The sequence below is a fragment of the Sebastes fasciatus genome, chromosome 16, assembly GCF_043250625.1.
Source record: "Sebastes fasciatus isolate fSebFas1 chromosome 16, fSebFas1.pri, whole genome shotgun sequence".
NCBI lineage: Eukaryota > Metazoa > Chordata > Actinopteri > Perciformes > Sebastidae > Sebastes > Sebastes fasciatus.
The window spans coordinates 10,040,977-10,112,843 of record NC_133810.1 but is presented as its reverse complement, the minus strand read 5'-3'; the positions used below and the strand labels follow the sequence as shown (position 1 = coordinate 10,112,843).

The 71,867-nt window shown below is 39.5% G+C and overlaps 7 protein-coding genes and 2 pseudogenes across 14 annotated transcripts in view; 7 read left to right on the top strand and 2 right to left on the bottom strand.

The window, feature by feature from the left end:
• The first annotated feature begins 3,608 nt into the window (after positions 1–3,608).
• Positions 3,609–5,273, top strand: LOC141752968 (tripartite motif-containing protein 16-like). Its single transcript, XM_074611262.1, has one exon. It carries the CDS (start codon positions 3,609–3,611, stop codon positions 5,271–5,273), a length of 1,665 nt encoding a protein of 554 aa, XP_074467363.1.
• A 7,397-nt stretch (positions 5,274–12,670) lies between these two features.
• Positions 12,671–14,335, top strand: LOC141752581 (tripartite motif-containing protein 16-like). Its single transcript, XM_074610615.1, has one exon. The coding sequence runs from the start codon at positions 12,671–12,673 to the stop codon at positions 14,333–14,335; it is 1,665 nt and encodes a 554-aa protein (XP_074466716.1).
• Positions 14,336–22,046: 7,711 nt separating this feature from the next.
• On the top strand, positions 22,047–23,714 carry LOC141752580 (tripartite motif-containing protein 16-like). The gene has a single exon (XM_074610614.1). It carries the CDS (start codon positions 22,047–22,049, stop codon positions 23,712–23,714), a length of 1,668 nt encoding a protein of 555 aa, XP_074466715.1.
• Positions 23,715–33,768: 10,054 nt separating this feature from the next.
• LOC141752964 (tripartite motif-containing protein 16-like) lies at positions 33,769–35,769 on the top strand. Of its 8 annotated transcripts, none has more exons than XM_074611258.1 (2): positions 33,769–34,858; positions 35,198–35,769. In XM_074611258.1, the coding sequence occupies exons 1-2, from the start codon at positions 33,769–33,771 to the stop codon at positions 35,767–35,769; spliced, it is 1,662 nt and encodes a 553-aa protein (XP_074467359.1). The 8 variants fall into 8 exon arrangements, with proteins under 8 accessions (XP_074467359.1, XP_074467360.1, XP_074467357.1 ...); XM_074611259.1 differs by having other exon boundaries at positions 33,769–34,860; positions 35,212–35,769; XM_074611256.1 differs by having other exon boundaries at positions 33,769–34,861; positions 35,192–35,769.
• Positions 35,770–41,966: 6,197 nt separating this feature from the next.
• LOC141752970 (uncharacterized) lies at positions 41,967–44,761 on the bottom strand. Its single transcript, XM_074611264.1, has 2 exons — positions 44,236–44,761; positions 41,967–44,174 (listed from the first exon to the last, which is right to left on the bottom strand). Exons 1-2 carry the CDS (start codon positions 44,658–44,660, stop codon positions 43,394–43,396), a joined length of 1,206 nt encoding a protein of 401 aa, XP_074467365.1. The 5' UTR covers positions 44,661–44,761; the 3' UTR covers positions 41,967–43,393.
• A 7,394-nt stretch (positions 44,762–52,155) lies between these two features.
• On the top strand, positions 52,156–54,289 carry LOC141752967 (tripartite motif-containing protein 16-like; annotated as a pseudogene).
• Positions 54,290–56,150: 1,861 nt separating this feature from the next.
• Positions 56,151–59,654, bottom strand: LOC141752578 (uncharacterized; annotated as a pseudogene).
• Positions 59,655–62,282: 2,628 nt separating this feature from the next.
• On the top strand, positions 62,283–64,015 carry LOC141752966 (tripartite motif-containing protein 16-like). The gene has a single exon (XM_074611260.1). The coding sequence runs from the start codon at positions 62,283–62,285 to the stop codon at positions 63,948–63,950; it is 1,668 nt and encodes a 555-aa protein (XP_074467361.1). The 3' UTR covers positions 63,951–64,015.
• Positions 64,016–70,420: 6,405 nt separating this feature from the next.
• The window catches only part of LOC141752969 (tripartite motif-containing protein 16-like), a 6,926-nt gene continuing 5,479 nt past the window's right edge, over positions 70,421–71,867 (top strand). The window contains exon 1 of the mRNA XM_074611263.1: positions 70,421–71,792. Coding sequence (XP_074467364.1) covers positions 70,421–71,792 — 1,372 coding nt within the window. The remainder of the gene's footprint in view (positions 71,793–71,867) is intronic.

Genomic DNA, 71,867 nt, shown 5'->3' with positions numbered 1-71,867 from the left:
GGTTTTATTGAGGTCGGTGTACCACGCAGTCTTTACTGGAAGGACTGCTGCAGTTTTCAGTCAGCGCTGCTGCCCAGCGGCTGGCTGGTTGGTTATCAAGAAGAAAATCAGCTTTTTTCTTTGCACATTGAGGATTTTTTTGCTTCCTCATTTTAACATTGAGAACTGAATTAACATTTCAGACAATAAAGCAGTGTAATCTGAAAACACTCACAACCTGCAGCAACTACAGAGTTAAAGCTTTGAGTTGACAAGTTTAATAGCTCAGACTTTCCGTTCTGTTATGAAGATGTGAAACAAGATAAGAACTCTGACTATAAATATGTTACCACAGAAGCTACACTGGGCTGGTTTTCGTGTCGTTAGGGGGATGTGAGATTTATGCTTAAAAAGCATCAGGATGTGGTTCTGTAACACTGATAAAGCTGCCAGACAGTCAGTAGCTGTCAGAGTTTCTCAGAGAAGATAAACAATAATTAATGTTTGAGTTCAGAGGAACATGAGGACAGCTTATTTATTTTTTACCCTTAATTTAACCAGGCAAGACAATTAACGACCAATTCTTATTTACAAAGTCTCTCGAGGGAGAAGGGTAGGGGGTAAAAAGAAATATTAAAAATTAAAAAGACAGCACTGGCATTCATTACAAACATTACATAAAGGAAATGCAGACAGGCACACATATCTAAAATTAAATTTCGACTAGTCAAAATGACGTTGTAGATATCTCTACCTGGAGTTACAGATAGTCAGAATCAGTGGCGGCCGGCCAATAGAGGGCCACGGGGCCTGGCCCCACCCACCTTGAGCCACCAAAAAAAAAAAAAAAAAATTATAAAATTATTAATTATAAAAATTCTAAAAATTCTAAAAATTGTCAATATGTGTGTTTTTGACCTATGGAATATACCCGTAATATTTGTAAAATAGGATAACTGCGCCAAATATCTGCTTTCCTCCTTGAACTCTCTGCTAGTGCACCTCTCAGCTGCTCTGCTGCACGTGCACTTTCTGGGGCCAAATGGATTTGGCCCAAGGAAGGCGGGTCTAATAAGCAGTACAGCCAATCACTGATTAAAGATATATGATTACAAGCATGAATGACATACAATGTCTGATTAGCTATCTTCTTTGATGTGGAAAAAGCATATGATATGCTCTGGAAAGAAGGGTTACTCATTAAATTGAATTCATTGGGAATTGGTGGTAGAGCATATAATTGGGTGAAGGACTTTTTATTTGACAGGAAAATACAGGTAAGAGTAGATGCAGAATATTCAAATGTATATACAGTAGATAATGGAACTCCACAAGGTAGTGTATGTAGTCCGTTATTATTCAATATAATGATCAATGATATATTTTCTCAGGTTGAGCAAAATATAGGAAAGTCTATGTACGCGGATGACGGAGCTCTTTGGATAAGAGGCCGCAATGTATCATTTGTTAATAAGAAAATGCAAGCTGCAATAGCTGAGGTGGAGAAATGGGCAAACAAATGGGGATTCAAGTTATCAGTAGCAAAAACACAAGTTATTTGTTTCTTAAAACGGCGTAAAATCGCACCCATTTCCCTAAAACTGTATGATCAACCTCTGGAGCAAGTCAAAGCTGTTTGATTTCTGGGGATTTGGTTTGATGAAAAGCTCACATGGAACATTCATTTAGATAAAATCAGGAGCAAATGTAAAAAAGTCATCAATATACTGCGTTGTTTGACAGGACAGGAGTGGGGAGCAAGTAGAGCATCTTTACAACATATATACTGGGCTCTCATGAGATCTGTCCTTGACTATGGGTGTGTAGCTTTCATGTCAGCAGCAGAATCAAACCTCAAGAAATTAGATGTACTGCAAGCTCAGGCTTTGAGAATCATTAGTGGATCATTCAGAACATCTCCGGTATCAGCAATGCAAGTGGAAGTGGGAGAAATGCCCCTACGGATTAGAAGAATAAAATTAATGCTGGCATACTGGGTTAATCTTCAGGGGCATTATGAAACTCACCCTACCAAAAGTGTTTTGATAGACTGCTGGGAACATAATGAAACAAACTTCATAAGCTTTGGGTGGGTAGGTGATGCAAAGGCAGAAAACATAGGGTTATGTCAATTCCAATATTGCTCTACAGTTTCAGTTTCCTCCATTCCTCCCTGGTTATTCCCATTACCAAATGTTGACCTCAATATACAGCAGGAATTGAAGGAGAAGTCAAAGAAAATTCCAGCATGGCGCATAGTCCAGAATTATTTGGATCAGCACTTCTCAGACTCCGTGTTCTTATTTACAGACGGTTCCAAAGATCCTGAGACAGGGTGTGCAGGTGCAGCAGTTTATATCCCGGTGAGTGAGACATACATCAAGAAACGAGTATCAAATTACGTGTCAGTATATACTACAGAAATATTGGCAATATTATTGGCCCTGCAGTGGATAGAGGAGAGGGAAATAAAAAACACCGTTATTGCATCTGACAGTTTTTCAGCACTCACAAGCATAGGATCTGGTAGATCATCAGTCAGAACGGATTTAATTAATGAAATATTTCTCATTATGTATAGGATGGAAATAAAAGGCACAGGTACACGATTCATATGGGTTCCTGCTCATGTTGGTGTGGAAGGAAATGAGCAGGTAGACATTCTGGCCAAACAAACACTAAGAATTAAGAATATAGAATTACAAATTCCATGAAGTAAAGCTGAGGCTAAACCATTCATCAAGAACTATGCACAAAAAGTATGGCAGGAGTATTGGGATGATCAGGAAACTGGAAGGCATATGTACAATATACAGAAACATGTTGGAGCAGGGAGAAAGGTGGGCTGGAAAAGAAGGGAAGAAAATATCATCACTCGACTAAGAATCGGACATACAGGTCTTAATCAAACATTATATATCAAATAGGCAAACACCCAACTGGGAAATGTACACACTGTAACCAGCCAGAAACTGTTGAACACGTACTGATACACTGCAGTAATTACACTATCCAGAGGAATCACCTTTTTCAGACACTAAGGAAGGCAAAACATCACGACTTTTCAGTGTCAGGTCTATTGGGGAATAAAGCAGATAATATATACAGTGAAATTATTCAGTTTTTGAGAAAAACTGATTTAGTTAAAAGAATCTAGAGTTTTCATTATCATTTTTTTATTTATTTAATTTTTTGTTTTTAGTTCTATTTTGTTTCTGCACAATCTTCTGTTCCACACTCCAGTCCAGATGGTGACGGTAATGCACCTCTAAGATGGTTTGCCAACCGCCAATAAACACCAAAGAAGAAGAAGAAGAAGAAGAACAGCAACTCTCAAACCGCTCCACTTCCTGAAATGAAGCACAACTTTTACAAACCCCACCCAGACTTTATTTACTGGCAAGGCGAGGCTCAACACGCTCAAAGTCTATTCAGTTCAGACTTGTCGTTCCCTCCCCTTTCACAGATCTGCCCGTTTACAGATGGGTGCAAACACCATGTGATCAAATGTAAGAGCTGGAACGCTCATACACTGCAGATCAGTGGACAAACATTGAGGAAATGAGCACAGCATTTATCTGGAAACAGAGAGTGAAACTTACAGACATTCACTGTCGTCTAGAGGAGAAATGGCACAGCAAGTGATTCTGGATCGAGACAAACTGAGCTGTTCAATCTGTCTGGATCTTCTAAAGGATCCGGTGACTATTCCCTGTGGGCACAGCTACTGCATGAGCTGTATTAAAGACTGCTGGGGTGAGGAGCATGAGACGGAGACACACAGCTGCCCTCAGTGCAGGCAGAGCTTCACACCGAGGCCTGTCCTGGTGAAAAATACCATGTTAGCAGAGTTTGTGGAGGAACTGAAGAAAGCAGGACTTCAAGCTGCTTCACCTGATCATTCCTCTGCTGGACCTGGAGACGTGACCTGTGATTACTGCTCTGGGATGAAGGTGAAAGCCCTCAAGTCCTGTCTGGTGTGTATGGCCTCTTACTGTGAGCAGCACCTCCAGCCTCACTACAATGTAGCTCCATTAAAGAAACACAAGCTGGTTGAGGCCACTTTAAAGCTCCAGGAGAACATCTGCTCTCAGCATGACGAGGTGATGAAGATTTTCTGCCGCACTGATCAGAAGTGCATCTGCTATCTCTGCTCCATGGATGATCATAAAGGTCATGACACAGTCTCCGCTGCAGCAGAGAGGGCTGAGAAGCAGACGGAGCTCGGGGCGAGTCGGCAAGAAATCCAACAGAGAGTCCAGGACAGAGAGAAAGACGTGAAGGTGCTTCAGCAGAGGGTGGAGGCTATCAATCTTTCTGCTGATGAAGCTGTGAGAGACAGTGAGAAGATCTTCACTGAGCTGATCCGTCTCATTGAGAAAAGAAGCTCCGAAGTGAAGCAGCAGATCAGATCCCAGCAGAAAACTCAAGTGAGTCGAGCTAAAGAGCTTGAGGAGAAGCTGCAGCAGGAGATCACTGAGCTGCGGAGGAAAGACACTGAGCTGGAGACGCTCTCACACACAGAGGATCACCTCCATTTCCTAAACAACTACCCCTCGCTGTCACGTCTGAGCGAATCTAAAGACGTTCCCAGCATTGATATCTGTCCTCTGCACTCCTTTGAGGATGTGATAGCGGCGGTGTCAGAGGTCAGAGATAAACTGCAGGCTGTTCTGAGTGAGGAGTGGGGAAAGATCTCTCTGGCAGTGACTGAAGTGGATGTTTTACAAGCAGAGCCCAGAACCAGAGCTGAGTTTATGAAATATTCTTGTCAAATCACACTGGATCCAAATACAGCAAATACCTATTTGTCATTGAGTGACAGGGACAGAAAAGCAACATTAATGCAAGGAAAACAGTTATATTTGGATCACCAAGACAGATTTGATGAAAGGTGGCAGGTCCTGAGTAGAGAGGGTCTGACTGGACGCTGTTACTGGGAGGTGAAATGGAGCGGGAGAGTTTATATAGCAGTTGCATACAAGGATATTAGAAGAACAGGCACAAGAGAAGAATGTGGATTTGGATGGAATGACAAATCTTGGTCATTAGAATGTTACAGTAGTAGTTATACATTCAGACACAACAATATTTGTACTTCCGTCTCAGGCCCTCAGTCCTCCAGAATAGGAGTTTACCTGGATCACAGGGCAGGTACTCTGTCTTACTACAGCGTCTCTGAAACCATGACTCTCCTCCACAGAGTCCAGACCACGTTCACTCAGCCTCTCTATGCTGGATTTTGGATTCCATATAATGTTGGAGCCACTGCTGAGTTGTGTGAGCTCAAATAGACAAGAGTTTAATGAGTGATTCATCTCTGTACAGTAAATGTTGAGGTGTGTCTGCACTGCAGAGATCAAACATAGTGGGTGGGACTTTTTTCTTCTATTTTAATTCAATGAAATGATGAAAACTTTTTTTTATTTGCTACATAGAGATTATTTGTCGAAATTTGATTCTGATGTTATTTTTACTAAACATTTTCCTTATACTGTGCAAAATGAATGTAATATAGATTTTAAAAAAAGAGTCATGTTTACTTTTTAGTACTCTACATACTGCTGTCTGTACTGATATTGTAAAATCACATCACCTTTTTTTGTAAATGTACCCAAAAAGTACAGGAAAAACTGGTCTAATTTTTAACGTATCCTTCTGAAAAATAGCTAATCATCTTCTTAAGAGTGAATTCAAGTGTCTTTACATGGTTAAAAAAATATATAAAAAGTTAATGTTAAAAATCCTAAAAATAAATAGCCTAAATAAATAAATTGTTGACTTTGCATATGCAAAATGTCTGACTAAAAATCTGTTTTTGTTCTACTTAAAATTGATTTTGGTTATTATATTAATGGGCTTAATTATGTAAAAACTACAAAATTAATAAAACAGTCATGTATGTAATAATGTATAAATGTATTTGGGTTTGTTTTTTTGAGCATCTGCCAAATGAATGTAATATGATTTCTTTTTAAAATAATTTGAGTTGTACTAAATCTTCACATCTTCATAATTTGTATAATGTAATGTTTACTTTCTGCATAATGTGTTGCTGTTAAAATAGCAACTTTTATTTTAATGTACCCAGAAAAGTACGAGTACCAGAAAACTGGGATCATTTTAAATGTAACCTTTTCAAAAATAGCTTAGTAATTTTTTTCTTTTAAGAAAGAATTCAAATGTACTTTCATGATAACAATTATTTGGATACATTAATGAAAACCAATGTTGTAAATCATACAAATAAATAAATAAATTATTGACTAATCTATATTCTATATTCTTCATTTCACTGTCCGAGTATAAAAAAAAACATTGTCCTTTTCCTACTTAATTTCTTTCTAATCAATCAGTTTTCAAGATATTTTGGTAACATACAAACACACAGGGAGATTAATGAAGGCAATAAAATAACGTCCACTTTCTGGTGGATTTCACCAGAAACAACATAATTTTGGAATGATTTTAAATTTGTAAAATGTTGGGGTCTTTTTTTTGCAAATGAAAATCATGTTCAAGACAATATTTCAGCAGAATGTTTTACTTTCAGATTTATTACACAACTTTTGAACATTCCACAACAATCATGCAGGAATAAAATGGGACTTATAGAAAGCTTTACAGGCTTCACCAATCACACTTTAGGAATAACTGGGCTTCACGTCGTCTCAAAAACACTCAAAATGTGAGGTAATATCTTTTTTAAATCATCATCTACCGACAACAGACCAAGTGTTGATTTAATGCTGATGATGGTGAGAGAAGAAAATCACTCAAAAAACAATAATGAAAAAAAAGGAAATATAACAGAAACTATCAATTGAAGATTATCTCTTATTTCTAATAACAACTCTACTTTTCTTTGACAAAAGCTGACGGTTACCTCCCAGTTGAAAATCGCTGAGTGAGTCTAAAGGAAGATGCACTGAAAAGGTTTAACCCTCTAAATCACAACTCATATCTCAAATGTGTTGAGTGATTCAAATGAAGTGAAATTAAAAGGTAATAGTCTGAATATCAGGCTAGAAGAGGTCAACCAGTCATGTACATTCAGTTACCAGTTAATAAAAGGTGCATCTAGCTAAAACTAATGCAGTCTAACACAAAAGCCCTGTAATAAATCCTATCTTCATGAAGGTTATTGTGTTCAGTTTGTGTTGTTTAAGATGTGTTGTTATGATCTAAGTAATGTTGAATTAGCTCTAGCTAGGTCCTGTCCAATAAACACTCCTAAACTAACTTATTGTTCATCCTTACAAGTATGTTTTAATTCAGTGTTGATGTTATTTACCATGAGTGCATCAATCAACTAAAACCCTGTATCACAACATTATAACAACGAGCTAGCTTTGTGACATAAAATGCAGTTAGCAGATGTTACACCTCGGGATTCTGCTTCCGGGCCATTAAGTAAGACAGCTTCCGGTGTGTCTGTTTTTTTTCATACTTTATTTTTTTTGGAAAGTTCAATATAATAGTTACATAAACATGTTCATGTTTCATTACAGAAAATTCAGCAAATATATTTTACGGTATAAAAAATAATATAAAAATAAAATACATTATACAACAAATACAATGTAAGGAAAGGAAAATATAAATAAAAACAACAACAAATTGGAATAAATGTCTAAACAATCTAATAGATTTTGGCAATTTAGAATTTTTAATCATAGTCAAATATGTTTTAAAATCAGTATCTTTAAAAGTATAAAAGAGGGATATTCTTTTAAGCCATATCATTTTATGGATATAATGTTTTGCTAAGATATTAATCTAATTCATTTTGTAAATTTCATCTTCCGAAAAACTGGGATTGTTAAAAGTGAGTAATATCTCAATCTTTGTTTATTATGATATTTTTTTCAAAATGTTTATGAGAAATTATTCTGTAAATCAAACAAAAAAGAATTAGCATGAAAACAATCTACAATCACATGTTCAACAGTTTTCCCTTCACAATTGCAAAAAGTGCATCTATTGTTAAACCGGTGTGTCTTTTAATTTACGAGGAAATGCAGAAATTCACGCCTATGTGCTGCATATTGCTCTGTAATAAAACTGGACAGAAAAAATAACTTAAGATATGATTGTCTTGTCTTTATACAGAATGGAGAAGGGAAATCCAGATATAACAAATCATTTCATTTCATTTTTCATTTCTTTTCCATACTATTTTTACAGGCTAGGCCTACCAGGCAGGTAGAGTTAGAGTTTTTTCTTTCAGGGGTTGCTAGTGTTGGTGCATTTTGAATCTTTTTGTAGATGTCCAAGGTGCATAGTGGGATAATATCTCTCTATGTGTATGCAAGGTGCTATATGAGTACAGTTCACTTAGAATTGGATTTGTTTTTTATATAAATGGGCTTAATTATGTAAAAACTACAAAATTAATATAACAGTCATGTATGTAAAAATGCATGAATGTATTTGGATTTTTGTGCATCTGCCAAATGAATGTAACACGAAGTTTAAAAAAATAGGTCATTTTAGTATCTCCATGAACATAAGTGGTATAATTTATTGTTTACTTATTAGTACTCATAATAGTAGTAGTGGTAGTAATATATTACATTGCAAGTTTTCCAATTTAATTCTGTAGTTCTGTATCTGAAAGACAGACTATAACTGAGGACTAAAGACACACAGCAACTCTCAAACTTCTCCTCTCCCTTAAATGAAGCACAACTTTTACAAACCCCACCTAGACTTTATTTACCGGTTATACAAGGCTCCTACCGCTCAAAGTCTATTCATCTCAGACTTGTCGCTACGCTATATGAGTAACCTAACGTTACTCATACAGGTTACTGTATGAGTAACACTACTGTATGAGTAACGTTACTGTATGAGTAACGTTACTGTATGAGTAACGTTACTGTATGAGTAACTCATATAGGTTACTGTATCGAGTACTACTGACTGTGATGTGTCGTTATATAGCGGCAATTCTATGGGAATTACCGTCCGTTCTTTCTCTTAGTAAACGTATGGGTCTATAAAGCCCTTTGAGATGACAGACTGTGATTCAAGGATCTAGCTACAGTAGCTACATAAACATAAACATGGACTTGAATTAGCCGCAGCAAGCCTCGGGCTACGGTTAGCAGAAGGCTAACGTACATTCAACCTGGCTACTCATCGCCTGCTTTCACGGTAAAGCTACCTACAAACAAATCAGTACAAAACATTTAGATATTACAGGAAAACGAAGTTAGTAGCTTACCTGTCCAGGAGAAGAACTGCTAGCTCAGAGTCCAACGTGAGGCCGATGCTGTCCCGGAGATCTCTCCACCGCTGAAACGCTTCGCCGATATTGACACGCGTTTTATTCCGCTTATTGTCGGACTCTCTTTTGGACTGTCTTTTTGAAAGTCTGTCTTTCTTTTTTTGGGTTGTTTTGAGGTGTAGGCAGTAGTGATGTTACGTGCTGTGCCGAGGCTTCGGAGCGTGTGTCGAGTAATCCAGGAAGTTTCCTGCGATGCGTGTATCGAGGCTTGTATCGTTTTAGACCAATGACGTCATTGATGACATCCGAAGCCTCGCTGCCCGGCCGTACCGCCCACTGGTTCATGAAGTGTTTCAGATCTTCACTGGTTCAACCAATGCCGCTTTCCAGAAGTGACACAGAACACTAATATTAACCCTCCTGCAATTATTATATTATATTACACTACACTACAATGCAATTATTAATTTAGGATTGGTTTGCACACATAAGATGAATTACTCACAAAACAATTACAGTTTATTATACATGTATCTTATATACTCATAATATACTTACTAAATAGACATTTTATTAAATATGATATATATATATATATATATATATATAAATTGATTATATGGTAATAGATTTTTTTTCATTGTTTATAGTCATTCCCAAAAGCCTTTACTGGCGCAAAATACAGTATATCACAGATCTGTGTTCCCAGTAGACCACAACCAGCACTGATCCCAGTAGAGCACTTACACACCAAAAACTGACAAACTGACAATAACCTGATATTTTCAGGTGGATTTTCATTTAATTCTCACTGTGCAATATCATTTTCCACTTGTGCAATTTTGTTAATAGTCTGTTTATTGCCAATACTGTATAGACTCCTATTTTTATACTTCCAATCTTTATACTTGGTTCATATTTTGTTACACTTTGTTTAGCTCTTTTTTACTGTGTTAGCTGATGCATCTTGTTTCTTGCACTATCCCCTTTGCTGCTGTACACTGCAAATGTCCCCACTGCGGGACTAATAAAGGAATATCTTATCTTATCACATGGTTAAGATCATATTTGTCTGTTTTACACTCTTTGACCACCAGGTGGTTTCGTGAGCACATGAAGCCTCGAGCAATGAACCCTTTTCCGAACCAATTTGCTGGAAAGCGTCAAAGCTTCATGAGGCTTCATCTCGCCATCACTAGTAGGCAGTTGCTGCCAATGCTGGAATAGCAAGCTTTTCAGTAGGTTGTTCCGTCATTGACCGAGGCTTTCACTATCTGCAGAGATCAGACGTGAACGCGCATCTCCTTTTGTGGAACAGCCAATAGGAACGCTCTCTCTGAAATGCCCTGTGATTGGTCAAAGTCTGCCGTCACGGGCAAGATTTTCTAAAGCCTGTAAACAGAGCCATGAGGAGCAGAGGTGTAGTCTTCTCTCAGATCACTTGAATTACATTATGCTGAAAGGTTATTATGGAATTTTTGCCAAATTATGCCAAAATATTGTTGCCTACTGCCACTTCAAGACAATATTTCAGCAGAATGTGTTAAACGAAAAATAAATACTTTCTTTTTTATATATATAGGGATTAAACAATCTTGTTTGTTGAAGTTTGATGTTATATTAGGGCTACTAAACATTTTCACTATATATTGTGCATGGAAAATATTGCAAATGCAAAATGCCTGACGAAAAATCTGTTTTTTTTCTACTAAAAATTGAATTTGGTTATTATATGAATGGGCTTGATTATGTAAAAAAAAACTACAAAATTAATAAAACAGTCATGTATGTAAAAATGTATAAATGTATTTGGGTTTGGATTTTTGAGCATCTGCCAAATGAATGTAATATAATTTATTTTTAAAGTCATTTTAGTTGTACTAAATCTTCATATCTTCATAGTTTGTATAATGTAATGTTTATAAAAGGAGGATATTCTTTTAAGCCATTTCATTTTATGGATATAATGTTTTGCTAAGATATTAATCTAATTAATTGTAAATTTCATCTTCCGAAAACGATTGTTAATAGTGAGTAATATCTCAATCTTTGTTAGTATGATATTTTTTCAAAATGTTTTGAGAAGTTATTCTGTAAATCAAACCAAAAAGAAGTAGCATGAAAACAATCTACAATCACATGTTCAACAGTTTTCCCTACACAATTGCAAAAAGTGCATCTATTGTTAAACCTGTGTGTCTTTTAATTTACAAGGAAATGCAGAAATTCACGCCTATGTGCTGCATATTGCTCTGTAATAAAACTGGATAGAAAAAAATAATTTAAAATATGATTGTCTTGCATATCTTTATACAGAATGAGGGAGAAGGGAAATCCAGATATAACAAAACATTTCATTTCATTTTTCATTTCTTTCCATACTATTTTTACAGGCTAGGCCTACCAGGCAGATAGAGTTAGAGAGTTTTTTCTTTCAGGGGTTGCTAGTGTTGGTGTGTCTCTGTTGGTGTCAAGTGTGGATGCCAGCAAATGCCACTTCTGGTACATTTCATTTTAACCCCCTCTCTCTCTTTATTTGTGTTATTTTACCTTTATTCTACTAAGAACTCCCACTGAGATTAAAAAACAAGAGAGACCTGGCCGGCCATATAAAATTACAACACATTAAAATACAACATATTAAACATTATATACAAAAACTCACAATAAAACTGACGAACAGCTTCTTAAAACGCTGGTAACCACATATCACCACATTCAATATAATGCCCTTAAATTCATCAATGGATATGATCTCATTTTAGATCTTTTTGTAGATGTCCAAGGTGCATAGTGGGAGAATATCTCTCTATGTGTATGCAAGGTGCTGTATGAGTACAGTTCACTTAAAATTGGATTTGGTTTTTATATAAATGGGCTTAATTGTATAAAAAACTACAAAATGAATAAAAGGGTCATGTATATAAAAATACATAAATGTATTTCGATATTTGTGCATCTGCCAAATGAATGTAACACAAAGTTTAAAAAAATAGGTCATTTTAGTATCTCCATGAACATAAGTGGTATAATTTAATGTTTACCTATAGTGTACTCATCATAGTAGTAGTGGTAGTAATATATTACATTGGAAGTCTTCCAGTTTAAATCTGTAGTTCTGAATCTGAAAGACAGACTATAACTGAGGACTAAAGACACACAGCAACGCTCAAACCGCTCCTCTTCCTGGAATGAAGCACAACTTTTACAAACCCCACCTATACTTTATTTACCGGTTAGACAAGGCTTCTCAAAGTCTATTCATCTCAGACTTGTCGTTCCCTCCCCTTTCACAGATCTGCCCATTTACAGATGGGTGAAAACACCATGTGATCAAATGTAAGAGCTGGAACGCTCATACACTGCAGATCAGTGGACAAACATTGAGGAAATGAGCACAGCATTTATCTGGTAACAGAGAGTGAAACTTACAGACATTCACTGTCGTCTAGGGGAGAAATGGCGCAGCAAGTGATTCTGGATCGAGACAAACTGAGCTGTTCAATCTGTCTGGATCTTCTAAGGGATCCGGTGACTATTCCCTGTGGGCACAGCTACTGCATGAGCTGTATTAAAGACTACTGGGGTGAGGAGCATGAGACGAAGACACACAGCTGCCCTCAGTGCAGGCAGAGCTTCACACCGAGGCCTGTCCTGGTGAAAAATACCATGATGGCAGAGTTAGTGGAGGAACTGAAGAAAGCAGGACCTCAAGCTGCTTCACCTGATCATTCCTCTGCTGGACCTGGAGACGTGACCTGTGATTTCTGCTCTGGGATGACGGTGAAAGCCCTCAAGTCCTGTCTGGTGTGCATGGCCTCTTACTGTGAGCAGCACCTCCAGCCTCACTACAATGTAGCTCCATTAAAGAAACACAAGCTGGTTGAGGCCACTTTAAAGCTCCAGGAGAACATCTGCTCTCAGCATGACGAGGTGATGAAGATTTTCTGCCGCACTGATCAGAAGTGCATCTGCTATCTCTGCTCCATGGATGATCATAAAGGTCATGACACAGTCTCCGCTGCAGCAGAGAGGGCTGAGAAGCAGAAGGAGCTCGGGGCGAGTCGGCAGGAAATCCAACAGAGAGTCCAGGACAGAGAGAAAGACGTGAAGGTGCTTCAGCAGAGGGTGGAGGCTATCAATCTTTCTGCTGATGAAACTGTGAGAGACAGTGAGAAGATCTTCACTGAGCTGATCCGTCTCATTGAGAAAAGAAGCTCCGAAGTGAAGCAGCAGATCAGATCCCATCAGACAACTCAAGTGAGTCGAGCTAAAGAGCTTGAGCAGAAGCTGCAGCAGGAGATCGCTGAGCTGCGGAGGAAAGACACTGAGCTGGAGACGCTCTCACACACAGAGGATCACCTCCATTTCCTAAACAACTACCCCTCGCTGTCACGTCTGAGCGAATCTAAAGACGTTCCCAGCATTGATATCTGTCTTCTGTACTCCTTTGAGGCTGTGACAGCGGCGGTGTCAGAGGTCAGAGATAAACTGCAGGCTGTTCTGAGTGAGGAGTGGGGAAAGATCTCTCTGGCAGTGACTGAAGTGGATGTTTTACAACCAGAGCCCAGAACCAGAGCTGAGTTTATGAAATATTCTTCTCAAATCACACTGGATCCAAATACAGCATACACCCGTTTGTCATTGAGTAACAGGGACAGAAAAGCAACATTAATGAAAGAAAACCAGTATTATTTGGATCACCAAGACAGATTTGTTGAAAGGTTGCAGGTCCTGAGTAGAGAGGGTCTGACTGGACGCTGTTACTGGGAGGTGAAATGGAGCGGGAAGGTTCGTATAGCAGTTGCATACAAGGATATTAGAAGAACAGGCTCCGTGAATGAATGTGGATTAGGACGTAATGACAAATCTTGGTCATTAGAATGTGACAGTAGTAGTTATATATTCATTCACAACAATATTTCTACTTCCGTCTCAGGCCCTCAGTCCTCCAGAATAGGAGTTTACCTGGATCACAGGGCAGGTACTCTGTCTTACTACAGCGTCTCTGAAACCATGACTCTCCTCCACAGAGTCCAGACCACGTTCACTCAGCCTCTCTATGCTGGATTTTGGATTCCATATAATGTTGGAGCCACTGCTGAGTTGTGTGAGCTCAAATAGACAAGAGTTTAATGAGTGATTCATCTCTGCACAGTAAATGTTGAGGTGTGTCTGCACTGCAGAGATCAAACATAGTGGGTGGGACTTTTTTCTTCTATTTTAATTAAATGAAATGATGAAAACAATTTTTTTTATTTGCTACATAGAGATTGTTTGTTGAAATTTGATTCTTATGTTATTTTTACTAAACATTTTCCTTATACTGTATGCTGTGCAAAATGAATGTAATATAGATTTAAAAAAAGAGTCATGTTTACTTTTCAGTACTCTACATACTGCTGTCTGTACTGATATTGGAAAATCGCATCACCTTTTTTTGAAAATGTAATTTTTTTCTGAAAAATAGCTAATCATCTTTTTAAGAGTGAATTCAAGTGTCTTTACATGGTTAAAAAAATATATAAAAAGTTAATGTTAAAAATCCTACAAATAAATAGCCTAAATAAATAAATTGTTGACTTAGAATATGCAAAATGTCTGACTAAAAATCTGTTTTTGTCGTACTTAAAATTGAATTTGGTTATTATATTAATGGGCTTAATTATGTAAAAACTACAAAATAAATAAAACAGTCATGTATGTAAAAATGCATAAATGTATTTGGGTTTGGAATTTTGAGCATCTGTCAAATGAATGTAATATGATTTATTTTTTAAAATATTTTTAAATCTTCATATCTTCATAATTTGTATAATGTAATGTTTACTTTCTGCATACTGTGCTGCTGTTAAAATAGCAACTTTTATTTTAATGTACCCAGAAAAGTACGAGTACCAGAAAACTGTTATCATTTTAAATGTAACCTTTTGAAAAATAGTTTAGTAATCTTTTTTTTTTAAGAAAGAATTCAAATGTACTTTCATGATAACAATTATGTGGATACATTAATGAAAATCAATGTTGTAAATCCTACAAATAAATAAATAAATTGTTGACTTATCTATATTCTATATTCTTCATTTCACTGTCCGAGTATCAAAAATAAAAGTGTCCTTTTCCTACTTAATTTATTTCTAATCAATCAATTTTCAAGATATTTTGGTAACAGACAAACACACAGGGAGATTAATGAAGGCAATAAAATAACTTCCACTTTCTGGTGGATTTCACCAGAAACAACACAATTTTGGAATGATTTTAAATTTGTAAAATGTTGGGGTCTTTTTTTTGTAAATGAAAATCATGTTCAAGACAATATTTCAGCAGAATGTTTTACTTTCAGATTTATTACACAACTTTTGAACATTCCACAACAATCATGCAGGAATAAAATGGGACTTATAGAAAGCTTTACAGGCTTCGCCAATCACACTTTAGGAATAACTGGGCTTCACGTCGTCTCAAAAACACTCAAAATGTGAGGTAATATCTTTTTTAAATCATCATCTACCGACAACAGACCATGTGTTGATTTAATGCTGATGATGGTGAGAGAAGAAAATCACTCAAAAAACAATAATGAAAAAAGGGAAATATAACAGAAACTATCAATTGAAGATTATCTCTTATTTCTAATAACAACTCTACTTTTCTTTGCCAAAAGCTGACGGTTACCTTCCAGTTGAAAATTGCTGAGTGAGTCTAAAGGAAGATGCACTGAAAAGGTCTAAACCTCTAAATCACAACTCATATCTCAAATGTGTTGAGTGATTCAAATGAAGTGAAATTAAAAGGTAATAGTCTGAATATCAGGCTAGAAGAGGTCAACCAGTCATGTACATTCAGTTACCAGTTAATAAAAGGTGCATCTAGCTAAAACTAATGCAGTCTAATACAAAAGCCCTGTAATAAATCCTGTCTTCATGAAGGTTATTGTGTTCAGTTTGTGTTGTTTAAGATGTGTTGTTATGATCTAAGTAATGTTATAACAGTGTTTAGCATTAACTCTCAGTCTCTTACTTTGTGCAGTCACAGCAGAAAACCTCAAACAATCTGAAAGATATAACGAGAATAATAAAGTAAGTTTAATAAAAATCCCCGTCATATTGTTTGTTATTTATTTAGCTATGTGCTCCTATGATCGGTCATCACGACATGTTGATGATACGATGTGAGCTGCTGTTTTTAGGCTCATAGGAAAGAATGTTTCGAGCTCCGGCGGAGGAAAATAAATGTTACACCTCGGGATTCTGCTTCCGGGCCATTAAGTAAGACAGCTTCCGGTGTGTCTTTTTTTTCATACTTTATTTTTTTGAAAGTTTAATACAATAATTACATAAACATGTTCATGTTTCATTACAAAAATATATTTTACAGTATAAAAAAATAATATAAAAATAAAATACATTCTACAACAAATACAATGTAAGGAAAGGAAAAGATAAATAAAAACAACAACAAATTGGAATAAATGTCTAAACAATCTAATAGTTTTTGCCAATTTAAAACTTTTTATTTTTTGAAAGTTCAATACAATAGTTACATAAACATGTTCATGTTTCATTACAAAAAAATTAAACAAATATATTTTACGGTATAAAAAATAATATAAAAATAAAATACATTATACAACAAATACAATGTAAGGAAAGGAAAAGATAAATAAAAACAACAACAACAAATTGGAATAAATGTCTAAACAATCTAATAGTTTTTGCCAATTTAGAATTTTCAATCATAGTCAAATATGTTTTAAAATCAGAATCTTTAAAAGTATAAAAGGAGGATATTCTTTTGAGCCATATCATTTTATGGATATAATGTTTTGCTAAGATATTAATCTAATTCATTTTGTAAATTTCATCTGCCAAAAAACTGGGATTGTTAAAAGTGAGTAATATCTCAATCTTTGTTTATTATGATATTTTTTTCAAAATGTTTATGAGAAATTATTCTGTAAATCAAACAAAAAAGAATTAGCATGAAAACAATCTACAAACACATGTTCAACAGTTTTCCCTTCACAATTGCAAAAAGTGCATCTATTGTTAAACCGGTGTGTCTTTTAATTTACGAGGAAATGCAGAAATTCACGCCTATGTGCTGCATATTGCTCTGTAATAAAACTGGACAGAAAAAATAACTTAAAATATGATTGTCTTGCATGTCTTTATACAGAATGAGGGAGAAGGGAAATCCAGATATAACAAATCATTTCATTTCATTTTTCATTTCTTTTCCATACTATTTTTACAGGCTAGGCCTACCAGGCAGGTAGAGTTAGAGAGTTTTTTCTTTCAGGGGTTGCTAGTGTTGGTGCATTTTGAATCTTTTTGTAGATGTCCAAGGTGCATAGTGAGAGAATATCTCTCTATGTGTATGCAAGGTGCTATATGAGTACAGTTCACTTAAAATTGGATTTGTTTTTTATATAAATGGGCTTAATTGTATAAAAAACTACAAAATGAATAAAAGAGTCATGTAGGTAAAAATGCATGAATGTATTTGGATTTTTGTGCATCTGCCAAATGAATGTAACACGAAGTTTAAAAAAATAGGTCATTTTAGTATCTCCATGAACATAATTTGTATAATTTATTGTTTACTTATTAGTACTCATAATAGTAGTAGTGGTAGTAATATATTACATTGCAAGTTTTCCAATTTAATTCTGTAGTTCTGTATCTGAAAGACAGACTATAACTGAGGACTAAAGACACACAGCAACTCTCAAACTTCTCCTCTCCCTTAAATGAAGCACAACTTTTACAAACCCCACCTAGACTTTATTTACCGGTTATACGAGGCTCCTACCGCTCAAAGTCTATTCATCTCAGACTTGTCGCTACGCTATATGAGTAACCTAACGTTACTCATACAGGTTACTGTATGAGTAACACTACTGTATGAGTAACGTTACTGTATGAGTAACGTTACTGTATGAGTAACGCTACTCATACAGGTTACTGTATGAGTAACGTTACTGTATGAGTAACGCTACTGTATGAGTAACGTTACTGTATGAGTAACGCTACTCATATAGGTTACTGTATCGAGTACTACTGACTGTGATGTGTCGTTATATAGCGGCAATTCTATGGGAATTACCGTCCGTTCTTTCTCTTAGTAAACGTATGGGTCTATAAAGCCCTTTGAGATGACAGACTGTGATTCAAGGATCCAGCTACAGTAGCTACATAAACATAAACATGGACTTGAATTAGCCGCAGCAAGCCTCGGGCTACGGTTAGCAGAAGGCTAACGTACATTCAACCTGGCTACTCATCGCCTGCTTTCACGGTAAAGCTACCTACAAACAAATCAGTACAAAACATTTAGATATTACAGGAAAACGAAGTTAGTAGCTTACCTGTCCAGGAGAAGAACTGCTAGCTCAGAGTCCAACGTGAGGCCGATGCTGTCCCGGAGATCTCTCCACCGCTGAAACGCTTCGCCGATATTGACACGTGTTTTATTCCGCTTATTGTCGGACTCTCTTTTGGACTGTCTTTTTGAAAGTCTGTCTTTCTTTTTTGGGTTGTTTTGAGGTGTAGGCAGTAGTGATGTTACGTGCTGTGCCGAGGCTTCGGAGCGTGTGTCGAGTAATCCAGGAAGTTTCCTGCGATGCGTGTATCGAGGCTTGTATCGTTTTAGACCAATGACGTCATTGATGACATCCGAAGCCTCGCTGCCCGGCCGTACCGCCCACTGGTTCATGAAGTGTTTCAGATCTTCACTGGTTCAACCAATGCCGCTTTCCAGAAGTGACACAGAACACTAATATTAACCCTCCTGCAATTATTATATTATATTACACTCCACTACAATGCAATTATTAATTTAGGATTGGTTTGCACACATAAGATGCATTACTCACAAAACAATTACAGTTTATTATCCATGTATCTTATATACTCATAATATACTTACTAAATAGACATTTTATTAAATATGATATATATATATATATATATAAATTGATTACATGGTAATAGATTTTTTTTCATTGTTTATAGTCATTCCCAAAAGCCTTTACTGGCGCAAAATACAGTATATCACAGATCTGTGTTCCCAGTAGACCACAACCAGCACTGATCCCAGTAGAGCACTTACACACCAAAAACTGACAAACTGACAATAACCTGATATTTTCAGGTGGATTTTCATTTAATTCTCACTGTGCAATATCATTTTCCACTTGTGCAATTTTGTTAATAGTCTGTTTATTGTCAATACTGTATAGACTCCTATTTTTATACTTCCAATCTTTATACTTGGTTCATATTTTGTTACACTTTGTTTAGCTCTTTTTTACTGTGTTAGCTTATGCATCTTGTTTCTTGCACTATCCCCTTTGCTGCTGTACACTGCAAATGTCCCCACTGCGGGACTAATAAAGGAATATCTTATCTTATCACATGGTTAAGATCATATTTGTCTGTTTTACACTCTTTGACCACCAGGTGGTTTCGTGAGCACATGAAGCCTCGAGCAATGAACCCTTTTCCGAACCAATTTGCTGGAAAGCTTCAAAGCTTCATGAGGCTTCATCTCGCCATCACTAGTAGGCAGTTGCTGCCAATGCTGGAATAGCAAGCTTTTCAGTAGGTTGTTCCGTCATTGACCGAGGCTTTCACTATCTGCAGAGATCAGACGTGAACGCGCATCTCCTTTTGTGGAACAGCCAATAGGAACGCTCTCTCTGAAATGCCCTGTGATTGGTCAAAGTCTGCCGTCACGGGCAAGATTTTCTAAAGCCTGTAAACAGAGCCATGAGGAGGAGCAGAGGTGTAGCCTTCTCTCAGATCACTTGAATTACATTATGCTGAAAGGTTATTATGGAATTTTTGCCAAATTATGCCAAAATATTGTTGCCTACTGCCACTTCAAGACAATATTTCAGCAGAATGTGTTAAACGAAAAATAAATACTTTCTTTTTTATATATATAGGGATTAAACAATCTTGTTTGTTGAAGTTTGATGTTATATTAGGGCTACTAAACATTTTCACTATATATTGTGCATGGAAAATATTGCAAATGCAAAATGCCTGACGAAAAATCAGTTTTTTTTCTACTAAAAATTGAATTTGGTTATTATATGAATGGGCTTGATTATGTAAAAAAAAACTACAAAATTAATAAAACAGTCATGTATGTAAAAATGTATAAATGTATTTGGGTTTGGATTTTTGAGCATCTGCCAAATGAATGTAATATAATTTATTTTTAAAGTCATTTTAGTTGTACTAAATCTTCATATCTTCATAGTTTGTATAATGTAATGTTTATAAAAGGAGGATATTCTTTTAAGCCATTTCATTTTATGGATATAATGTTTTGCTAAGATATTAATCTAATTAATTGTAAATTTCATCTTCCGAAAAAGATTGTTAATAGTGAGTAATATCTCAATCTTTGTTAGTATGATATTTTTTCAAAATGTTTTGAGAAGTTATTCTGTAAATCAAACCAAAAAGAAGTAGCATGAAAACAATCTACAATCACATGTTCAACAGTTTTCCCTACACAATTGCAAAAAGTGCATCTATTGTTAAACCTGTGTGTCTTTTAATTTACAAGGAAATGCAGAAATTCACGCCTATGTGCTGCATATTGCTCTGTAAAAAAACTGGATAGAAAAAAAAAATTTAAAATATGATTGTCTTGCATATCTTTATACAGAATGAGGGAGAAGGGAAATCCAGATATAACAAAACATTTCATTTAATTTTTCATTTCTTTCCATACTATTTTTACAGGCTAGGCCTACCAGGCAGGTAGAGTTAGAGAGGTTTTTCTTTCAGGGGTTGCTAGTGTTGGTGTGTCTCTGTTGGTGTCAAGTGTGGATGCCAGCAAATGCCACTTCTGGTACATTTCATTTTAACCCCCTCTCTCTCTTTATTTGTGTTATTTTACCTTTATTCTACTAAGAACTCCCACTGAGATTAAAAAACAAGAGAGACCTGGCCGGCCATATAAAATTACAACACATTAAAATACAATATATTAAACATTATATACAAAAACTCACAATAAAACAGAAGAACAGCTGTTTAACATGCTGGCAGCCACATATCACCACATTCAATATGATGCCCTTAAATTCATCAACGGATACAATCTCATTTTAGATCTTTTTGTAGATGTCCAAGGTGCATAGTGGGAGAATCTCTCTCTATGTGTATGCAAGGTGCTATATGAGTACAGTTCACTTACAATTGGATTTGGTTTTTATATAAATGGGCTTAATTGTATAAAAAACTACAAAATGAATAAAAGAGTCATGTAGGTAAAAATACATAAATGGATTTGGATTTTTGTGCATCTGCCAAATGAATGTAACACAAAGTTTAAAAAAATAGGTCATTTTAGTATCTCCATGAACATAATTTGTATAATTTAATGTTTACTTATTAGTACTCGTCATAGTAGTAGTGGTAGTAATATATTACATTGCAAGTCTTCCATTTAATTCTGTAGTTCTGTATCTAAAAGACAGACTATAACTGAGGGCTAAAGATACACAGCAACTCTCAAACCGCTCCTCTTCCTGGAATGAAGCACACCTTTTACAAACCCCACCCAGACTTTATTTACCGGTTAGACAAGGCTCCTACCGCTCAAAGTCTATTCATCTCAGACTTGTCGTTCCCTCCCCTTTCACAGATCTGCCCATTTACAGATGGGTGCAAACACCATGTGATCAAATGTAAGAGCTGGAACGCTCATACACTGCAGATCAGTGGACAAACATTGAGGAAATGAGCACAGCATTTATCTGGTAACAGAGAGTGAAACGTTCAGACATTCACTGTCGTCTAGAGGAGAAATGGCGCAGCAAGTGATTCTGGATCGAGACAAACTGAGCTGTTCAATCTGTCTGGATCTTCTAAAGGATCCGGTGACTATTCCCTGTGGGCACAGCTACTGCATGAGCTGTATTAAAGACTACTGGGGTGAGGAGCATGAGAAGAAGACACACAGCTGCCCTCAGTGTAGGCAGAGCTTCACACCGAGGCCTGTCCTGGTGAAAAATACCATGATGGCAGAGTTTGTGGAGGAACTGAAGAAAGCAGGACCTCAAGCTGCTTCACCTGATCATTCCTCTGCTGGACCTGGAGACGTGACCTGTGATTACTGCTCTGGGATGAAGGTGAAAGCCCTCAAGTCCTGTCTGGTGTGTATGGCCTCTTACTGTGAGCAGCACCTCCAGCCTCACTACAATGTAGCTCCATTAAAGAAACACAAGCTGGTTGAGGCCACTTTAAAGCTCCAGGAGAACATCTGCTCTCAGCATGACGAGGTGATGAAGATTTTCTGCCGCACCGATCAGAAGTGCATTTGCTATCTCTGCTCCATGGATGATCATAAAGGTCATGACACCGTCTCCGCTGCAGCAGAGAGGACTGAGAGGCAGAAGGAGCTCGGGGCGAGTCGGCAAGAAGTCCAACAGAGAGTCCAGGACAGAGTGAAAGACGTGAAGGTGCTTCAGCAGAGGGTGAAGGCTATCAATCTTTCTGCTGATGAAGCTGTGAGAGACAGTGAGAAGATCTTCACTGAGCTGATCCGTCTCATTAAGAAAAGAAGCTCCAAAGTGAAGCAGAAGATCAGATCCCAGCAGAAAACTCAAGTGAGTCGAGCTAAAAGGCTTGAGGAGAAGCTGCAGCAGGAGATCACTGAGCTGCGGAGGAAAGACACTGAGCTGGAGACGCTCTCACACACAGAGGATCACCTCCATTTCCTAAACAACTACCCCTCGCTGTCACGTCTGAGCGAATCTAAAGACGTTCCCAGCATTGATATCTGTCCTCTGTACTCCTTTGAGGATGTGACAGCGGCGGTGTCAGAGGTCAGAGATAAACTGCAGGCTGTTCTGAGTGAGGAGTGGGGAAAGATCTCTCTGGCAGTGACTGAAGTGGATGTTTTACAAGCAGAGCCCAGAACCAGAGCTGAGTTTATGAAAAATTCTTGTCAAATCACACTGGATCCAAATACAGCACACAACAATTTGTCATTGAGTGACAGGGACAGAAAAGCAACATTAATGGAAGGAAACCAGTTATATTTGGATCACCAAGACAGATTTGATGAAAGGTGGCAGGTCCTGAGTAGAGAGGGTCTGACTGGACGCTGTTACTGGGAGGTGAAATGGAGCAGGAGAGTTTATATAGCAGTTGCATACAAGGATATTAGCAGAAAGGGCACCAAAGAAAAATGTGGATTTGGAAATAATAACAAATCTTGGTTATTAGAATATTACAGTAGTAGTTATACATTCAGACACAACGATATTTCTACTTCCGTCTCAGGCCCTCAGTCCTCCAGAATAGGAGTTTACCTGGATCACAGGGCAGGTACTCTGTCTTACTACAGCGTCTCTGGAACCATGACTCTCCTCCACAGAGTCCAGACCACGTTCACTCAGCCTCTCTATGCTGGATTTTGGCTTCCAAGTTATAGTGGTGGAGACACTGCTGAGTTGTGTGAACTCAAGTAGACAAGAGTTTAATGAGTGATTCATCTCTGTACAGTAAATGTTGAGATGTGTCTGCACTGCAGAGATCAAACATAGTGGGTGGGACTTTTTTATTCTATTTTAATTCAATGAAATGATGAAAACTTTTTTTTATTTGCTACATAGAGATTATTTGTTGAAATTTGATTCTGATGTTATTTTTACTAAACATTTTCCTTATACTGTATACTGTGCAAAATGAATGTAATATAGATTTTTAAAAAAGAGTCATGTTTACTTTTTAGTACTCTAAATACTGCTGTCTGTGCTGATATTGTAAAATCACATCACCTTTTTTTGTAAATGTACCCAAAAAGTACAGGAAAAACTGGTCTAATTTTTAACGTATCCTTCTGAAAAATAGCTAATCATCTTTTTAAGAGTGAATTCAAGTGTCTTTACATGGTTAAAAAAATATATAAAAAGTTAATGTTAAAAATTCTAAAAATAAATAGCCTAAATAAATAAATTGTTGACTTTGCATATGCAAAATGTCTGACTAAAAATCTGTTTTTGTTCTACTTAAAATTGATTTTGGTTATTATATTAATGGGCTTAATTATGTAAAAACTACAAAATTAATAAAACAGTCATGTATGTAATAATGTATAAATGTATTTGGGTTTGGATTTTTGAGCATCTGTCAAATGAATGTAATATGATTTATTTTTAAAATAATTTGAGTTGTACTAAATCTTCACATCTTCATAATTTGTATAATGTAATGTTTACTTTCTGCATACTGTGTTGCTGTTAAAATAGCAACTTTTATTTTAATGTACCCAGAAAAGTACGAGTACCAGAAAACTGGGATCATTTTAAATGTAACATTTTGAAAAATAGTTTATTAATCTTTTTTTTTTAAGAAAGAATCCAAATGTACTTTCATGATAATAATTATTTGGATACATTAATGAAAATCAATGTTGTAAATCCTACAAATAAATAAATAAATTGTTGACTTATCTATATTCTATATTCTTCATTTCACTGTCCGAGTATCAAAAAAAAACATTGTCCTTTTCCTACTTAATTTCTTTCTAATCAATCAGTTTTCAAGATATTTTGGTAACATACAAACACACAGGGAGATTAATGAAGGCAATAAAATAACGTCCACTTTCTGGTGGATTTCACCAGAAACAACACAATTTTGGAATGATTTTAAATTTGTAAAATGTTGGGGTCTTTTTTTTGCAAATGAAAATCATGTTCAAGACAATATTTCAGCAGAATGTTTTACTTTCAGATTTAATACACAACTTTTGAACATTCCACAACAATCATGCAGGAATAAAATGGGACTTATAGAAAGCTTTACAGGCTTCACCAATCACACTTTAGGAATAACTGGGCTGCACGTCGTCTCAAAAACACTCAAAATGTGAGGTAATATCTTTTTTAAATCATCATCTACCGACAACAGAACATGTGTTGATTTAATGCTGATGATGGTGAGAGAAGAAAATCACTCAAAAAACAATAATGAAAAAAAAGGAAATATAACAGAAACTATCAATTGAAGATTATCTCTTATTTCTAATAACAACTCTACTTTTCTTTGACAAAAGCTGACGGTTACCTCCCAGTTGAAAATTGCTGAGTGAGTCTAAAGGAAGATGCACTGAAAAGGTTTAACCCTCTAAATCACAACTCATATCTCAAATGTGTTGAGTGATTCAAATGAAGTGAAATTAAAAGGTAATAGTCTGAATATCAGGCTAGAAGAGGTCAACCAGTCATGTACATTCAGTTACCAGTTAATAAAAGGTGCATCTAGCTAAAACTAATGCAGTCTAACACAAAAGCCCTGTAATAAATCCTGTCTTCATGAAGGTTATTGTGTTCAGTTTGTGTTGTTTAAGATGTGTTGTTATGATCTAAGTAATGTTGAATTAGCTCTAGCTAGGTCCTGTCCAATAAACACTCCTAAACTAACTTATTGTTCATCCTTACAAGTATGTTTTAATTCAGTGTTGATGTTATTTACCATGAGTGCATCAATCAACTAAAACCCTGTATCACAACATTATAACAACGAGCTAGCTTTGTGACATAAAATGCAGTTAGCAGATGTTACACCTCGGGATTCTGCTTCCGGGCCATTAAGTAAGACAGCTTCCGGTGTGTCTGTTTTTTTTCATACTTTTATTTTATTTGGAAAGTTCAATATAATAGTTACATAAACATGTTCATGTTTCATTACAGAAAATTCAGCAAATATATTTTACGGTATAAAAAATAATATAAAAATAAAATACATTATACAACAAATACAATGTAAGGAAAGGAAAATATAAATAAAAACAACAACAACAAATTGGAATAAATGTCTAAACAATCTAATAGATTTTGGCAATTTAGAATTTTTAATCATAGTCAAATATGTTTTAAAATCAGAATCTTTAAAAGTATAAAAGAGGGATATTCTTTTAAGCCATATCATTTTATGGATATAATGTTTTGCTAAGATATTAATCTAATTCATTTTGTAAATTTCATCTGCCGAAAAACTGGGATTGTTAAAAGTGAGTAATATCTCAATCTTTGTTTATTATGATATTTTTTTCAAAATGTTTATGAGAAATTATTCTGTAAATCAAACAAAAAAGAATTAGCATGAAAACAATCTACAATCACATGTTCAACAGTTTTCCCTTCACAATTTCAAAAAGTGCATCTATTGTTAAACCGGTGTGTCTTTTAATTTACGAGGAAATGCAGAAATTCACGCCTATGTGCTGCATATTGCTCTGTAATAAAACTGGACAGAAAAAATAACTTAAGATATGATTGTCTTGTCTTTATACAGAATGGAGAAGGGAAATCCAGATATAACAAATCATTTCATTTCATTTTTCATTTCTTTTCCATACTATTTTTACAGGCTAGGCCTACCAGGCAGGTAGAGTTAGAGAGTTTTTTCTTTCAGGGGTTGCTAGTGTTGGTGCATTTTGAATCTTTTTGTAGATGTCCAAGGTGCATAGTGGGATAATATCTCTCTATGTGTATGCAAGGTGCTATATGAGTACAGTTCACTTAGAATTGGATTTGTTTTTTATATAAATGGGCTTAATTATGTAAAAACTACAAAATTAATATAACAGTCATGTATGTAAAAATGCATGAATGTATTTGGATTTTTGTGCATCTGCCAAATGAATGTAACACGAAGTTTAAAAAAATAGGTCATTTTAGTATCTCCATGAACATAAGTGGTATAATTTATTGTTTACTTATTAGTACTCATCATAGTAGTAGTGGTAGTAATATATTACATTGCAAGTTTTCCAATTTAATTCTGTAGTTCTGTATCTGAAAGACAGACTATAACTGAGGACTAAAGACACACAGCAACTCTCAAACTTCTCCTCTCCCTTAAATGAAGCACAACTTTTACAAACCCCACCTAGACTTTATTTACCGGTTATACAAGGCTCCTACCGCTCAAAGTCTATTCATCTCAGACTTGTCGCTACGCTATATGAGTAACCTAACGCTACTCATATAGGTTACTGTATGAGTAACGTTACTGTATGAGTAACGTTACTGTATGAGTAACGCTACTGTATGAGTAACACTACTGTATGAGTAACGTTACTGTATGAGTAACGTTACTGTATGAGTAACGCTACTGTATGAGTAACGTTACTCATACAGTAACACTACTGTATGAGTAACGTTACTGTATGAGTAACGCTACTCATATAGGTTACTGTATCGAGTACTACTGACTGATGTGTCGTTATATAGCGGCAATTCTATGGGAATTACCGTCCGTTCCTTCTCTTAGTAAACGTATGGGTCTGTAAAGCCCTTTGAGATGACAGACTGTGATTCAAGGATCCAGCTACAGTAGCTACATAAACATAAACATGGACTTGAATTAGCCGCAGCAAGCCTCGGGCTACGGTTAGCAGAAGGCTAACGTACATTCAACCTGGCTACTCATCGCCTGCTTTCACGGTAAAGCTACCTACAAACAAATCAGTACAAAACATTTAGATATTACAGGAAAACGAAGTTAGTAGCTTACCTGCCCAGGAGAAGAACTGCTAGCTCAGAGTCCAACGTGAGGCCGATGCTGTCCCGGAGATCTCTCCACCGCTGAAACGCTTCGCCGATATTGACACGTGTTTTATTCCGCTTATTGTCGGACTCTCTTTTGGACTGTCTTTTTGAAAGTCTGTCTTTCTTTTTTTGGGTTGTTTTGAGGTGTAGGCAGTTGCTGCCAATGCTGGAATAGCAAGCTTTTCAGTAGGTTGTTCCGTCATTGACCGAGGCTTTCACTATCTGCAGAGACCAGACGTGAACGCGCATCTCCTTTTGTGGAACAGCCAATAGGAACGCTCTCTCTGAAATGCCCTGTGATTGGTCAAAGTCTGCCGTCACGGGCAAGATTTTCTAAAGCCTGTAAACAGAGCCATGAGGAGCAGAGGTGTAGTCTTCTCTCAGATCACTTGAATTACATTATGCTGAAAGGTTATTATGGAATTTTTGCCAAATTATGCCAAAATATTGTTGCCTACTGCCACTTCAAGACAATATTTCAGCAGAATGTGTTAAACGAAAAATAAATACTTTCTTTTTTATATATATAGGGATTAAACAATCTTGTTTGTTGAAGTTTGATGTTATATTAGGGCTACTAAACATTTTCACTATATATTGTGCTTGGTAAATATTGCAAATGCAAAATGCCTGACGAAAAATCTGTTTTTTTTCTACTAAAAATTGAATTTGGTTATTATATGAATGGGCTTGATTATGTAAAAAAAAACTACAAAATTAATAAAACAGTCATGTATGTAAAAATGTATAAATGTATTTGGGTTTGGATTTTTGAGCATCTGCCAAATGAATGTAATATAATTTATTTTTAAAGTCATTTTAGTTGTACTAAATCTTCATATCTTCATAGTTTGTATAATGTAATGTTTATAAAAGGAGGATATTCTTTTAAGCCATTTCATTTTATGGATATAATGTTTTGCTAAGATATTAATCTAATTCATTGTAAATGTCATCTTCCGAAAAAGATTGTTAATAGTGAGTAATATCTCAATCTTTGTTAGTATGATATTTTTTCAAAATGTTTTGAGAAGTTATTCTGTAAATCAAACCAAAAAGAAGTAGCATGAAAACAATCTACAATCACATGTTCAACAGTTTTCCCTACACAATTGCAAAAAGTGCATCTATTGTTAAACCTGTGTGTCTTTTAATTTACAAGGAAATGCAGAAATTCACGCCTATGAGTGATTCATCTCTGTACAGTAAATGTTGAGATGTGTCTGCACTGCAGAGATCAAACATAGTGGGTGGAACTTTTTGATTCTATTTTAATTCAATGAAATGATGAAATGTTTTTTTTATTTGCTACATAGAGATTGTTTGTTTAAATTTGATTCCTATGTTATTTTTTCTAAACATTTTCCTTATACTGTATACTGTGCAAAATGAATGTAATATATATTTTAAAAAAGAGTCATGTTTACTTTTAGTCTGTACTGATATTGCAAAATCACATCACCTTTTTTTGGTAAATGTACCCAAAAAGTAGAGGAAAAACTGGTCTAATGTTGAACGTATCCTTCTGAAAAATAGCTGATCATCTTTTTAAGAGTGAATTCAAGTGTCTTTACATGGTTAAAAATATATATAAAAAGTTAATGTTAAAAATCCTACAAATAAATAGCCTAAATAAATAAATTGTTGACTTTGCATATGCAAAATGTCTAACGAAAAATCTGTTTTTGTCCTACTTAAAATTGAATTTGGTTATAATATTAATGGGCTTAATTATGTAAAAACTACAAAACTAATAAAACAGTCATGTATGTAAAAAGTTATAAATGTATTTGGGTTTGGATTTTTGAGCATCTGCCAAATTCATGTAATGTAATTTCTTTTTAAAATATTTTTAGTTGTACTAAATCTTCACATCTTCATAATTTGTATAATGTAATGTTTACTTTCTGCATACTGTGTTGCTGTTAAAATAGCAACTTTTATTTTAATGTACCCAGAAAAGTACGAGTACCAGAAAACTGGGATCATTTTAAATGTAACATTTTGAAAAATAGTTTATTAATCTTTTTTTTTTAAGAAAGAATCCAAATGTACTTTCATGATAATAATTATTTGGATACATTAATGAAAATCAATGTTGTAAATCCTACAAATAAATAAATAAATTGTTGACTAATCTATATTCTATATTCTTCATTTCACTGTCCGAGTATCAAAAGAAAATCTGTCCTTTTCCTACTTAATTTCTTTCTAATCAATCAATTTTCAAGATATTTTAGTAAAACACAGGGAGATTAATGAAGGCAATAAAATAACTTCCACTTTCTGGTGGATTTCACCAGAAACAACACAATTTTGGAATGATTTTAAATTTGTAAAATGTTGGGGTCTTTTTTTTGTAAATGAAAATCATATTCAAGACAATATTTCAGCAGAATGTTTTACTTTCAGATTTATTACACAACTTTTGAACATTCCACAACAATCATGCAGGAATAAAATGGGAATTGTAGAAAGCTTTACAGGCTTCGCCAATCACACTTTAGGAATAACTGGGCTGCACATCGTCTCAAAAACACTCAAAATGTGAGGTAATATCTTTTTTAAATCATCATCTACCGACAACAGACCATGTGTTGATTTAATGCTGATGATGGTGAGAGAAGAAAATCACTCAAAAAACAATAATGAAAAAAAAGGAAATATAACAGAAACTATCAATTGAAGATTATCTCTTATTTCTAATAACAACTCTACTTTTCTTTGCCAAAAGCTGACGGTTACCTCCCAGTTGAAAATCGCTGATCGCTAAAGGAAGATGCACTGAAAAGGTCTAGACCTCTAAATCACAACTCATATCTCAAATGTGTTGAGTGATTCAAATGAAGGGAAATTAAAAGGTAATAGTCTGAATATCAGGCTAGAAGAGGTCAACCAGTCATGTACATTCAGTTACCAGTTAATAAAAGGTGCATCTAGCTAAAACTAATGCAGTCTAACACAAAAGCCCTGTAATAAATCCTGTCTTCATGAAGGTTATTGTGTTCAGTTTGTGTTGTTTAAGATGTGTTGTTATGATCTAAGTAATGTTGAATTAGCTCTAGCTAGGTCCTGTCCAATAAACACTCCTAAATTTTAGATCTTTTTGTAGATGTCATAGGTGCATAGTGGGAGAATATCTCTCTATGTGTATGCAAAGTGCTATATGAGTACAGTTCACTTACAATTGGATTTGGTTTTTATATAAATGGGCTTAATTGTATAAAAAACTACAAAATCAATATAACAGTCATTTTTTTGCATCTGCCAAATGAATGTAACAACTATATTCTTCCTTTCACAAAAATCTGTTGTTTTCCAACTAAATTTCTGTCCAACTAATCAGTTTTTTTCAAGATATTTTGGTAACAGACAAATGCACGGGGAGATTAATGAAGACAAATAAGCTCCAAAACTTTGGCTTTTTTTGCAACAGAAAACATGTCAAGACAATATTTCAGCAGAATGTGTTAAATGAAAAATAAATACTTTCTTTTTTATATATATATATAGGGATTAAACAATCTTGTTTGTTGAAGTTTGATGTTATATTTAGGCTACTAAACATTTTCACTATATTCTGTGCATGGAAAATATTGCATATGCAAAATGTCTGACGAAAAATCTGTTTTTTTCTACTTAAAATTGAATTTGGTTATTATATAAATGGGCTTGATTATGTAAAAAAACCTACAAAATTAATAAAAAATCATGTATGTAAAAATGTGTAAATGTATTTTGGTTTGGATTTTTGAGCATCTGCCAAATGAATGTAATATAATTTATTTTTAAAATAATCTTAGTTGCACTAAATCTTCATATCTTCATATTTTGTATAATGTAATGTTTATAAAAGGAGGATATTTTTTTAAGCCATATTATTTTATGGATATAATATTTTGCTAAGATATGAATCAAATTCATTTTGTAAATTTCTTCTGCCGAAACACTGGGATTGTTAAAAGTGAATAATACCTCAATCTTTGTTAGAATGATATTTTTTTCCAAATGTTTTGAGAATGTTATGTTCTGGTGAAACAAAACGTGGACCCAAAAGCAGCACACACTAGTCAAGGTTTAAAGTTGTAACAATGAGAATTTATTAATAAATAATACATTTAAATGGTGGACAGGGCAAGGTTTCTCAGAGTCCAACGTGGCTGGGATTAAAGACTGAAAGTCTTCAAGGAAGCGAGGAGCATGGGGAATGGGGTTCCAGTGTTCCTCCCGATGGTGTTTCCAGTCCACTGTGATCCGAGGAGAAGCAATGATGTTGGAGAGTGAGCAGGTAGGTATCGCAGGAAGTGGAGGCAGCTGGCAGGTAAGTATACCACACACTGTGGCGACGATAACGATCTGGCGATGAATCGCAGGAAGACCAGGGTTGATATACTGCAGAGTGTGTCTTGATTGATGATTAGTGTCAGCTGCTCCAGCAACCACCGCCCAGGAGAGGGAGGAGGAGATGGCCACACCTCCTTCCAGACAGACAGACCAGACTGACAGGGTAAAACACACAGGAGACAAAAGGACAGGGAAACAGAGGAAACACAGGGAAACTACTCAACTGCCCAGGTGATAACATGACAGAGAAGTTATTCTGTAAATCAAACCAAAAAGAAGTAGCATGAAAACAATCTACAAACACATGTTCAACAGTTTCCCCTTCACAATTGCAAAATGTGCATCTATTGTTAAACCGGTGTGTCTTTTAATTTAAGAGGAAATGCAGAAATTCACGCCTATGTGCTGCATATTACTCTGTAATAAAACTGGACAGAAAAATAACTTAAAATATGATTGTCTTGTCTTTATACAGAATGAGGGAGAAGGGAAATCCAGATATAACAAAACATTTCATTTCATTTTTCATTTCTTTCCATACTATTTTTACAGGCTAGGCCTACCAGGCAGGTAGAGTTAGAGAGTTTTTTCTTTCAGGGGTTGCTAGTGTTGGTGTGTCTCTGTTGGTGTCAAGTGTGGATGCCAGCAAATGCCACTTCTGGTACATTTCATTTTAACCCCCTCTCTCTCTTTATTTATGTTATTTTACCTTTATTCTACTAAGAACTCCCATTGAGATTAAAAAAATGAGAGACCTGGCCGGCCATATACAATTACAACACATTAAAATACAACATATTCAACATTATATACAAAAATTCACAATAAAACTGAAGAACAGCTGTTTAACACGCTGGCAGCCACATATCACCACATTCAATACAATGCCCTTAAATTCATCAATGGATATGATCTCATTTTAGATCTTTTTGTAGATGTCCAAGGTGCATAGTGGGAGAATATCTCTCTATGTGTATGCAAGGTGCTATATGAGTACAGTTCACTTACAATTGGATTTGGTTTTTATATAAATGGGCTTAATTGTATAAAAAACTACAAAATGAATAAAAGAGTCATGTAGGTAAAAATACATAAATGGATTTGGATTTTTGTGCATCTGTCAAATGAATATAAAACAAAGTTTAAGAAAATAGGTCATTTTAGTATCTCCATGAACATAAGTGGTATAATTTAATGTTAACTTATTAGTACTCATAATAGTGGTAGTGGTAGTAATATATTACATTGCAAGTCTTCCATTTAATTCTGTAGTTCTGACTCTGAAAGACAGACTATAACTGAGGACTAAAGACACACAGCAACGCTCAAACCGCTCCTCTTCCTGGAATGAAGCACACCTTTTACAAACCCCACCCAGACTTTATTTACCGGTTAGACAAGACTCCTCCCGCTCAAAGTCTATTCATCTCAGACTTGTCGTTCCCTCCCCTTTCACAGATCTGCCCATTTACAGATGGGTGCAAACACCATGTGATCAAATGTAAGAGCTGGAACGCTCATACACTGCAGATCAGTGGACAAACATTGAGGAAATGAGCACAGCATTTATCTGGAAACAGAGAGTGAAACTTACAGACACTCACTGTCGTCTAGAGGAGAAATGGCGCAGCAAGTGATTCTGGATCGAGACAAACTGAGCTGTTCAATCTGTCTGGATCTTCTAAAGGATCCGGTGGCTATTCCCTGTGGGCACAGCTACTGCATGAGCTGTATTAAAGACTACTGGGGTGAGGAGCATGAGACGGAGACACACAGCTGCCCTCAGTGCAGGCAGAGCTTCACACCGAGGCCTGTCCTGGTGAAAAATACCATGTTAGCAGAGGTTGTGGAGGAACTGAAGAAAGCAGGACCTCAAGCTGCTTCACCTGATCATTCCTCTGCTGGACCGGGAGACGTGACCTGTGATTACTGCTCTGGGATGAAGGTGAAAGCCCTCAAGTCCTGTCTGGTGTGTATGGCCTCTTACTGTGAGCAGCACCTCCAGCCTCACTACAATGTAGCTCCATTAAAGAAACACAAGCTGGTTGAGGCCACTTTAAAGCTCCAGGAGAACATCTGCTCTCAGCATGACGAGGTGATGAAGATTTTCTGCCGCACCGATCAGAAGTGCATCTGCTATCTCTGCTCCATGGATGATCATAAAGGTCATGACACAGTCTCCGCTGCAGCAGAGAGGGCTGAGAAGCAGAAGGAGCTCGGGGCGAGTCGGCAAGAAGTCCAACAGAGAGTCCAGGACAGAGAGAAAGACGTGAAGGTGCTTCAGCAGAGGGTGGAGGCTATCAATCTTTCTGCTGATGAAGCTGTGAGAGACAGTGAGAAGATCTTCACTGAGCTGATCCGTCTCATTGAGAAAAGAAGCTCCGAAGTGAAGCAGCAGATCAGATCCCAGCAGACAACTCAAGTGAGTCGAGCTAAAGAGCTTGAGGAGAAGCTGCAGCAGGAGATCACTGAGCTGCGGAGGAAAGACACTGAGCTGGAGACGCTCTCACACACAGAGGATCACCTCCATTTCCTAAACAACTACCCCTCGCTGTCACGTCTGAGCGAATCTAAAGACGTTCCCAGCATTGATATCTGTCCTCTGCGCTCCTTTGAGGATGTGACAGCGGCGGTGTCAGAGGCCAGAGATAAACTGCAGGCTGTTCTGAGTGAGGAGTGGGGAAAGATCTCTCTGGCAGTGACTGAAGTGGATGTTTTACCATCCATCCATCTGCAACCGCTTATCCCGTTAGGGGTCGCGGGGGGGCTGGAGCCGATCCCAGCCGACTTTGGGCGAAGGCGGGGTACACCCTGGACAGGTCGCCAGTCCATCGCAGGGCTGACACATAGAGACAGACACGCTCACATTCACACCTACGGCTTTGGACTGTGGGAGGAAACCGGAGTACCCGGAGAAAACCCACGCTAACACGGGGAGAACATGCAAACTCCACACAGAAGGGTCCCAAGCCAGATTCGAACCTGCAACCCTCTAGCTGTGAGGCGCCAGTGCTAACCACTGCACCACCGTGCAGCCTGGATGTTTTTACCGCCTCAAGCAAAGCCCAGAACCAGAGCTGAGTTTATGAAATATTCTTGTCAAATCACACTGGATCCAAATACAGCACACAACAATTTGTCATTGAGTGACAGGGACAGAAAAGCAACATTAATGGAAGGAGAACAGTTATATTTGGATCACCGAGACAGATTTGGTGAATGGTGGCAGGTCCTGAGTAGAGAGGGTCTGACTGGACGCTGTTATTGGGAGGTGAAACGGAGTGGGAGAGTTTTTATAGCAGTTGCATACAAGGATATTAAACGAACAGGCAGCGTGAATGAATGTGGATTTGGATGGAATGACAAATCTTGGTCATTAGAATGTAAAAGTAGTAGTTATACATTCAGTCACAACAATATTTCTACTTCCGTCTCAGGCCCTCAGTCCTCCAGAATAGGAGTTTACCTGGATCACAGGGCAGGTACTCTGTCTTACTACAGCGTCTCTGAAACCATGACTCTCCTCCACAGAGTCCAGACCACGTTCACTCAGCCTCTCTATGCTGGATTTTGGCTTCCATATAGTGTTGGAGACACTGCTGAGCTGTGTGAGCTCAAGTAGACAAGAGTTTAATGAGTGATTCATCTCTGTACAGTAAATGTTGAGGTGTGTCTGCACTGCAGAGATCAAACATAGTGGGTGTGACTTTTTTTATTCTATTCATGTTTGTTGAAATTTGATTCTTATGTTATATTTACTAAACATTTCCCTTATATACTGTGCATGGAAAATATTGCATATGCAAAATGAATGTAATATAGATTTAAAAAGGGTGTAATGTTTACTTTTTAGTACTGTACATACTGCTGTCTGTACTGATATTGTAAAATCACATCACTTTTTTTTGTAAATGTACCCAAAAAGTACAGGAAAAACTGGTCTAATTTTGAACGTATCGTTCTTAAAAATTGCTAATCATCTTTTTAAGAGTGAATTCAAGTGTCTTTACATGGTTAAAAAAATATATAAAAAGTTAATGTTCAAAATCCTACAAATAAATAGCCTAAATAAATAAATTGTTGACTTTGCATATGCAAAATGTCTGACTAAAAATCTGTTTTTGTTCAACTTAAAATTGAATTTGGTTATTATATGAATGGCCTTAATTATGTAAAAACTACAAAATTAATAAAACAGTCATGTATGTAAAGATGTGTAAATGTATTTGGGTTTGTATTTTTGATCATCTGCCAAATGAATGTAATATAATTTCTTTTAAAAATATTTTCAGTTGTACTAAATCTTCACATCTTCATAATTTGTATAATGTAATGTTTACTTTCTGCATACTGTGTTGCTGTTAAAATAGCAACTATTATTTTAATGTACCCAAAAAGTACGAGTACCAGAAAACTGGGATCATTTTAAATGTAACATTTTGAAAAATAGTTTAGTAATCTTTTTTTTTAAGAAAGAATTCAAATGTACTTTCATGATAACAATTATTTGGATACATTAATGAAAATCAATGTTGTAAATCCTAAAAAAATAAATAAATTGTTGACTTATCTATATTCTATATTCTTCATTTCACTGTCCGAGTATCAAAAAAAAATCTGTCCTTTTCCTACTTCATTTCTTTCTAATCAATCAGTTTTCAAGATATTTTGGTAACAGACAAACACACAGGGAGATTAATGAAGGCAATGAAATAACTTCCACTTTCTGGTGGATTTCACCAGAAACAACACAATTTTGGAATGATTTTAAATTTGTAAAATGTTGGGGTCTTTTTTTTGCAAATGAAAATCATGTTCAAGACAATATTTCAGCAGAATGTTTTACTTTCAGATTTAATACACAACTTTTGAACATTCCACAACAATCATGCAGGAATAAAATGGGAATTATAGAAAGCTTTACAGGCTTCGCCAATCACACTTTAGGAATAACTGGGCTGCACGTCGTCTCAAAAACACTCAAAATGTGAGGTAATATCTTTTTTAAATCATCATCTACCGACAACAGACCATGTGTTGATTTAATGCTGATGATGGTGAGAGAAGAAAATCACTCAAAAAACAATAATGAAAAAAAGGAAATATAACAGAAACTATCAATTGAAGATTATCTCTTATTTCTAATAACAACTCTACTTTTCTTTGCCAAAAGCTGACGGTTACCTTCCAGTTGAAAATTGCTGAGTGAGTCTAAAGCAGGGGTCTCAAACTCGCGGCCCGCGGGCCAATTGCGGCCCGCAAGACGATATTTTGTGGCCCCCACCTTGATATGAAAGTTTAATGTTAGTGCGGCCCGCAAATTTTTTTTTTTTTTTTTTTTATAAAGTTTTTTTTTTGGGGGCATTTTTATTGACAGGACAGTGGATAGAGTCTTGGAAAGGGGGGAGAGAGAGAGTGGATGCGGAAAGGGCCACAGGCCGGATTCGAACCCGGGCCGCCGCGGTCAGGACCAAGTCTTGTTACATGGGCGCCCGCTTTACCAACTGAGCTAACCAGGCGCCCTCGGCCCGCGAGTTTTATGTGAATGGCAGTTTGCCGTGGAAGGTCCCTTTGTTGCGCGAGCCCGAGCTGAACGAACCTACCAATCACAGCGGGGTATATGGCTCCCGGGGACGGGCAATCGGCCGGGCTTGATGCAAGCAGAGAAACATTTCACAACAACTATGGCGGCGCCCGTGTAACATCGCATAAGCTTGATTAAAGCTTGATTTATACTTCTGCGTTGAATCGACGCCGTAACCTGACGTGCACCTCTCCAGAAATGTAACTACACGTCCCGGCGACGCAGACCGCAACAGCTGTGATTGGTCCAGTCGCTCAGCGATGCTGAGCGGCCAGGACCCCGGACAACCACAGAAAGTTCTACTTCTCTCTGCCTCCATCTTTTCAATGTTTGTTCACACAAATCCACTCAGATATATTTTCTCTTTTCGGCGTTGCAGTAATGTCAGTAAAAGTTCTGTGGTTCAACAGTTATTAGCTCCAACTCCGCTCAGTTTCTGTTTGTAGTACAAGAAGAAGAAGAAGAAGAAGGAAACTCATAGAGACGCCGCCGCCAACTAGCGGTTTGGTGGTGTAATTGCAGAGCAACACAAACACAGCAGGCACAACTTTATTGCGGAGTGACACCAAGTGGAATGAATATATATCTTGTCACACAGCCCCAATCATGTCTTTTTCAAAGCCTGCAGTGAAGAGAAAGGTTGGTGACGAGCACAGACAATTTCAGGAAAAGTGGGAGACGCAATAGGCCATGTTCAGAAGAACCGTTCATGTTCTTCAATGTTCCATTCATGTTCAGGACAGTTCGTGTTCAGAAGAACCGTTCATGTTCAGAAGAACCCATTCAAGTTAAAGAACTGTTAATAATGACGTTTGAGAAGATTGTTTTTTTTTTAACAAAGCTTTTTTTGTGGAATACCTGATGCGGCCCAGCCTCACCCAGACTCTGCCTCCAGCGGCCCCCAGGTAAATTGAGTTTGAGACCACTGGTCTAAAGGAAGATGCACTGAAAAGGTCTAAACCTCTAAATCACAACTCATATCTCAAATGTGTTGAGTGATTCAAATGAAGTGAAATTAAAAGGTAATAGTCTGAATATCAGGCTAGAAGAGGTCAACCAGTCATGTACATTCAGTTACCAGTTAATAAAAGGTGCATCTAGCTAAAACTAATGCAGTCTAATATAAAAGCCCTGTAATAAATCCTGTCTTCATGAAGGTTATTGTGTTCAGTTTGTGTTGTTTAAGATGTGTTGTTATGATCTAAGTAATGTTGAATTAGCTCTAGCTAGGTCCTGTCCAATAAACACTCCTAAACTAACTTATTGTTCATCCTTACAAGTATGTTTTAATTCAGTGTTGATGTTATTTACCATGAGTGCATCAATCAACTAAAACCCTGTATCACAACATTATAACAACGAGCTAGCTTTGTTACATAAAATGCAGTTAGCAGATGTTACACCTCGGGATTCTGCTTCCGGGCCATTAAGTAAGACAGCTTCCGGTGTGTCTGTTTTTTTTCATACTTTATTTTTTTTTTGAAAGTTCAATATAATAGTTACATAAACATGTTCATGTTTCATTACAAAAAAAATCTGAAAATATATTTTACAGTATAAAAAAATTATATAAAATAAAATACATTATACAACAAATACAATGTAAGGAAAGGAAAAGATAAATAAAAACAACAACAACAAAGTGGAATAAATGTCTTAACAATCTAATAGATTTTGGCAATTTAGAATTTTTAATCATAGTCAAATATGTTTTAAAATCAGTATCTTTAAAAGTATAAAAGAGGGATATTCTTTTAAGCCATATCATTTTATGGATATAATGTTTTGCTAAGATATTAATCTAATTCATTGTAAATTTCATCTTCTGAAAAAGATTGTTAAAAGTGAGTAATATCTCAATCTTTGTTTATTATGATATTTTTTTCAAAATGTTTATGAGAAGTTATTCTGTAAATCAAACCAAAAAGAAGTAGCATGAAAACAATCTACAAACACAAGTTCAATAGTTTCCCCTTCACAATTGCAAAAAGTGCATCTATTGTTAAACCTGTGTGTCTTTTAATTTAAGAGGAAATGCAGAAATTCACGCCTATGTGCTGCATATTGCTCTGTAATAAAACTGGACAGAAAAAATAACTTACAATATGATTGTCTTGTCTTTATACAGAATGAGGGAGAAGGGAAATCCAGATATAACAAATCATTTCATTTCATTTTTCATTTCTTTCCATACTATTTTTACAGGCTAGTCCTACCAGGCAGGTAGAGTTAGAGAGTTTTTTTCTTTCAGGGGTTGCTAGTGTTGGTGTGTCTCTGTTGGTGTCAAGTGTGGATGCCAGCAAATGCCACTTTTGGTACATTTCATTTTAACCCCCTCTCTCTCTTTATTTACTTTATTTTACCAGGAACTCCCACTGAGATCAAACATCTCTTTACCAAGAGAGACCTGGCCGGCCATATAAAATTACAACACATTAAAATACAACATATTCAACATTATATACAAAAATTCACAATAAAACTGACGAACAGCTGTTTAACATGCTGGCAGCCACATATCACCACATTCAATACAATGCCCTAAAATTCATCAATGGATATGATCTCATTTTAGATCTTTTTGTAGATGTCCAAGGTGCATAGTGGGAGAATCTCTCTCTATGTGTATGCAAGGTGCTATATGAGTACAGTTCACTTAAAACTGGATTTGTTTTTATATAAATGGGCTTAATTATATAAAAAACTACAAAATTAATATAACAGTCATGTATATAAAAATACATGAATGGATTTGGATTTTTGTGCATCTGCCAAATGAATGTAACACAAAGTTTAAAACAAAATAGGTCATTTTAGTATCTCCATGAACATAAGTAGTATAATTTAATGTTTACTTATTAGTACTCATCATAGTAGTAGTGGTAGTAATATATTACATTGGAAGTCTTCCAGTTTAAATCTGTAGTTCTGAATCTGAAAGACAGACTATAACTGAGGACTAAAGACACACAGCAACGCTCAAACCGCTCCACTTCCTGAAATGAAGCACAACTTCCACAAACCCCACCCAGGAGCTGGATGGGCGGAAAGGGAGTCGGGCAAAGAGCAGCAGCAGGAGGAGAGGCGGTTGGCAACACTGGGCTGTGACTGGACAGGAGATGGCAGAGGGAAGTGACGGATCAGGAAGCGAGTTAGGCGAGATGGAATTAGGTGGCGGGAGCTACGGAGAGTGGGATATTGCTCGGAAAAAGAAACGTAAAAAGAATCCAAATAATAAATCGGATGATAGTGATTCTGTTGGCAGAGAAGCTGTAACAGAGAGGAGGAGAGATGATTATAAGGTAATCATTAAACTGGCGCAAGAAGGGGCTTCTTTTGGAGAGTGGAATCCAATACAACTTACCAGATCAATATGTAAAGAAATCGGAGAAATAAAAAGTGCTAAAGTGTTAAGAAACGGATCACTGTTAATTATGTGCAAGGATGGAGGACAACAAGGGCGAGCAATCAGGATGAACAAAATAAATGGCAAAAAAGTACAATGTTCCCTAGCTGGTGACAAAAAACTAGTCAAGGGAGTCATCTCAGGGATCCCAGTAAGTGTAACAGATGACGATGTTAAAGCAAACATAACTAATGCAAAAGTAAGTGAAGTCAAACGCATGAAATCAAACAGAAATGGCATTAAAAGTGACAGTCTCTCAGTGCTGATCACTTTTGAGGAGGAAAAACTTCCCGAAAAAATCTTCATTGGATATATGTGCTATGATGTCAGGCTGTATATTCCCCCACCACTCAGATGCTTTAAGTGTCAACGATTTGGACATGTGGCGGCTGTGTGTAAAGGAAACCAAAGGTGTGGAAGATGTGGAGGAGAACATGAGTATGGCAAATGTGCCCAGGGAGCAAAGCTGAAATGCTGCAATTGCGGTGGAGAACATAGCTCAGCGTACGGTGGATGTGAGGTTAGCAAAAGAGCGGCAGAGGTGCAGAGTCAAGGTGTATCAGGGAATCAGCTATGCAGAGGCAGCAAAGAAGGTTTCAGGAGGAATAAAGGTGACAAAGCAAAATAACACTGTGAATGAAGATGTTGTAAAATGTGCAGGATGCGATAAGTTGAAGGAGGAAACTCTGCTAGTCAGAAAAAAGTGACTTTGTGCTCTTTATGGCAGAAATAATCAACTGTTCGGCACAGTCAAAAAGTCGCAATGAAAGGATTAAAATAATTGTAAGATCAGCTGAGAAGTACCTTGAAGTAAATGGGTTACAATGGGAAACTTAAGGTTACTTAACGTAACCCCGGTTCTTTGATAACAGAGTGAGGTGTTTCACTATGGGAATCGCCTCGGCGTGACCAACTAAGGAAGCTCCAATGACACAACGTCTGTCATTGACAGACAGGTCGACCTGTGTTAGGGCTACGCCCCCTCATATTAACACAGTCGACCGCCCCTTACAAATCATTCTAGAACGGTTTCTTTCCGTGTCTATGCATGTAGGGACGTGCTGGTGAAACACCTCACTCTGTTATCAAAGAACCGGGGTTACGTTAAGTAACCTTAAGTTCTTTTTCTAACTTCGTTCGGTGTTTCACTATGGGAGATATAGACCACTCCCGTATTGCATACGTTTCCCGAAGCCATAAACAATAAGCCAGACAGTGAACATCACACCGACCCTGGCGTGTTTGCCTCTAGCACAGCCCGTGCCAAGGATGGCCCCGAGACATCCAGCCTGTAGAACCTTAAAAAAGTGTGAGGCGTAGCCCAGCTCGCCGCAGCACAAATGTCCTGCACTGAAACTCCCTTGAACAGGGCCCATGAAGTGGCCATGCTCCTAGTGGAATGGGCCTTTAACCCCTGTGGAGGTTGCAGACCTCTACAGCTATAAGTCAGTGATATGGCCTCCACAATCCAGTGGGATAGCCTCTGGCGGGACACTGGCTTGCCCTTGTGGGGAGTGGCCCAGGACACAAACAGCTGATCCCCTTTCCTGAAACCTGCTGATCTACTCACATAGACATGCAGAGCCCGCACTGGGCATAATGTGTTAAGCCTCTGCTCCTCCACTGAGGAGAATGGAGGTGGGTGAAAAGCCAAAAGCTCCACTGTGGGACATCTGTAGGTTGACTCCACCACCTTAGGCACGAACGCTGGATTGGGCCGTAGGCAGACTTTGGTGAGCCCTGGGGCAAACTGTAAGCAGGAAGGGCGGATGGATAAAGCCTGTAAATCACTCACACGCTTTGCTGTGGTTAAGGTTAAGAGCAACACTGTTTTAAGTGAAATAAATTTCATCCCCACCGCCTCTATAGGCTCAAATGGGTGATGAGAGAGGGCGTCCAACACGACCGACAGATCCCACAGAGGAACCAGGGGCCTGGAAACTGGAAGCTTGCGGCGTGCACCTTTCATGAAGCGACAAACTAAAGGATGTTGCCCCACAGGCTTCTCTCCAAAGCCTACATGACAGGCTGAGATGGCCGCTAAATACACTTTAATGGTAGAAAAGGCCTTGCCCTTATTTACCAATTCCTGCAGGAAACATAGCAGGTCAACCACCGAACACTGAAAAGGAATGGTGTGCCTCGAGTCGCACCACTCCTCAAAAACCCGCCACTTACCACTGTAAAGAGAGCGAGTGGAGGAGGCCCTTGCACTCTGAATGGTGTCAATGACCTGTGCGGGCAGGCCTGCCGCGTTCAGGTTCCACCTTTCACGGGCCAGGCCCAGAGCGCCATGCGGTCTGGGTGTGGGTGGTAGATCTCCCCGCGCGCCTGGGACAGAAGATCCCTGCGTATGGGGAGAGGCCACGGTTCGCCCACTAGAAGCTGAATTATTTCTGCTACCCAGTGCTTGGACGACCACCGCGGTGCTATCAGGATTAGCGACAAGCCCTGCTCTCTCACCCTGGCTAGAGTGGGGGAGATCAGGCTGAGAGGGGGGAATGCATAGAGCAGCACGTTTGGCCATGAGTGGGCCAGCGCATCCACCCCCAGAGGTGCATTTACGTCTGACAGGGAGAAAAACAGTCGACAGTGAGCGTTTTCCTGCGAGGCGAAGAGATCTACGGCTGCCCGGCCGTATTTCTGCCACACCTGCTCCACCACCTGCGGGTGGAGAGTCCACTCTCCGTACAGGGGGTTTCCCCGGGACAGGAGATCTGCGCCCCTGTTCAAAACGCCCGGCACATGAGTCGCTCGGAGGGACATTAGCCTCGAGCTGCTCCACATGATTATCTTCCGAGCTAACCTGTGTAACTGCAGTGAGCGAGTCCCGCCCTGGCGGTTGATGTATGCGACCACCGTGGTGTTGTCTGTTTTCACCAGGACGTGGCGACCTTGGAGAAATTGCAGAAAATGCTTTAGTGCAAAAAACACTGCCCAAAGCTCCAAGAGATTTATGTGAGCCTGAGCCAGCCTCTGGTCCCAGGTGCCATTCACTGTTCTGCCCAACATGGTCGCTCCCCAACCTGACAGGGACGCGTCCGTTGTCATGGTTACCCTGGATGACACCGCCCCTAGCGGGACACCTGACGCGAGAGCCGTCCGGTCCTCCCACGGGCGGAGCGCCAGCACACCAGCTGGTGTTATTTTCACTCTGCGGCTGAGGTGACGGCGTGAGCACAGGCGCAACGCCGCGACCCAGCGCTGAAAATCCCTCATCCATAGGAGTCCCAAATGTACGACAGAAATCACTGACGCCATGAGGCCGAGTAGGCGCAGACAGAGTCTGAACGTCACGGCTGTCCCCACCCGGAAACGAGAGAGACACTGAGTGAGGGACGCTACTCTCCCCTCCGACAGCGTGACTCGATAGGAGAGCGAGTTTATGTTGAGACCCAAGTATTCTGTACATTGTGCGGGTTCTACTCGACTCTTTGCCCAGTTTATATTGAACCCAAGATCCCCGAGGTGATTTATCACCGCAGCGGAATCCCTGACTGCCTGCTCCCGTGAGTGGGAGCATATCAGGTAGTCGTCTATGTACGAGAATATCCTGATGCCGCTGTTCCGTAACGGAGACAGAGCTGCCTCCACACACTTTGTGAACACCCTCGGTGCTAATGACAGCCCGAACGGGATGGCTTGGTATTCGTAGGCTCTGCCTTGATACGCAAACCTGAGAAACTTTCTGTGTGCGGGATAAATGGCGATGTGAAAATACGCGTCCGAGAGATCGATTGTTACAAACCAATCTCCTGGACGAATAGATCGACAGAGCACTTTGTGTGTTAACATCCTGAAAGTGTACTTTCGTAGGTGTCTGTTTAACACACGGAGGTCTAAAATGGGCCGTAAGGCTGAGCCGCCCTTCTTGGGAATGAGGAAGTAACGGGAGTAAAAACCCCGCTGCGCTTCCTCGCTCGGGACGGCTCTGATCGCCTGTTTGTTTAGCAGGGATGCTATCTCGTCCTCTAGGACTAGTGCTGAATCCCCCCTGGCTACTGAAACTAACACACCGTTGAATCTGGGTGGTTTCATAGCGAACTGTAGCCTGTAACCCTGGGTAACAGTGGACAAAACCCATGGGTGAACTGCGCATGCGCGCCACTGGTCTGTCCGGCAGCGAGTGGGCTGTGCACGCCCTGCGGTGACGTCACCTCCATCACCTGGAGGGAGCGGCCTCCCCTCAGAGGAGCGTGAGCTCCATCTGCTGGGATTATGAGGCCATGACCTTGTTTTGTTTTTATTTTGTTTTGGGGGGAACATTTCACCCTCGGCCCTTGGCCTGGCTGTGAAAATGCACACTTTATTTCTTTTAGTGTTGAACTGGGTACAAGTGCTTGGGGACACTGCGTTACCTGCCCCCTGTTCTCTTCCCCTTGAACATGAGGGGAGAGGAACTGAGAGAGGACCTCTGGAAAACTGGAACACACCAGGGCCTCTGAAGCCTGAGCTTGGGGGCTCTGCTCCACCTCCATTCCCTTTCTTTTCTTTGAGGGAGGGGGGGAGGGAGAAGCAAGGGGTGTTAGGTCGCACGCCTCTTCTTCCCGTCCCCGGGGTGGGATGGGCGGTTTCTTGCTGCAACTGCAGCGAAAGAGTGTTTGCCCCATGGCTTAGCTTTTTCTGACCGGGGCTGCTGGCTAGTCTGTTGACCAGCTGCCTGCTTCTGCGGTCTGCGGTCCGACCCCTGTCTCTCCCTCACTGCTGAGGCTGCAGCAGCAAAGCCAGCCCTTGGTCCCTGAGGGGGGCGAGAGATGGGTCGTCGGGGTAGGCAGAGGTCAAAAGCTTCACCCTCTTGTTTTCTGAGGGTGCTGGTCTCTCTCATTTTCTCCAGAGCTGGACCGAAAAGACCTTTGGTGGGGTCGTATGCCGCATCCATAACCTCTGCCTTCTGAGCATCACTCAGGCCTGAGAGATTCAGCCACAAGGCCCTCTCACCTGAGACTGCCAGTCCCATTACATGACCGCAGCCCTGCACTGCGCCCCGTGAGGAGCGCAGGATGAGGTCGTTCACCACACAAATCTCATCCCAGAGAGCAGGGTTAGGTGAACCTGAGTCCAGCTGTCCACCCATCTCCTCCAGGATTTCCGCCTGATACGCAGATAGCAATGTCATTGCATTAAGAGAGCACACTGATTGCGCTGCGTATTTATACATCCTCTGGAAAACAGACGCCGTGAGGCGCTCCATTTTACTAGGAAGAGAGATGCTGGAGGAAGCTGAGAGAGAGCGACGGTTTGGGTGGAGGTGATAAGCCACTGAAGGCTCCACCGCTGGGGGTTCGGCCAGCCCCAGTTCCCCCATTCCGTGGATCTCAAGCTTTGAGTAGCCTTTGGTGGGAAGCTTAGTCTTAAATGGTCTGGACCAGTACCTGCTCATTTCTTTCATGCAGGCAGGCACTGCTGGCAGGAGTTGTTTAGATGGTGGTTGGGCTGGTGGGAGCCTCTTACCATCATATAGATCTCTCTCCGCCCCTGTGGCGTCCTGGGCTGCGGGCCATTGAATCCCCAATTTGGACGCGGCCCGTTTGCAGACCTCGTATAAGTTGCTGTCCACTGTGGGAACAGCATCAGATGCGCTGGGGGGTCTGGACTGTTGAAGAGGAAATGTGGAGTCATCCTCCTCATCCTCCATGTCGTCCATGTCGAGGAGGTCAGAGCTGGCATCGCCCTCTGCGTCCTCACAGCCCGGCTCCACCTCGAGGAGCTCCTCGAAAAGTGGAGGCATGTCCGGGCAAACAGCGTCCATCGAGTCCGCCCAGCCGGTTGAGGCTCGCGGCTGATGGGTGCTGGTTGTGGCTTTTGAGATGGCTCCAGACAGGCACGGGTCCTGACTACTGGCCACTGCCACTCTCAGCCTCCTTTCCAGGATTTTTTCTGGCATTGACGCACAGTGGGTACATAACTGGGGGTTAGCCAGCGATGCTTGAGCGTGTTTAGCGCCCATGCAAGCTATGCACATAGGATGAGGGTCCTTGCCCGAGATGGAAGCCCCGCATGACGCAGGGCACAGGCGGGATGCAGCCTCTTTAACCTTCGGCTCAGACCCTTTGGTGGGGGTAGCAGCCGAAGACATGGCGACTGGAAAAGGAGCGAAAAGTATAAATATTCAGCCGTATCAGGCGCGCCGCAACGCGTTAGCCTGTCGGTTAGTAGCGTTAGCAAACGGGGTTTAGCCCGAGCTAACAGCGCACCGTTAGAGTCTGCTCGCCGTGACACGTTAGCTGAACTCCGGGTACTCGGTTCGGCTAACAAGCTAATGCTAACTGAACCTAGTAGGCTCGCCTTAACGCGCTAGCCGTACGGTATAATGTTACACAGTCACCGGCTACGCCGATAAACAAATACAGGTTAGCCGGACAAAACAGCTCGCCTTAATGCGGACACTGCTCGGTTAATTATCCTGTGTAACACCACAAAGTACACTTCTCACGAAGTACTTACTCAGCAAAACCAAACTAAAGCCTGGAACTGCGTTCGGCGACGTTTTCCTTGACGGGTCGTCTGTGAACTGTTAAGCAGAAAAACCAAGCTAGCTTAGATGAGCTGAGGGAGCTATAGTTTCTTCACGGGAAGAAAAGCGAGAATGATTTGTAAGGGGCGGTCGACTGTGTTAATATGAGGGGGCGTAGCCCTAACACAGGTCGACCTGTCTGTCAATGACAGACGTTGTGTCATTGGAGCTTCCTTAGTTGGTCACGCCGAGGCGATTCCCATAGTGAAACACCGAACGAAGTTAGAAAAAGAACAGTTAGAGACATTCTGAATGAAGATACACAATCCGCACAAACATGGGCTGGATCCTCTTAATGGTGCTAATTCTGCTACAATGGAATGCGAGAAGCTTAATAGCAAATGGACAGGAGTTTAAGAAGTACATTGATAAATTACAAAATAAACCTAATGTAATATGTATACAAGAGACATGGTTGAAACCACAGTGGGATTTTGTTGTAAAGGGATATTCTGTAGTTAGAAGGGATAGGGAATCTGGTAATGGTGGAGGAGTTGCAACATTCATACAGAATGAAATGAGTTACAAGATAATGCATGTAAACACTGAGCATGAATCAATTGTTGTTAAGGTGTGGACTGACAGAGGTGATATAGATATAATTAACTTTTATAATCCATGCGGGAAATTAAGTCAAGGTATATTGGAGGATGTAGGGGGATCATTGCAAAATAATGTAATATGGTGTGGGGATTTTAATTCACATAATTCATTGTGGGGGAGCAATAGCACAGATGCTAATGGTGTAGTTGTAGAAGAATTTATAGATGATCACTGTTTGGTGTGTATTAATAATGGGGAGGGAACACGGTATAATTGCACTCAAAACACAGAAGCAGCACTTGACCTAACATTTGTAAATAGTACTTTAGCAGGTGTAAGCACATGGAAAGTAATAAAGCATACTACAATGGGCAGCGATCACTACCCCGTAGTGACTAAAGTTGGTGTAAAAATTTATTTTGATAAGGGAAAGAAAATTCCTAGATGGAAGTTGGAAAATGCTAATTGGTCTGCTTACCAAGAGATAAGTGCAGCGAGATGTGAGGGAATTAAAGAAGATTATCAAATGGATGTAAACATATTTAATGGTGAACTAGTTAATGAAATAATTCAGTCTGCTGAGGAAACAATCCCAAAGAGTACAGGAACTAAACGTATTAAGAATGTACCTTGGTGGAATAGCGAATGTAGCAAAGCCATAAAAAACAGAAATAAAGCATTTAGGGAACTCAAAAAACTTCATTCACAGGATGCTTTGATCCAGTATAAAAGGGCACAGGCAATAGTAAGGAAAACAATAAGAACCCCAAAACGCACATTTTGGAGGCAATATTGTAGCAGTATAGGAAGAGAAGTACAGCTTTCAGATGTCTGGGGCATGATCAGGAGAATGGGAGGGATCAGAAGGAGTTATAAATTACCAGTGATGAATAATGGGGATCAAATGGCTGTCAGCAACCTAGAAAAGGCTGAACTTCTGGCGCAAACATTCAGGAAAGTTCACAGCTCCGACAACCTAACAGATGAGGCCAGGCGCTGTAGAAATAGTTTTATTGGAGAAATCTAAAATATTAGAGAAAAAAGAGACATCAGAAGATCCAATAGACCTGCCTTTTAGTATGTTTGAATTGAGAAGAGCAATAACTTGTGCACGTCAGACCACACCTGGTAAAGATGGCGTATGCTATAAAATGTTAGAGAACATGGCAGATAACACTCTGGTCACTGTTTTAAGACTGTATAACAGAGTTTGGGAAACTGGACAACTTCCTTCAGTGTGGAAACAAGCCGTAATAGTGCCTATTCTAAAACCAGGGAAAGACCCATCAGATCCATATAGTTACAGACCTATTGCCCTAACCTCTCATTTATGTAAAATTATGGAGCAAATGGTTACAGAGAGATTAACATATTTCCTGGAAAGTAAAGCTCTTTTATCTCCACATCAAAGTGGGTTCCGTAGGGGTCGCAATACTATGGACTCTGTCTTATGCTTAGAGTCAGACATCAGGAAAGCACAGACCAACAAAGAAGTAGTATTAGCTATCTTCTTTGATGTGGAAAAAGCATATGATATGCTCTGGAAAGAAGGGTTACTCATGAAATTGAATTCATTGGGAATTGGTGGTAGAGCATATAATTGGGTGAAGGACTTTTTATTTGACAGGAAAATACAGGTAAGAGTAGATGCAGAATATTCAAATTCATATACAGTAGATAATGGAACTCCACAAGGTAGTGTATGTAGTCCGTTATTATTCAATATAATGATCAATGATATATTTTCTCAGGTTGAGCAAAATATAGGAAAGTCTATGTACGCGGATGACGGAGCTCTTTGGATAAGAGGCCGCAATGTATCATTTGTTAATAAGAAAATGCAAGCTGCAATAGCTGAGGTGGAGAAATGGGCAAACAAATGGGGATTCAAGTTATCAGTAGCAAAAACACAAGTTATTTGTTTCTTAAAACGGCGTAAAATCGCACCCATTTCCCTAAAACTGTATGATCAACCTCTGGAGCAAGTCAAAGCTGTTCGATTTCTGGGGATTTGGTTTGATGAAAAGCTCACATGGAACATTCATTTAGATAAAATCAGGAGCAAATGTAAAAAAGTCATCAATATACTGCGTTGTTTGACAGGACAGGAGTGGGGAGCAAGTAGAGCATCTTTACAACATATATACTGGGCTCTCATGAGATCTGTCCTTGATTATGGGTGTGTAGCTTACATGTCAGCAGCAGAATCAAACCTCAAGAAATTAGATGTACTGCAAGCTCAGGCTTTGAGAATCATTAGTGGATCATTCAGAACATCTCCGGTATCAGCAATGCAAGTGGAAGTGGGAGAAATGCCCCTACGGATTAGAAGAATAAAATTAATGCTGGCATACTGGGTTAATCTTCAGGGGCATTATGAAACTCACCCTACCAAAAGTGTTTTGATAGACTGCTGGGAACATAATGAAACAAACTTCATAAGCTTTGGGTGGGTAGGTGATGCAAAGGCAGAAAACATAGGGTTATGTCAATTCCAATATTGCTCTACAGTTTCAGTTTCCTCCATTCCTCCCTGGTTATTCCCATTACCAAATGTTGACCTCAATATACAGCAGGAATTGATGGAGAAGTCAAAGAAAATTCCAGCATGGCGCATAGTCCAGAATTATTTGGATCAGCACTTCACAGACTCCGTGTTCTTATTTACAGACGGTTCCAAAGATCCTGAGACAGGGTGTGCAGGTGCAGCAGTTTATATTCCGGTGAGTGAGAAACGAGTATCAAATTATGTGTCAGTATATACTACAGAAATATTGGCAATATTATTGGCCCTGCAGTGGATAGAGGAGAGGGAAATAAAAAACACCGTTATTGCATCTGACAGTTTTTCAGCACTCACAAGCATAGGATCTGGTAGATCATCAGTCAGAACGGATTTAATTAATGAAATATTTCTCATTATGTATAGGATGGAAATAAAAGGCACAGGTACACGATTCATATGGGTTCCTGCTCATGTTGGTGTGGAAGGAAATGAGCAGGTAGACATTCTGGCCAAACAAACACTAAGAATTAAGAATATAGAATTACAAATTCCATTAAGTAAAGCTGAGGCTAAACCATTCATCAAGAACTATGCACAAAAAGTATGGCAGGAGTATTGGGATGATCAGGAAACTGGAAGGCATATGTACAATATACAGAAACATGTTGGAGCAGGGAGAAAGGTGGGCTGGAAAAGAAGGGAAGAAAATATCATCACTCGACTAAGAATCGGACATACAGGTCTTAATCAAACATTATATCGAATAGGCAAACACCCAACTGGGAAATGTACACACTGTAACCAGCCAGAAACTGTTGAACACGTACTGATACACTGCAGTAATTACACTATCCAGAGGAATCACCTTTTTCAGACATTAAGGAAGGCAAAACATCACGACTTTTCAGTGTCAGGTCTATTGGGGAATAAAGCAGATAATATATACAGTGAAATTATTCAGTTTTTGAGAAAAACTGATTTAGTTAAAAGAATCTAGAGTTTTCATTATCATTTTTTTATTTATTTAATTTTTTGTTTTTAGTTCTATTTTGTTTCTGCACAATCTTCTGTTCCACACTCCAGTCCAGATGGTGGCGGTAATGCACCTCTAAGATGGTTTGCCAACCGCCAATAAACACCAAAGAAGAAGAAGAAGAAGAACAGCAACTCTCAAACCGCTCCACTTCCTGAAATGAAGCACAACTTTTACAAACCCCACCCAGACTTTATTTACTGGCAAGGCGAGGCTCCTCCCGCTCAGTTCAGACTTGTCGTTCCCTCCCCTTTCACATATCTGCCCGTTTACAGATGGGTGCAAACACCATGTGATCAAATGTAAGAGCTGGAACGCTCATACACTGCAGATCAGTGGACAAACATTGAGGAAATGAGCACAGCATTTATCTGGAAACAGAGAGTGAAACTTACAGACATTCACTGTCGTCTAGAAGAGAAATGGCGCAGCAAGTGATTCTGGATCGAGACAAACTGAGCTGTTCAATCTGTCTGGATCTTCTAAAGGATCCGGTGACTATTCCCTGTGGGCACAGCTACTGCATGAGCTGTATTAAAGACTACTGGGGTGAGGAGCATGAGACGGAGACACACAGCTGCCCTCAGTGCAGGCAGAGCTTCACACCGAGGCCTGTCCTGGTGAAAAGTACCATGTTAGCAGAGGTTGTGGAGGAACTGAAGAAAGCAGGACTTCAAGCTGCTTCACCTGATCATTCCTCTGCTGGACCTGGAGACGTGACCTGTGATTTCTGCTCTGGGATGAAGGTGAAAGCCCTCAAGTCCTGTCTGGTGTGTATGGCCTCTTACTGTGAGCAGCACCTCCAGCCTCACTACAATGTAGCTCCATTAAAGAAACACAAGCTGGTTGAGGCCACTTTAAAGCTCCAGGAGAACATCTGCTCTCAGCATGACGAGGTGATGAAGATTTTCTGCCGCACCGATCAGAAGTGCATCTGCTATCTCTGCTCCATGGATGATCATAAAGGTCATGACACAGTCTCCGCTGCAGCAGAGAGGGCTGAGAAGCAGAAGGAGCTCGGGGCGAGTCGGCAAGAAGTCCAACAGAGAGTCCAGGACAGAGAGAAAGACGTGAAGGTGCTTCAGCAGAGGGTGGAGGCTATCAATCTTTCTGCTAATAAAGCTGTGAGAGACAGTGAGAAGATCTTCACTGAGCTGATCCGTCTCATTAAGAAAAGAAGCTCCGAAGTGAAGCAGCAGATCAGATCCCAGCAGACAACTCAAGTGAGTCGAGCTAAAGAGCTTGAGGAGAAGCTGCAGCAGGAGATCATTGAGCTGCGGAGGAAAGACACTGAGCTGGAGACGCTCTCACACACAGAGGATCACCTCCATTTCCTAAACAACTACCCCTCGCTGTAATGTCTGAGCAAATCTAAAGACGTTCCCAGCATTGATATCTGTCCTCTGCGCTCCTTTGAGGATGTGACAGCGGCGGTGTCAGAGGCCAGAGATAAACTGCAGGCTGTTCTGAGTGAGGAGTGGGGAAAGATCTCTCTGGCAGTGACTGAAGTGGATGTTTTACAAGCAGAGCCCAGAACCAGAGCTGAGTTTATGAAATATTCTTGTCAAATCACACTGGATCCAAATACAGCACACAACAATTTGTCATTGAGTGACAGGGACAGAAAAGCAACATTAATGAAAGGAAAACAGTTATATTTGGATCACCAAGACAGATTTGGAGAACTGAGGCAGGTCCTGAGTAGAGAGGGTCTGACTGGACGCTGTTACTGGGAGGTGAAATGGAGCGGGATCGTTTGTATAGCAGTTGCATACAAGGATATTAGAAGAACAGGCACCATTTATGAATGTGGATTTGGATATAATGACAAATCTTGGTCATTAGAATGTTACAGAGGTAGTTATAAATTCGAACACAACAATATTTCTACTTCCGTCTCAGGCCCTCAGTCCTCCAGAATAGGAGTTTACCTGGATCACAGAGCAGGTACTCTGTCTTACTACAGCGTCTCTGAAACCATGACTGTCCTCCACAGAGTCCAGACCACGTTCACTCAGCCTCTCTATCCTGGATTTTGGTTTCCAAATAGTGGTGTTGGAGGCACTGCTGAGTTGTGTGAACTCAAGTAGACAGGAGTTTAATGAGTGATTCATCTCTGTACAGTAAATGTTGAGGTGTGTCTGCACTGCTGAGATCAAACATAATGGGTGGGACTTTTTTCTTCTATTTTAATTCAATGAAATTATGAAAACCTTTTTTTATTTGCTACATAGAGATTGTTTGTTGAAATTTGATTATTATGTTATATTTACTAAACATTTTCCTTATACTGTATACTGTGCATGGATAATATTGCATATGCAAAATGAATGTAATATAGATTTTAAAAAAGAGTAATGTTTACTTTTTACTACTCTACATACTGCTGTGTGTAATGATATTGTAAAATCACATCACCTTTTTTTGTAAATGTAATTTTTTCTGAAAAATACCTAATTATCTTTTTAAGAGTGAATTCAAGTGTCTTTACATGGTTAAACAAATGTATAAAGGTTAATGTTCAAAATCTGACAAATAAATAGCTAAATAAATAAATAAATTGTTGACTTGTCACACTCTATATTCTTCCTTTCACAAAAATCTGTTGTTTTCCAACTAAATTTCTGTCCAACTAATCAGTTTTTTTCAAGATATTTTGGTAACAGACAAACACACGGGGAGATTAATGAAGACAAATAAGCCCCAAAACTTTGGCTTTTTTTGCAACAGAAAACATGTCAAGACAATATTTCAGCAGAATGTGTTAAATGAAAAATAAATACTTTATTTTTTTATATATAGGGTTGAAGTTTGATGTTATATTTAGGCTACTAAACATTTTCATTATATCCTTTGCATGAAAAATATTGCATATGCAAAATGTCTGACGAAAACATTTTTTGTTCTTAACAAAAATAATTAATCAAATAATTTTAGTTGTACTAAATCTTCACATCTTCATAATTTGTATAATGTAATGTTTACTTTCTGCATACTGGGTTGCTGTTAAAATAGCAAATTTTATTTTAATGTACCCAGAAAATTACGAGTAACAGAAAACTGGGATCATTTTAAATGTAACCTTTTGAAAAATAGTTTAGTAATTTTTTTTTTTTAAGAAAGAATTCAAATGTACTTTCATGATAACAATTATTTGGATACATTAATGAAAAACAATGTTAAAAATCCTACAAATAAATAAATAAATTGTTGACTAATCTATATTCTATATTCTTCATTTCACTGTCCAAGTATCAAAAAAATAAATCGTAAGTTATGTCCATAACTATGGATCTATGAGACCGAAGGATGACCGTCACCACGGTCTTCACCTTGAATGAAGCCATTCTTCTTCCTATCTGCGAGACCATAATAACAACAAAGTCATGTGACTGACCTTAAGAGGCTGGCCGTAGGTTATAAAGCAACCGGAAAACCATGCCTCTTCCTCCTGCCTGGAACGCCTCAGCCCGTTCTGAGCGACAAGAGATGGTGACGGTCATCCTTCGGTCTCATAGATCCATAGTTATGGACATAACTTACGCTCTATTTCGACCTCACTCTGACCGTCACCACGGTCTTCACCTTGGATGACTAATATCAACATTGTCGCGAGGAACGGAAGATTCCACCGCCTCACCAACATGCTCGGCGGCCGACATAAGAACTGTGGAGCCAATTGCCGTAGACGTCACATTGACTCTATAAAACCTTGCAAACGTGCATGGAGTACTCCATGATGCTGCTGCACAAATGTCCCCAACAGCAACTCCATTTAGAGCTGCCCATGAAGTGGCCACACTGCGTGTGGAGTGGGCCACCAGACCTTCTGGGACTGGGAAATCTTGGTTAGAGTAAGCCTGAGAAATTGTCTCCACCAACCAGTGGGACAGACGCTGCTTAGACAGGGGGTGACCAAACTTCTTGCCCCCATAACAAACGAACAGCTGAGTGTGTGCCTGCCTCAGCGTCCGAGTACGATCAACATAGGCCTTCAGTGCCCTTACTGGACACAATGTATGAAGAGCCGCTCCCTCTTGGCAAGATGGATCAGGTTGGAATGTTTCCATTTCAATAGCCTGATTCACTGTCTGAGGGCTTACCACTTTAGGGAGGAAGAACGGGTTCGGCCACAGGGACACCCCTGCATATTCTGCTCTCCACCTCAAGCACTCGCTGCTCACAGACAGTGCGTGTAGCTCGCTCACCCTCTTGGCAGAGCAAATGGCCAAAAGGAATGCAGTCTTGTGTGACAGAAACTTAAAATCTGACTGTTCCAGTGGTTCGTATGGGGCTGTAGCCAAGGACCTCAACACCAAAGGTAGGTCCCATGATGGAGCCCGTAAACTCCTGCCTGGGCGCAGACGGTTAGCACCTTTCAGAAACTGGGACACTATGGGGTGCTTACCTACCGAAAGACCCCCCAGTGTGTCATGGAAAGTAGAAATAGCCGCAGTGTAGCCCCTCAGGGTGCTAGCTGCCCTACCTGCATCCAGCAGCGACTGGAGGAAGTCAAGTACCAAAGCCACCGGGCAGGTGACGGGATCTGCCCCTTTATGGTGGCACCACGATGAGAACAACTTCCACCTTTGCTTGTAATTGTAGCGTGTGGAGGGTGCTCTAGCATTATCTATGGTCTCCCGAACAGCGTCACTCAGGTCATGAGAGACGGACTGAGAAGGGGCCAAGCCCACAGCTGCATAACAGCTGGCTTGGGATACCAAATTTTTCCTCCCGCCTGGGACAGAAGGTCCGCCCTGAGTGGCAAGGGCCAAGGTCGGCCGTGAACCAGGCGAAGGAGGGCCGGAAACCAATGTCTCCCCGGCCACCGTGGGGCTACCAACAGAACCTTGTAGTGCCCCCGGTTGATTCTGTCCAACACATGAGGAATCAATGGTAGTGGGGGAAAAGCGTACAGTAACCCCTTCGGCCACTCGTGAGACAGAGCATCCAGGCCCAGAGGACCGCCTGGAGGTCTCAGGGAAAACCACAGCTGGCAATGGGCTGTCTCCTTGGATGCGAACAGATCTACCTGAGCCATGCCAAATTGAGTCGACAAACTCGCCACCACCTCTGGGTGTAGTCTCCATTCCCCCGGGAGAGGCCCCGATCTGGAGAGGAGGTCTGCAGCCCGATTCAGCACCCCTGGTACATAGACAGCCTTTAGCGAGGCCAGACGTGGAAAAGCCCAAGGCAGAAGCCTCTGTGCAACCTTGAGGCAACGCAGAGACTTCGTGCCTCCTTGATGATTGACATGGTAAACTGCGGCAGAGCTGTCCGACTTCACCAGGACATGCCTGCCGCGTATGAATGGGAGAAAGGCCCTGAGAGCCAGATGCACAGCCCTCAGCTCGAGCACATTGATGTGTTCGGTGTCCCATGGAGGTTTCCAAACACCTCTCGCCATTCTGCCCTCCCAGACTGCTCCCCAGCCTGTCATGGAGGCATCTGTGGACACCAAAGTCCTCCTTGAAGGCAGATTGCCCAAGGGTACACCTTGTGTGAGCAACTTGTGGTCCCTCCATGGGCTCAGAGCTCTCTGACATGACTGAGTCACTCTGAGCTTCACATGCCTGTCCCTCCGTGGATGGAGGTTGAACGCATTCAGCCACCGCTATAGGGGCCGAGCCCTGAGCAGGCCCAGCGGAATCACCAACACTGCTGCTGCTATCAACCCCAGCAGTCTCTGAAAGTGAACCAACTGTAGGCGTTTGCCCAGTCGGAAGATACGCAAGACCGTTAGGATTCTCGCAACCCTCTGAGGGGTAAGGGACGCCTTCATCATAAGTGAGTTCAGGCAAAGCCCCAAGAATACTGTTTCCTGCCTCGGTTCAAGGTTGCTTTTCTTTAAGTTCACCCTGAAACCAAGGGATTGGACATGAGCTAAGATCCTCCCGGTATGCTGCATGACCTGTTCGCGAGATGAAGCGCAGACCAGCCAGTCGTCCAGGTATGGCAGGATCTTTAAGCCTGCCCTCTGGAGTGGTGACAGAGCGGCTGCTACCACTCGGGTGAAAACTCTCGGAGAAAGGGAGAGACCAAACGGAAGGACCTTGAACTCGTAAGCTTGCCCTTGAAATGCGAACCGTAGAAACTGCCAATGTGCCCGACAAATGGGGACGTGGAAGTACGCGTCTTTTAGATCGATAGTGGTGAACCATTCCCCTTGCTCTATCGACTCTAGAATGTGCCATGTGTGCAGCATTCTGAACGGCAAAACCTTTATGTAAGTATTTAGGCGCCGGAGGTCCAGGATGGGACGTATCCCACCATCCTTTTTGGGAACAAGGAAATATGTTGAATAAAAGCCAGCTTGCTGTTCGCTGGGCCTTACCTTCGCAATTACTTTCTTCTGAAGGAGGATTGCAATCTCCTCGGACAGAACTTTTGCCTGGACTGGGTCCTTGACCAACGTTATCTGGACCCTGGAAAAAGGTGGGGGCCGCCGCCGAAATTGAATTCTGTAACCCCTTGCAACAGTAGCCACTACCCAGGGGTCTGAGACTTCCTTCTCCCAGCTGTCCAGGCGTAGCTGGGAGTGAACCTTGGCGGCTGCCCCACCCCTCCTATGCAGAGGCCCCCTGGGTCCCTGGACCCTTGGGGGGGCGTCTCCTTTGAGGGGCCCCTCTTGCTGTAGGCCGGGGCTGAAACCCTTGATGCTGCCGTCGCAGTCTTCCTGCAGCATCACCCGAACCTTGTGCACCTGAGCCCTGGCGCCTGCCACGCATCCAGGGCTCTGGATGACCCCAGGCAGCCTGGAATTGGTGCTGCTGGCCCGTTGGTCTCTGCCTCGTCGCTGCAGGCCGACTGAATGTGCGCTGCACGCTCTCTCGAGTACGCAGAGACTGTTCAGCTTTCTCCAAGACACTCTGGGAGTCAGAGTGAAAGACTCTACCTGGTACCACCGGCATGTTGGTAAGCTCCTTCCTGATGTTCTCGGGGAGGGTTGTCTGAGCTAGCCAGATCTGTCGGCCATCATGGCTGACGACATAGCGGAACCGATGTCACGAGTAAGCTGAGAGTGTGTGGACAGGGCCGCATCTATCAGGTTTCTGGTGTCCTGATCACCCGCACTAGCGCTCCTTCTGAGCGCTGCTAACAAGAGAGCGAGTGCATTTCCTGCACGCGCTGCGCCGGCGGCTGCATTATAGGACCTACAAACCAAGTGGTCTGTCTTCTTGCACTCCTTACGAGGACAGTGTGGTGACCTTAATATCTGACAATAATCCTCGGCTGCAGGAATAGTCACTGAGGGGCGAGACTGCGAGATGCCAGCCCAGACTCCCTCCGATGAGCTAGGGGCTTCAATTGGAATTGAAAGGCCCATAATCTTAGCCGCACTCAAAACCTTTGAAAACACATCACTGGGAACAGAATCGCCAGTACCATCGTCTACGGACGCAGACTCACCTGTGTGAGATAGGCTAAGGCAATGTGACTCTTCAGCAATCTCTGGGTGACCCTCGTCCAAGAGAGAACCCTGAGCATAAAGTGATATAGCATCAGGGTGATCTGTCTGATGTTCTTCATATGCCGGCAAGTCCCTAGGGGAGATCCCCTCCGAACAAGCCGCAGTCAGTGGAGCTGCTCTCTGAGCTTCCATTCTACTCACCCTGTCTGCCAGACCACGAATGGCGGCCAGGATTTGACACTGAGTATCCTCCTGCCCCCCTGCCCCATCTACAGGTGGGGCTGGACTCTGCAGTGGCGGAGAGTTAGTCTCTGTGGCACGTTTTTTTCCCTGCCCCTGGGACTGTCCCTGTTTTACGCTTGCGGGAGCGGTTTTCCGTGCGACGCTCTCGTTCCCTACTAGGGGGAGCAGCTGCCGCAGTGTGTTGGGAATGCCCCTCAAGCCTAGCCCTTCGGGCCCTTTCCTCCAGAGGCAGATCAATGGCTGCTGGACATGGGCAATCAACGTCATCCATTAAATGCGCCATGCCCAAACAAGACGGACACTCACGGTGACCGTCGCGAATGTCCATGGCTGCCCCACAGAACCGACAAGTCTGGGGAGCCATAATAGTACCAGGCAGCTGTCAGTGGTAAACTCAGCTGTACTAGAGGTATCTCAAATTAACCCCTCCTGCTGCGAACAGTAGTCAATGGGGATATATGCACTCACTGGCTCAAAGGTATAAACAAAAATACTGCTCATAAGAACTAAAAATCACCCCTTTCCTGTATGCGGACGTACAAGGGGGAACAATTAACCAAACCCACCTACTGCGCACAGAGGTTTAAGGGGAAATGAAAACGCCCTTTTAAACCCAAGGGGAATGCAAGGCAAAATCCTTGGCTAAATAAAATATGCCGAAGGTGAATTCGAACCCCGGCCTACCGCGGTAAGAGCGTCCGCTCTACCGGGTGAGCTATAACACTCAGTGGGCCAGTTATCGGCGCTCCACTATTTAAATAAAGAACACCACTCGTGTACGCACGTGTACGAAGAGTGAAACAGAAAACTTAACTTGCGAAACAGCTGAAAGCAGTAACTCTGCAACTGCTTCCGAGAGGAGAATAAGCAAAGCTACTCACCCAAACGCCAACTTACGCAAAAACGCCAAACAGGCTATGGGGTAATCAGCCGCAGGTGATATCATTTATCTTACCTGCAACAAACAAAGAGTTACATACAGAACTCCCGGGAAAAACCACAGAAATCCTCAGGGACACAAGGCACCTGCACACTAAAGTGACGGATTATTGGCTTCCCGACATACTTACCGGTCTCCGATGAGGCGAGAAAGGCAAAGAGGAAGAGGCATGGTTTTCCGGTTGCTTTATAACCTACGGCCAGCCTCTTAAGGTCAGTCACATGACTTTGTTGATATTATGGTCTCGCAGATAGGAAGAAGAATGGCTTCATTCAAGGTGAAGACCGTGGTGACGGTCAGAGTGAGGTCGAAATAGATCACACACTGTGGCGACGATAACGATCTGGCGATGAACCGCAGGAAGACCAGGGTTGATATACTGCAGAGTGTGTCTTGATTGATGATTAGTGTCAGCTGCTCCAGCAACCACCGCCCAGGAGAGGGAGGAGGAGATGGCCACACCTCCTTCCAGACAGACAGACCAGACTGACAGGGTAAAACACACAGGAGACAAAAGGACAGGGAAACAGAGGAAACACAGGGAAACTACTCAACTGCCCAGGTGATAACATGACAGAGAAGTTATTCTGTAAATCAAACCAAAAAGAAGTAGCATGAAAACAATCTACAATCACATGTTCAACAGTTTCCCCTTCACAATTGCAAAAAGTGCATCTATTGTTAAACCGGTGTGTCTTTTAATTTAAGAGGAAATGCAGAAATTCACGCCTATGTGCTGCATAATGCTCTGTAATAAAACTGGACAGAAAAAAATAACTTAAAATATGATTGTCTTGTCTTTATACAGAATGAGGGAGAAGGGAAATCCAGATATAACAAAACATTTAATTTAATTTTTCATTTCTTGTCCATACTATTTTTACAGGCTAGGCCTACCAGGCAGGTAGAGTTAGAGAGTTTTTTCTTTCAGGGGTTGCTAGTGTTGGTGTGTCTCTGTTGGTGTCAAGTGTGGATGCCAGCAAATGCCACTTCTGGTACATTTCATTTTAACCCCCTCTCTCTCTTTATTTATGTTATTTTACCTTTATTCTACTAAAAACTCCCATTGAGATAAAAAAAATGAGAGACCTGGCCGGCCATATACAATTACAACACATTAAAATACAACATATTCAACATTATATACAAAAATTCACAATAAAACTGAAGAACAGCTGTTTAACACGCTGGCAGCCACATATCACCACATTCAATACAATGCCCTTAAATTCATCAATGGATATGATCTCATTTTAGATCTTTTTGTAGATGTCCAAGGTGCATAGTGGGAGAATATCTCTCTATGTGTATGCAAGGTGCTATATGAGTACAGTTCACTTACAATTGGATTTGGTTTTTATATAAATGGGCTTAATTGTATAAAAAACTACAAAATGAATAAAAGAGTCATGTAGGTAAAAATACATAAATGGATTTGGATTTTTGTGCATCTGTCAAATGAATATAAAACAAAGTTTAAGAAAATAGGTCATTTTAGTATCTCCATGAACATAAGTGGTATAATTTAATGTTAACTTATTAGTACTCATAATAGTGGTAGTGGTAGTAATATATTACATTGCAAGTCTTCCATTTAATTCTGTAGTTCTGACTCTGAAAGACAGACTATAACTGAGGACTAAAGACACACAGCAACGCTCAAACCGCTCCTATTCCTGGAATGAAGCACACCTTTTACAAACCCCACCCAGACTTTATTTACCGGTTAGACAAGACTCCTCCCGCTCAAAGTCTATTCATCTCAGACTTGTCGTTCCCTCCCCTTTCACAGATCTGCCCATTTACAGATGGGTGCAAACACCATGTGATCAAATGTAAGAGCTGGAACGCTCATACACTGCAGATCAGTGGACGAACATTGAGGAAATGAGCACAGCATTTATCTGGAAACAGAGAGTGAAACTTACAGACACTCACTGTCGTCTAGAGGAGAAATGGCGCAGCAAGTGATTCTGGATCGAGACAAACTGAGCTGTTCAATCTGTCTGGATCTTCTAAAGGATCCGGTGGCTATTCCCTGTGGGCACAGCTACTGCATGAGCTGTATTAAAGACTACTGGGGTGAGGAGCATGAGACGGAGACACACAGCTGCCCTCAGTGCAGGCAGAGCTTCACACCGAGGCCTGTCCTGGTGAAAAATACCATGTTAGCAGAGGTTGTGGAGGAACTGAAGAAAGCAGGACCTCAAGCTGCTTCACCTGATCATTCCTCTGCTGGACCTGGAGACGTGACCTGTGATTACTGCTCTGGGATGAAGGTGAAAGCCCTCAAGTCCTGTCTGGTGTGTATGGCCTCTTACTGTGAGCAGCACCTCCAGCCTCACTACAATGTAGCTCCATTAAAGAAACACAAGCTGGTTGAGGCCACTTTAAAGCTCCAGGAGAACATCTGCTCTCAGCATGACGAGGTGATGAAGATTTTCTGCCGCACCGATCAGAAGTGCATCTGCTATCTCTGCTCCATGGATGATCATAAAGGTCATGACACAGTCTCCGCTGCAGCAGAGAGGGCTGAGAAGCAGACGGAGCTCGGGGCGAGTCGGCAAGAAATCCAACAGAGAGTCCAGGACAGAGAGAAAGACGTGAAGGTGCTTCAGCAGAGGGTGGAGGCTGTCAATCTTTCTGCTGATGAAGCTGTGAGAGACAGTGAGAATATCTTCACTGAGCTGATCCGTCTCATTAAGAAAAGAAGCTCCGAAGTGAAGCAGCAGATCAGATCCCAGCAGACAACTCAAGTGAGTCGAGCTAAAGAGCTTGAGGAGAAGCTGCAGCAGGAGATCACTGAGCTGCGGAGGAAAGACACTGAGCTGGAGACGCTCTCACACACAGAGGATCACCTCCATTTCCTAAACAACTACCCCTCGCTGTCACGTCTGAGCGAATCTAAAGACGTTCCCAGCATTGATATCTGTCCTCTGTACTCCTTTGAGGATGTGACAGCGGCGGTGTCAGAGGTCAGAGATAAACTGCAGGCTGTTCTGAGTGAGGAGTGGGGAAAGATCTCTCTGGCAGTGACTGAAGTGGATGTTTTACAAGCAGAGCCCAGAACCAGAGCTGAGTTTATGAAAAATTCTTGTCAAATCACACTGGATCCAAATACAGCACACAACAATTTGTCATTGAGTGACAGGGACAGAAAAGCAACATTAATGGAAGGAAACCAGTTATATTTGGATCACCAAGACAGATTTGATGAAAGGTGGCAGGTCCTGAGTAGAGAGGGTCTGACTGGACGCTGTTACTGGGAGGTGAAATGGAGCGGGAGAGTTTATATAGCAGTTGCATACAAGGATATTAGCAGAAAGGGCACCAAAGAAAAATGTGGATTTGGAAATAATGACAAATCTTGGTTATTAGAATATTACAGTAGTAGTTATACATTCAGACACAACGATATTTCTACTTCCGTCTCAGGCCCTCAGTCCTCCAGAATAGGAGTTTACCTGGATCACAGGGCAGGTACTCTGTCTTACTACAGCGTCTCTGGAACCATGACTCTCCTCCACAGAGTCCAGACCACGTTCACTCAGCCTCTCTATGCTGGATTTTGGCTTCCAAGTTATAGTGGTGGAGACACTGCTGAGTTGTGTGAACTCAAGTAGACAAGAGTTTAATGAGTGATTCATCTCTGTACAGTAAATGTTGAGATGTGTCTGCACTGCAGAGATCAAACATAGTGGGTGGGACTTTTTTATTCTATTTTAATTCAATGAAATGATGAAAACTTTTTTTTATTTGCTACATAGAGATTATTTGTTGAAATTTGATTCTGATGTTATTTTTACTAAACATTTTCCTTATACTGTATACTGTGCAAAATGAATGTAATATAGATTTTTAAAAAAGAGTCATGTTTACTTTTTAGTACTCTACATACTGCTGTCTGTGCTGATATTGTAAAATCACATCACCTTTTTTTGTAAATGTACCCAAAAAGTACAGGAAAAACTGGTCTAATGTTGAACGTATCCTTCTGAAAAATAGCTAATCATCTTTTTAAGAGTGAATTCAAGTGTCTTTACATGGTTAAAAAAATATATAAAAAGTTAATGTTAAAAATTCTAAAAATAAATAGCCTAAATAAATAAATTGTTGACTTTGCATATGCAAAATGTCTGACTAAAAATCTGTTTTTGTTCTACTTAAAATTGATTTTGGTTATTATATGAATGGGCTTAATTATGTAAAAACTACAAAATTAATAAAACAGTCATGTATGTAATAATGTATAAATGTATTTGGGTTTGGATTTTTGAGCATCTGTCAAATGAATGTAATATGATTTATTTTTAAAATAATTTGAGTTGTACTAAATCTTCACATCTTCATAATTTGTATAATGTAATGTTTACTTTCTGCATACTGTGTTGCTGTTAAAATAGCAACTTTTATTTTAATGTACCCAGAAAAGTACGAGTACCAGAAAACTGGGATCATTTTAAATGTAACCTTTTGAAAAAAAGTTTAGTAATTTTTTTCTTTTAAGAAAGAATTCAAATGTACTTTCATGATAACAATTATTTGGATACATTAATGAAAATCAATGTTGTAAATCATACAAATAAATAAATAAATTGTTGACTTATCTATATTCTTCATTTCACTGTCCGAGTATAAAAAAAAAATCTGTCCTTTTCCTACTTAATTTCTTTCTAATCAATCAGTTTTCAAGATATTTTGGTAACAGACAAACACAGGGAGATTAATGAAGGCAATAAAATAACGTCCACTTTCTGGTGGATTTCACCAGAAACAACATAATTTTGGAATGATTTTAAATTTGTAAAATGTTGGGGTCTTTTTTTTGCAAATGAAAATCATGTTCAAGACAATATTTCAGCAGAATGTTTTACTTTCAGATTTATTACACAACTTTTGAACATTCCACAACAATCATGCAGGAATAAAATGGGACTTATAGAAAGCTTTACAGGCTTCACCAATCACACTTTAGGAATAACTGGGCTGCACGTCGTCTCAAAAACACTCAAAATGTGAGGTAATATCTTTTTTAAATCATCATCTACCGACAACAGACCAAGTGTTGATTTAATGCTGATGATGGTGAGAGAAGAAAATCACTCAAAAAACAATAATGAAAAAAAAGGAAATATAACACAAACTATCAATTGAAGATTATCTCTTATTTCTAATAACAACTCTACTTTTCTTTGACAAAAGCTGACGGTTACCTCCCAGTTGAAAATCGCTGAGTGAGTCTAAAGGAAGATGCACTGAAAAGGTTTAACCCTCTAAATCACAACTCATATCTCAAATGTGTTGAGTGATTCAAATGAAGTGAAATTAAAAGGTAATAGTCTGAATATCAGGCTAGAAGAGGTCAACCAGTCATGTACATTCAGTTACCAGTTAATAAAAGGTACATCTAGCTAAAACTAATGCAGTCTAACACAAAAGCCCTGTAATAAATCCTGTCTTCATGAAGGTTATTGTGTTCAGTTTGTGTTGTTTAAGATGTGTTGTTATGATCTAAGTAATGTTGAATTAGCTCTAGCTAGGTCCTGTCCAATAAACACTCCTAAACTAACTTATTGTTCATCCTTACAAGTATGTTTTAATTCAGTGTTGATGTTATTTACCATGAGTGCATCAATCAACTAAAACCCTGTATCACAACATTATAACAACGAGCTAGCTTTGTGACATAAAATGCAGTTAGCAGATGTTACACCTCGGGATTCTGCTTCCGGGCCATTAAGTAAGACAGCTTCCGGTGTGTCTGTTTTTTTTCATACTTTATTTTTTTTGGAAAGTTCAATATAATAGTTACATAAACATGTTCATGTTTCATTACAGAAAATTCAGCAAATATATTTTACGGTATAAAAAATAATATAAAAATAAAATACATTATACAACAAATACAATGTAAAGAAAGGAAAAGATAAATAAAAACAACAACAATAAATTGGAATAAATGTCTAAACAATCTAATAGTTTTTACCAATTTAATATTTTTATTTTTTGAAAGTTCAATACAATAGTTACATAAACCTGTTCATGTTTCATTACAAAGAATATATTTTACAGTATAGAAAAATAATATAAAAATAAAATACATTATACAACAAATAAAATGTCAGGAAAATAAAATTAAAATAAAAACAACAACAACAAATTGGAATAAATTTGAAATGTCTAAACAATCTAATAGATTTTGCCAATTTAGAATTTTTAATCATAGTCAAATATGTTTTAAAATCAGAATCTTTAAAAGTATAAAAGAGGGATATTCTTTTAAGCCATATCATTTTATGGATATAATGTTTTGCTAAGATATTAATCTAATTCATTGTAAATGTCATCTTCCGAAAAAGATTGTTAAAAGTGAGTAATATCTCAATCTTTGTTAGAATGATATTTTTTTCAAAATGTTTATGAGAAATTATTCTGTAAATCAAACAAAAAAGAAGTAGCATGAAAACAATCTGCAATCACATGTTCAACAGTTTTCCCTTCACAGTTGCAAAAAGTGCATCTATTGTTAAACCGGTGTGTCTTTTAATTTACGAGGAAATGCAGAAATTCATGCCTATGTGCTGCATATTGCTCTGTAATAAAACTGGACAGAAAAAATAACTTAAAATATGATTGTCTTGCATGTCTTTATACAGAATGGAGAAGGGAAATCCAGATATAACAAATCATTTCATTTCATTTTTCATTTCTTTTCCATACTATTTGTACAGGCTAGGCCTACCAGGCAGGTAGAGTTAGAGTTTTTTCTTTCAGGGGTTGCTAGTGTTGGTGCATTTTGAATCTTTTTGTAGATGTCCAAGGTGCATAGTGGGATAATATCTCTCTATGTGTATGCAAGGTGCTATATGAGTACAGTTCACTTAGAATTGGATTTGTTTTTTATATAAATGGGCTTAATTATGTAAAAACTACAAAATTAATATAACAGTCATGTATGTAAAAATGCATGAATGTATTTGGATTTTTGTGCATCTGCCAAATGAATGTAACACGAAGTTTAAAAAAATAGGTCATTTTAGTATCTCCATGAACATAATTTGTATAATTTAATGTTTACTTATTAGTACTCGTCATAGTAGTAGTGGTAGTAATATATTACATTGCAAGTTTTCCAATTTAATTCTGTAGTTCTGTATCTGAAAGACAGACTATAACTGAGGACTAAAGACACACAGCAACTCTCAAACTTCTCCTCTCCCTTAAATGAAGCACAACTTTTACAAACCCCACCCAGACTTTATTTACCGGTTAGACAAGGCTCCTACCGCTCAAAGTCTATTCATCTCAGACTTGTCGCTACGCTATATGAGTAACCTAACGTTACTCATACAGGTTACTGTATGAGTAACACTACTGTATGAGTAACGTTACTGTATGAGTAACGTTACTGTATGAGTAACGTTACTGTATGAGTAACGTTACTGTATGAGTAACGCTACTCATATAGGTTACTGTATCGAGTACTACTGACTGTGATGTGTCGTTATATAGCGGCAATTCTATGGGAATTACCGTCCGTTCTTTCTCTTAGTAAACGTATGGGTCTATAAAGCCCTTTGAGATGACAGACTGTGATTCAAGGATCCAGCTACAGTAGCTACATAAACATAAACATGGACTTGAATTAGCCGCAGCAAGCCTCGGGCTACGGTTAGCAGAAGGCTAACGTACATTCAACCTGGCTACTCATCGCCTGCTTTCACGGTAAAGCTACCTACAAACAAATCAGTACAAAACATTTAGATATTACAGGAAAACGAAGTTAGTAGCTTACCTGTCCAGGAGAAGAACTGCTAGCTCAGAGTCCAACGTGAGGCCGATGCTGTCCCGGAGATCTCTCCACCGCTGAAACGCTTCGCCGATATTGACACGCGTTTTATTCCGCTTATTGTCGGACTCTCTTTTGGACTGTCTTTTTGAAAGTCTGTCTTTCTTTTTTTGGGTTGTTTTGAGGTGTAGGCAGTTGCTGCCAATGCTGGAATAGCAAGCTTTTCAGTAGGTTGTTCCGCCATTGACCGAGGCTTTCACTATCTGCAGAGACCAGACGTGAACGCGCATCTCCTTTTGTGGAACAGCCAATAGGAACGCTCTCTCTGAAATGCCCTGTGATTGGTCAAAGTCTGCCGTCACGGGCAAGATGTTCTAAAGCCTGTAAAAGGAGCCATGAGGAGGAGCAGAGGTGTAGCCTTCTCTCAGATCACTTGAATTACATTATGCTGAAAGGTTATTATGGAATTTTTGCCAAATTATGCCAAAATATTGTTGCCTACTGCCACTTCAAGACAATATTTCAGCAGAATGTGTTAAACGAAAAATAAATACTTTCTTTTTTATATATATAGGGATTAAACAATCTTGTTTGTTGAAGTTTGATGTTATATTAGGGCTACTAAACATTTTCACTATATATTGTGCATGGAAAATATTGCAAATGCAAAATGCCTGACGAAAAATCTGTTTTTTTTCTACTAAAAATTGAATTTGGTTATTATATGAATGGGCTTGATTATGTAAAAAAAAACTACAAAATTAATAAAACAGTCATGTATGTAAAAATGTATAAATGTATTTGGGTTTGGATTTTTGAGCATCTGCCAAATGAATGTAATATAATTTATTTTTAAAGTCATTTTAGTTGTACTAAATCTTCATATCTTCATAGTTTGTATAAAGTAATGTTTATAAAAGGAGGATATTCTTTTAAGCCATTTCATTTTATGGATATAATGTTTTGCTAAGATATTAATCTAATTAATTGTAAATTTCATCTTCCGAAAAAGATTGTTAATAGTGAGTAATATCTCAATCTTTGTTAGTATGATATTTTTTCAAAATGTTTTGAGAAGTTATTCTGTAAATCAAACCAAAAAGAAGTAGCATGAAAACAATCTACAATCACATGTTCAACAGTTTTCCCTACACAATTGCAAAAAGTGCATCTATTGTTAAACCTGTGTGTCTTTTAATTTACAAGGAAATGCAGAAATTCACGCCTATGTGCTGCATATTGCTCTGTAAAAAAACTGGATAGAAAAAAAAAATTTAAAATATGATTGTCTTGCATATCTTTATACAGAATGAGGGAGAAGGGAAATCCAGATGTAACAAAACATTTCATTTCATTTTTCATTTCTTTCCATACTATTTTTACAGGCTAGGCCTACCAGGCAGGTAGAGTTAGAGAGTTTTTTCTTTCAGGGGTTGCTAGTGTTGGTGTGTCTCTGTTGGTGTCAAGTGTGGATGCCAGCAAATGCCACTTCTGGTACATTTCATTTTAACCCCCTCTCTCTCTTTATTTGTGTTATTTTACCTTTATTCTACTAAGAACTCCCACTGAGATTAAAAAACAAGAGAGACCTGGCCGGCCATATAAAATTACAACACATTAAAATACAATATATTAAACATTATATACAAAAACTCACAATAAAACAGAAGAACAGCTGTTTAACATGCTGGCAGCCACATATCACCACATTCAATATGATGCCCTTAAATTCATCAACGGATACAATCTCATTTTAGATCTTTTTGTAGATGTCCAAGGTGCATAGTGGGAGAATCTCTCTCTATGTGTATGCAAGGTGCTATATGAGTACAGTTCACTTACAATTGGATTTGGTTTTTATATAAATGGGCTTAATTGTATAAAAAACTACAAAATGAATAAAAGAGTCATGTAGGTAAAAATACATAAATGGATTTGGATTTTTGTGCATCTGCCAAATGAATGTAACACAAAGTTTAAAAAAATAGGTCATTTTAGTATCTCCATGAACATAATTTGTATAATTTAATGTTTACTTATTAGTACTCGTCATAGTAGTAGTGGTAGTAATATATTACATTGCAAGTCTTCCATTTAATTCTGTAGTTCTGAATCTGAAAGACAGACTATAACTGAGGGCTAAAGATACACAGCAACTCTCAAACCGCTCCTCTTCCTGGAATGAAGCACACCTTTTACAAACCCCACCCAGACTTTATTAACTGGCAAGTCGAGGCTCTTCCTGCTTGAAGTCTATTCAGTTCAGACTTGTCGTTCAGACATTCACTGTCGTCTAGAGGAGAAATGGCGCAGCAAGTGATTCTGGATCGAGACAAACTGAGCTGTTCAATCTGTCTGGATCTTCTAAAGGATCCGGTGGCTATTCCCTGTGGGCACAGCTACTGCATGAGCTGTATTAAAGACTACTGGGGTGAGGAGCATGAGAAGAAGACAGACAGCTGCCCTCAGTGCAGGCAGAGCTTCACACCGAGGCCTGTCCTGGTGAAAAATACCATGTTAGCAGAGGTTGTGGAGGAACTGAAGAAAGCAGGACTTCAAGCTGCTTCACCTGATCATTCCTCTGCTGGACCGGGAGACGTGACCTGTGATTTCTGCTCTGGGATGAAGGTAAAAGCCCTCAAGTCCTGTCTGGTGTGTATGGCCTCTTACTGTGAGCAGCACCTCCAGCCTCACTACAATGCAACTCCATTAAAGAAACACAAGCTGGTTGAGGCCACTTTAAAGCTCCAGGAGAACATCTGCTCTCAGCATGACGAGGTGATGAAGATTTTCTGCCGCACCGATCAGAAGTGCATCTGCTATCTCTGCTCCATGGATGATCATAAAGGTCATGACACAGTCTCCGCTGCAGCAGAGAGGGCTGAGAAGCAGAAGGAGCTCGGGGCGAGTCGGCAAGAAGTCCAACAGAGAGTCCAGGACAGAGAGAAAGACGTGAAGGTGCTTCAGCAGAGGGTGGAGGTTATCAATCTTTCTGCTGATGAAGCTGTGAGAGACAGTGAGAAGATCTTCACTGAGCTGATCCGTCTCATTGAGAAAAGAAGCTCCGAAGTGAAGCAGCAGATCAGATCCCAGCAGACAACTCAAGTGAGTCGAGCTAAAGAGCTTGAGGAGAAGCTGCAGCAGGAGATCATTGAGCTGCGGAGGAAAGACACTGAGCTGGAGACGCTCTCACACACAGAGGATCACCTCCACTTCCTAAACAACTACCCCTCGCTGTCACGTCTGAGTGAATCTAAAGACGTTCCCAGCATTGATATCTGTCCTCTGCGCTCCTTTGAGGATGTGACAGCGGCGGTGTCAGAGGTCAGAGATAAACTGCAGGCTGTTCTGAGTGAGGAGTGGGGAAAGATCTCTCTGGCAGTGACTGAAGTGGATGTTTTACAAGCAGAGCCCAGAACCAGAGCTGAGTTTAAGAAATATTCTTGTCAAATCACACTGGATCCAAATACAGCACACAACCGTTTGTCATTGAGTGACAGGGACAGAAAAGCAACATTAATGAAAGGAGATCAGTTATATTTGGATCACCAAAACAGATTTGGTGAAAGGCAGCAGGTCCTGAGTAGAGAGGGTCTGACTGGACGCTGTTACTGGGAGGTGAAATGGAGCGGGGACGTTTGTATAGCAGTTGCATACAAGGATATTAGAAGAACAGGCACAAGAGAAGAATGTGGATTTGGATGTAATGACAAATCTTGGTCATTAGACTGTTACAGTAGTAGTTATGAAT

Bases quoted from the DNA above. Each gene is read 5' to 3' on its own strand.
- LOC141752968 (XM_074611262.1), top strand. From the start codon at position 3,609: ATGGCACAGCAAGTGATTCTGGATCGAGACAAACTGAGCTGTTCAATC.
- LOC141752581 (XM_074610615.1), top strand. From the start codon at position 12,671: ATGGCGCAGCAAGTGATTCTGGATCGAGACAAACTGAGCTGTTCAATC.
- LOC141752580 (XM_074610614.1), top strand. From the start codon at position 22,047: ATGGCGCAGCAAGTGATTCTGGATCGAGACAAACTGAGCTGTTCAATC.
- LOC141752964 (XM_074611252.1), top strand. From the start codon at position 33,769: ATGGCGCAGCAAGTGATTCTGGATCGAGACAAACTGAGCTGTTCAATC. The intron at 34,903-35,211 runs GTCGCGGGGGGG...CCTCAAGCAAAG, and splicing joins AACCGCTTATCCCGTTAGGG to CCCAGAACCAGAGCTGAGTT.
- LOC141752970 (XM_074611264.1), bottom strand. From the start codon at position 44,660: ATGCTCCCACTCACGGGAGCAGGCAGTCAGGGATTCCGCTGCGGTGAT. The intron at 44,175-44,235 runs CTCTCGCGTCAG...GACAACGGACGC, and splicing joins CCCGTGGGAGGACCGGACGG to GTCCCTGTCAGGTTGGGGAG.
- LOC141752966 (XM_074611260.1), top strand. From the start codon at position 62,283: ATGGCGCAGCAAGTGATTCTGGATCGAGACAAACTGAGCTGTTCAATC.